The following is a 72089-nucleotide window of genomic DNA, read 5'->3' as shown; positions in this document are numbered from 1 at the left end:
ATAGGCATTGTGGTGAAAAATCTGAATCCCAAAAACTACTGGTCTAATTAAGCTGAAATTTGTGGGGATGTTCATTAGTGGGTGATTATCGATAAGAAAGTCATCGATAAAATGGTGTTTTCTAGAAGGATCATTACCCTGATGGCAATTTGTAAAGTATGAAATTCCTAGCTGTTCTAGTATGGCAAAAGCACATCTTGATGAGGGTGTTCTAATAATATGGATTGGACATATATCATGTAAAGTTGAAAAGTCCTCAACAAAGTGTTGTTTTGAGTGTGTGAGGAAGTCCTCGATAAATGGTGTTTTTGACAATTTGTAAAGCTTGAAATTCCTGCATCTGTGCTAAAATGGCAACAGCACATTGATAAGGGTTTCCTATATATGTATTGGACATATATCATGTAAAGTTGAAAAATCCTCAACAAACTGTTGTTTTGAGTGTGAGGAAGTCCTCGATAAATGGTGTTTTTTTATAAGGAATTACCCTGATGACAATTTGTAAAGTATGAAATTCCTGCATCTGTGCTAGAATGGCAACAGCACATTGATAAGGGTGTTCTAATATGTATTGGACATATATCATGTAAAGTTGAAAAATCCTCAACAAACTGTTGTTTTGAGTATGTGAGGAAGTCCTAAATAAATGGTGTTTTTGACAATTTGTAAAGTATGAAATTCCTGCATCTGATCTAGCATAGCAACAGCACATTGATATGGGTGTTCTAATATGTATTGGACATATATCATGTAAAGTTGAAAAATCCTCAACAAAATGTTGTTTTGAGTGTGTGAGGAAGTCCTCGATAAATGGTGTTTTGTATAAGGAATTACCGTGATGACAATTTGTAAAGCTTGAAATTCCTGCATCTGTGCTAGAATGGCAACAGCACATTGATAAGGGTGTTCTAATATGTATTGGACATATATCATGTAAAGTTGGAAAATCCTCAACAAACTGTTGTTTTGAGTGTGTGAGGAAGTCCTCGATAAATGATGTTTTCTATAAGGATCGTTACCCTGATGACAATTTGTAAAGTATGAAATTCCTAGCTGTGCTAGTATGGCAAAAGCACATTTTGATGAGGGTGTTCTAATAATATGTATTGGACATATATCATGTAAAGTTGAAAAATCCTCAACAAACTGTTGTTTTGACTGTGTGAGGAAATCCTCGATAAATGGTGTTTTTTCTATAAGGATCATTACCCTGATGGCAATTTGTAAAGTATGAAATTCCTGCATCTGTGCTAGAATGGCAAAAACACATTTTGATGAGGGTGTTCTAATATGTATTGGATATGTGTCATGTAAAGTTGAAAAATCCTCAACAAACTGTTGTTTTGAGTGTGTGGGGAAGTCCTAAATAAATGGTGTTTTTGACAATTTGTAAAGTATGGAATTCCTAGATGTGCTAGAATGGCAAAACCACATTTTAATGAGGGTGTTAGACATATATCATGTAAAGTTGAAAAATCCTCAACAAACTGTTGCTTTGAGTGTGTGAGGAAGTCCTAAATAAATGCTATTTTTGACAATTTGTAAAATATGAAATTCCTCCATCTGTGCTAGAATAGCAACAACACATTGATAAGGGTGTTCTAATATGTATTGGACATATATCATGTAAAGTTGAAAAATCCTCAAGAAAGTGTTGTTTTGAGTGTGTGAGGAAGTCCTTGATAAATGGTGTTTTTCTATAAGGTTTGTTACCCTGATGACAATTTGTACAGTATGAAATTCCTGCATCTGTGCTAGAATGGTAACAGCACATTAATAAGGGTGTTCTAATATGTATTGGACATATATCATGTAAAGTTGGAAAATCCTCAACAAACTGTTGTTTTGAGTGTGTGAGGAAGTCCTCGATAAATGATGTTTTCTATAAGGATCGTTACCCTGATGACAATTTGTAAAGTATGAAATTCCTAGCTTTGCTAGTATGGCAAAAGCACATTGTGATGAGGGTGTTCTAATAATATGTATTGGACATATATGATGTAAAGTTGAAAAATCCTCAACAAACTGTTGTTTTGAGTGTGTGAGGAAGTCGTAAATAAATGGTGTTTTTGACAATTTGTAAAGTATGGAATTCCTAGCTCTGTTAGAATGGCAAAAGCACATTTTAATGAGGGTGTTCTAAATTGTATTGGACATATATCATGTAAAGTTGAAAAATCCTAAATAAATAGTGTTTTTGACAATTTGTAAAGTATGAAATTCCTGCATCTGTTCTAGCATAGCAACAGCACATTGATATGGGTGTTCTAATATGTATTGGACATATATCATGTAAAGTTGAAAAATCCTCAACAAACTGTTGTTTTGAGTGTGTGAGGAAGTCCTCGATAAATAATTTGGAAATTTCAGAGTATCAGTCCAACTATAATATTGAGCGGGTCCCAGGTGTTATATTCGGAAACAGTTCTTGAAGATGCTTGATGATTTAGGAATAAAACCAAGAGACCAGTTTCCAAAGTTAAAATTCTTTATTTATCCGACGTTTCGGACTTTCACAGAAGACCTTCCTCAGGGTACTAAAAGTGAATAGAGACAGTGAAAAGGACCGGTAAAAAAACTGGATATTGGGCAGTGATACAATAAAATATAAAAGGATACTTGGTAAAATGATACAGGTGAATAAAAAAGTTCGAAAAATGGAAGTGTTGAACAAAATAAAAGACTTACAAAGTGGTTCAAACGGCACACAGGTAAACTACGTGTCAATCGGGCCGATCATGGATGTTACTGACAAGTGATTGAGAAAGGCCCACCTAGCTGAGTGTAGATTTAAAAAGGAAATGAATGCTAGGGGTTATATAGAACAAACGGGGTCAAATGGGTTACCAGTCTTTTTTGTTCAAGCCGTTTGGTGAAAGTGTATCTAACTCATGGATTATTTTAAGTTCAAGCTGTTTTCTGATCTTATCTGTTTTGGAAAATACTTTACAGAGTCCTGAGAATTGGAAATCATTCATGCTGTGACATTGACTGTTAAAATGAGCGGCTACTGGGGTGTCCTTGTGTGTTTTGATACTGTATATGTGTTCCTTGATACGTACACGAAGTTCCCGTTTTGTTTCTCCTATGTATAACATGTTACATTTTGAACAGTTGATGACGTATATTAAGTTCCTTGTGCTGCATGTTAGTTGTCCAATGATCGGGTATGATTTCTTTGTCATGGGGTTCGTGATTCTGTCATTGTTGTGTATGATCATTGAAGGGCACACTTTACATTTGTTGCATGGCTTGCAGTTCCCCGGGTCTTTACTTTTTGTTGTTTCTTTGATGTTGGCTCTTACCAGGATCTTTTTGAGATTGGGCGGTTGTTTATAGGAGACAATAGGTGGTGTATGAAAGGTATCTTTGGTTTGTTGATCAGAGTTGAGTATGGACCAGTGTTTACGAATTATGGTGGATATGCTTGGTAGTGATGGATGGTAGGTTAAAACAAATGGTATTCTTCCTTGTGAGTCCTTATTTTTGTCCTTGTATTGAAGCAGGTCATTGCATTGAGTATCTCTGGCTTTCTGGATGGCATTGGAAATTGTAGTCTGTTTATACTTTCTATTAGTTAGTTGGTGTTCTAGTTTTTTTGTTTCAGCGGTGTATAGCGTGTTATCCGAGCATATACGTCTGTATCATAGAGCTTGACTATAGGGGATGGATTTGAAGACATGGCGTGGATGACAGGACGATGGCAGAAGATATGAATGTTTATCAGTGGGTTTGCTGTATACGGTTGTATGGAGTTCGTTGTTCTTTATGAACATCTTTGTGTCAAGGAATGCAATTTCTGAAGTGCTGTGTTCCATGGTGAATTGGAGTGTAGGATGGATCGAATTGCAGTGAGTATGGAAGTCAGAGAGTTGTTGATCACCGTGTAACCAGATGAATCTGACGTCATCGATGAATCTGTTCCATTTTTCTGGTTTGAGTGGAGAGCTAGATATGATTTCCTTTTCCAATTTTCCCATTGCTATGTTGGCATATGATGGGGCCATTTTACTGCCCATTGCTGTTCCTTGTATTTGTAGATAAAATGTGTCGTTAAATTTGAAGTAGTTTTTGCTCAGAATGAATTCGATCATTTCGGTGACTAGTTGTGGATGTGGAGTTGTGGTATTGTTCTCTTCCAATGCTTCTTGTACAGCCTTTATTCCATATTCATGGGGAATATTTGTATACAGAGATATGACATCCATTGTGACTAGAGTGGCAGTGTCAGGCATTGTGATATTCTTGATATCTTGTAAGTGATGAGTGGTGTCTTTAATATATGATGGTAGGTCATGTACGATAGGTTGCAGAATAAAGTCAACATATTGTGCCAGCGGGGTTGTAAGAGATTGGCATTGTGGGATAATTGGCCGTAGTGGTGTGTTCTCCTTGTGGATTTTTGGTAGTCCGTAGAAATGTCCTGGCTTCGGTTCTTTAGGTATCAGCTTGTTAGAGAGATCACGTGATATCCATTTTTTCTGTTCCCATCTTTTAATTTTTCTTTCAAGTTGTTTTAAGTAGAGATCCGTTGGGTCTTCATCAAGTTGTTTGTAGAAGTTTGTATTATCCAGGTGTTTCATGCATTGGTCTATGTACCATGGTGTATCCATGACTACGATACCACCACCCTTGTCTGCTGCTTTGATGGTTATATCATCTCGATGTGAAATTTCCTTGATTGCTGTCCTCTCTCCTTCGCTTATATTGTTGTATGTTTTTTTTCCAATTTTCTCGTTCTAAGATGTCTTGTTCTACTGCATTCAGGAAAGCTTCAAGGGTTATGTTTTGGTTTGGAGGGGGGTTGTAGTGGGATTTTTCGCGTTTGAATGGACCGGCTTCATTCACTTGTGGATTACTTTGATTCTCTCTATCTCTATAGAGGTATTTAAGTCTGCATTTTCGTTTAAATTCACTAATATCTGATTGTAGTTCATTCAAGTTGATATGATTGGGTGTGGGGCAAAACATAAGACCTTTCGAGAGAACACTAGCTTGAGCCTCGGTTAGTTGGCTTGATGACAGATTAGTGACAATTGACGTATCTGGTGGGGGTGGAGTTGTTTGCTTTTTTCTGTTTGAGTGTCTGTTGTTTCTTTGCTTCTTGTTGAAACGTCGATTCGGTTTACTGTGTTTTCCCGGATGTATGCGATCGGGTTGGTCTTCGACAAGACGTTGCAGTTTCGATCTTTGTTTGTTTATTCTAAGTTGTCTTAATTTAGTTGTCATCGATGATAGTTTTTCATGAACGTGAGTTAAGTCAATGGGGTGGAATTTATCTTCCATCTCTTCTTTTGTCTTCTTGATGTCACTTTGAACAGATGATAACACTTTCTTGTTTTCTTTGATAAATGGTGTTTTTTCTATAACGATCATTACCCTGATAGCAATTTGTAAAGTATGAAATTCCTGCATCTGTGCTAGAATGGCAAAAACACATTTTGATGAGGGTGTTCTAATATGTATTGGACATTATCATGTAAAGTTGAAAAATCCTCAACAAACTGTTGTTTTGAGTGTTTGAGGAAGTCCTAAATAAATGGTGTTTTTGACAATTTGTAAAGTATGGAATTCCTAGCTGTGCTAGAATGGCAAAAACACATTTTGATGAGGGTGTTCTAATATGTATTGGACATTATCATGTAAAGTTGAAAAATCCTCAACAAACTGTTGTTTTGAGTGTGTGAGGAAGTCCTAAATAAATGGTGTTTTTGACAATTTGTAAAGTATGAAATTCCTGCATCTGTGCTAGAATGGCAACAGGACATTTTGAAAAGGGTGTTCTAATAGCTATTGGACATATATCGTCATGTAAAGTTGAAAAATCCTCAACAAAGTGTTGTTTTGAGTGTGTGAGGGAGTCCTCGATAAATGGTGTTTTTTATAAGGAATTACCCTGATGACAATTTGTAAAGTATGAAATTCCTGCATCTGTGCTAGAATGGCAACAGCACATTTTAATGAGGGTGTTCTAATAATATGTATTGGACATATATCATGTAAAGTTGAAAAATCCTCAACAAAATGTTGTTTTGAGTGTGTGAGATAGTCCTCGATAAATAGTGTTTTTTTCTATAAGGATCGTTACCCTGATGACAATTGATATGATATTCCTGCATCTGTGCTAGAATGGCAACAGCACATTTTGATAAGGGTGTTCTAATATGTATTGGACACATATCATGTAAAGTTAAAAAATCCTCAACAAACTTGTTTTGAGTGTGTGAGGAAGTCCTAAATAAATGGTGTTTTCTATAAGGTTTGTTACCCTGATGACAATTTGTACAGTATGAAATTCCTGCATCTGTGCTAGAATGGTAACAGCACATTAATAAGGGTGTTCTAATATGTATTGGACATATATCATGTAAAGTTGGAAAGTCCTCAACAAACTGTTGTTTTGAGTGTGCGAGGAAGTCCTAAATAAATGGCATTTTCTATAAGAACCATTACCCTGATGACAATTTGTAAAGCATGAAATTCCTTCATCTGTGCTAGCATGGCAATTTTGATGAGGGTGTTCTAATATGTATTGGACATATATCATGTAAAGTTGAAAAATCCTCAACAAAATGTTGTTTTGAGTGTGTGAGGAAGTCCTAAATAAATGCTGTTTTTGACAATTTGTAAAGTATGAAATTCCTGCATCTGTGCTAGAATGGTAACAGCACATTAATAAGGGTGTTCTAATATGTATTGGACATATATCATGTAAAGTTGGAAAATCCTCAACAAACTGTTGTTTTGAGTGTGTGAGGAAGTCCTCGATAAATGATGTTTTCTATAAGGATCGTTACCCTGATGACAATTTGTAAAGTATGAAATTCCTAGCTTTGCTAGTATGGCAAAAGCGCATTGTGATGAGGGTGTTCTAGTAATATGTATTGGACATATATCATGTAATGTTGAAAAATCCTCAACAAACTGTTGTTTTGAGTGTGTGAGGAAGTCCTAAATAAAAGTTGTTTTTGACAATTTGTAAAGTATGAAATTCCTGCATCTGTGCTAGAATGGCAAAAACACATTTTGATGAGGGTGTTCTAATATGTATTGGACATTATCATGTAAAGTTGAAAAATCCTCAACAAACTGTTGTTTTGAGTGTTTGAGGAAGTCCTAAATAAATGGTGTTTTTGACAATTTGTAAAGTATGGAATTCCTAGCTGTGCTAGAATGGCAAAAACACATTTTGATGAGGGTGTTCTAATATGTATTGGACATTATCATGTAAAGTTGAAAAATCCTCAACAAACTGTTGTTTTGAGTGTGTGAGGAAGTCCTAAATAAATGGTGTTTTTGACAATTTGTAAAGTATGAAATTCCTGCATCTGTGCTAGAATGGCAACAGGACATTTTGAAAAGGGTGTTCTAATAGCTATTGGACATATATCGTCATGTAAAGTTGAAAAATCCTCAACAAAGTGTTGTTTTGAGTGTGTGAGGGAGTCCTCGATAAATGGTGTTTTTTATAAGGAATTACCCTGATGACAATTTGTAAAGTATGAAATTCCTGCATCTGTGCTAGAATGGCAACAGCACATTTTAATGAGGGTGTTCTAATAATATGTATTGGACATATATCATGTAAAGTTGAAAAATCCTCAACAAAATGTTGTTTTGAGTGTGTGAGATAGTCCTCGATAAATAGTGTTTTTTTCTATAAGGATCGTTACCCTGATGACAATTGATATGATATTCCTGCATCTGTGCTAGAATGGCAACAGCACATTTTGATAAGGGTGTTCTAATATGTATTGGACACATATCATGTAAAGTTAAAAAATCCTCAACAAACTTGTTTTGAGTGTGTGAGGAAGTCCTAAATAAATGGTGTTTTCTATAAGGTTTGTTACCCTGATGACAATTTGTACAGTATGAAATTCCTGCATCTGTGCTAGAATGGTAACAGCACATTAATAAGGGTGTTCTAATATGTATTGGACATATATCATGTAAAGTTGGAAAGTCCTCAACAAACTGTTGTTTTGAGTGTGCGAGGAAGTCCTAAATAAATGGCATTTTCTATAAGAACCATTACCCTGATGACAATTTGTAAAGCATGAAATTCCTTCATCTGTGCTAGCATGGCAATTTTGATGAGGGTGTTCTAATATGTATTGGACATATATCATGTAAAGTTGAAAAATCCTCAACAAAATGTTGTTTTGAGTGTGTGAGGAAGTCCTAAATAAATGCTGTTTTTGACAATTTGTAAAGTATGAAATTCCTGCATCTGTGCTAGAATGGTAACAGCACATTAATAAGGGTGTTCTAATATGTATTGGACATATATCATGTAAAGTTGGAAAATCCTCAACAAACTGTTGTTTTGAGTGTGTGAGGAAGTCCTCGATAAATGATGTTTTCTATAAGGATCGTTACCCTGATGACAATTTGTAAAGTATGAAATTCCTAGCTTTGCTAGTATGGCAAAAGCGCATTGTGATGAGGGTGTTCTAGTAATATGTATTGGACATATATCATGTAATGTTGAAAAATCCTCAACAAACTGTTGTTTTGAGTGTGTGAGGAAGTCCTAAATAAAAGTTGTTTTTGACAATTTGTAAAGTATGAAATTCCTGCATCTACGCTAGAATAGCAACAGCACATTGATAAGGGTGTTCTAATATGTATGGGACATATATCATGTAAAGTTGAAAAATCCTCAACAAACTTGTTTTGAGTGTGCGAGGAAGTCCTAAATAAATGGCATTTTCGATAAGGATCATTACCCTGATAACAATTTGTAAAGTATGAATTTCCTGCATCTGTGCTAGAATGGCAACAGCACATTTTGATGAGGGTGTTCTAATATGTATTGGACATATATCATGTAAAGTTGAAAAATCCTCAACAAACTTTTGTTTTGAGTGTGTGAGGAAGTCCTAAATAAATGTTGTTTTTGACAATTTGTAAAGTATGGAATTCCTAGCTCTGCTAGAATGGCAAAAGCACATTTTAATGTGGGTGTTCTAAATTGTATTGGACATATATCATGTAAAGTTCAAAAACCCTCAATAAACTATTGTTTTGAGTGTGTGAGGAAGTCCTAAATAAATGGTGTTTTTGACAATTTGTAAAGTATGAAATTCCTGCATCTGTGCTAGAATGGCAACAGGACATTTTGAAAAGGGTGTTCTAATAATATGTATTGGACATATATCATGTAAAGTTGAAAAATCCTCAACAAACTGTTGCTTTGAGTGTGTGAGGAAGTCCTCGATAAATGATGTTTTCTGATGACAATTTGTAAAATATGAAATTCTTACATCTGTGCTAGAATGGCAACAGCACATTGATAACGGTGTTCTAATATGTATTGGACATATATCATGTAAAGTTGAAATATCCTCAACAAAGTGTTGTTTTGAGTGTGTGAGGAAGTCCTCGATAAATGGTGTTTTTTCTATAAGGATCGTTACCCTGATGACAATTTGTAAAGTATGAAATTCCTGCATCTGTGCTAGAATGGCAACAGAACATTTTGATAAGGGTGTTCTAATATGTATTGGACATGTATCATTAGGTCAACAATTTTGAAAATTAAGAAATTAGGTCAGGCTGAAAATTATGAAGATTTCAAAGCATGTGTAAATAAAGAATACAATCAAGATGTTGGTATTTACGTCATCAAAAGTACGAGGGAAGTTTACAGCTTCATAAAATCTTTGTCGTGCTTCCTTCCTGTATTTGAAGGGAAGATATAATTTTTTCTAGCACAGATGCAGGAATTTCATACTTTACAAATTGTCAAAAACACCATTTATTTAGGACTTCCTCACACAAGCTGCTGTTGTATAATTACCAAGGTTAAAACAGATATAAAATGGTCACAATTACAAACTCTGGCACTACTGAAATTCGGTAGAGAGAATTCCAAATTTTGATGAAACCACAGCGTCATTAAAATTTAATTACCTCATCACTTGACAGATATACAGATATACAAATATACAGATATACAGATATACAAATGAGCAATGGTACTGGTCTACAAGTAGTCTAATTTGGTACACATGAAGAAAAATCACACTGCCATGACAAGAGTCAATTCTCTATCTCAATCAATCTTCAATGGCCAAATATTTGACTTTATTAGTCAAATAAGTCTTAAATTCTTAATTTCTTAAATTCCAGTCTAACAATCAATTTGACATATGCCCAAATCTTACATAAAAACAAGCAACGAATATCAATTTCAACATGATCCTGGGATCCAACTTCCCTCACAAGATCATTATACAGTCATCACTCTGATACATTGTCGTGAATAGCACATCATTTGACGTGTTTGAACTAGACTGTATGCAAATGAGGTCAAATGTCCAGCATGTATCATGTGTACATGTATAGGATTAAATTTGCCATGGATCTGAATATGAAATCAAAAACATATTCAGGTTTTACCTGACCTGCATTTGAAAGGGGAGTGCAAATTAGCCATGGATTCAAACATGAATGTGAATCCAAAATATTTGGTATTTACATGGCCTGTGTTTGAAAGAGAAGGTAAAATTTGGCATGGATCCGGGTGTTAATATGTATACAAAAATATTTGGTCATTAGCTAATCTCGATTATCCAGCCTCTCATCACTTGGACTGCTACTACGAGACTTCCCCAAATGAAAGTCTGGAGATACTACATTTAAACTTTCTCACAAAGGAAGTACCTGCTGGAGCAGTGCATCATGGGTACACTTCACATCCAACATTGCAGGCTGAATGATTTAGATACTTTCCATACAGATCATCACTTCTCAAGCAACTGTTATATAATAATTACTATAATCAAGTATGGCTAGCAGATTTTTTAGGCTTCCAAGATATGTACTATGTGCCGTCTGGCGTGAAAAAATTTGACTGTGGTTTCTCCAGACTGACATATGGGTGGTCTCATAGGCAGTGCCGCAAACAACGAGAATCTGGATAATCTAGACTAGTCTTTAACTTGCCTGTGCATTTGATAGGGCAGTGGAAATTTGCAATGGATCCAAATGTTAATGTGAATCCAAACAAATATTGTCTTTATGTGTCCTGTATTTGAAAGGGAAGATATAATTTGGCTTTGATCTGGATGTGAATATGAATATGAATCCCCCAAAAATATTCGGTCTTTGGGGAAGATGAAATTTTTGATGGATCCGAATGTGAATGGGAATCCAAAAAAATCCGTTTTGACCTGGCCTGGCCTTGCCTGACCTGACCTGGCCTTGTCTGACCTGAAAACCTTGAAAACCCTTTTGTTCAAAGTATCAGATGTAACCTTTTTGCAGATTTTAATAGAAACAGGTATATCAATAAGTTTACTATTGAATATGTATAAGCTCAATAACAACTTTAATAAACAAGTTGCTGACAGTTGAAACAAGACCTGGGGATATACTTGTAGGTATTTTTAGTGAAAATATTACTACTAATATACCTTCTGGTAGTTTCACAAGACTGCTGCTTTCAAGGCTTAAATAGTTTCCACCGAGAAGTTAAGGCAAGCTAGAGGATTTGTTAGCCTGGATAATAACTGAGATATTCTATTCTTCAGGGTTATCCATAAAAAATGATGGGTGTAAAACAGGATAGAGTACTTTGACAATGCTTGCTATCACTAGTGCATATAAGTACTTACTTTTCCTTGAATGTTTGATCAGTTCTGCTGTCTTTAACAGTGAGCAGAGCTGTAGGGTTAGGTTGATATCTGACCTATGTCCATCTGTCTGTTGTCTATCAACTTTTTAGATTTCAATCTTCTCCAAAATTACTCAATATCTAATTTAGCTAACATTTGGTGTCCTCTGGGGAGTGGATGTAAGTTTGTTGTTACAATTAAGCATGTGCAAATTACGTTTAAAAGTGGGTTTGTATACAAAAAATTGTGTTCTATCGTACAACAGCCCTATGATATTTTCCCAACTCCTTGAAGAGCATACAATCTGTTGTAGTTGAATATAGTTGAATATAGTATTTTATTTGCCACAAACTCAAAATCATATCAACATAACAAGAGAGAAAGTAAAAAAGACAGTGGAATAAATATTACACATAAACTGATGGATGAATACAGAGTTTATGGCTGGACCACAAAAATAGTTTGAAACAAACTAGTCAAATTTGTGGCCCATACTACAATTGATTAAACAAAATAATCAAAGCAAAAACAAAAACAAATTTGAAATTAAAACAAAAACAAACAAAAAACAAACAAAATAAAACGCGTTCTCATAAAAAAAAAATATAACAACTGGCATTAAATGCAATGTAAGGTAGAAAAAGCTGAATTAATTTTGTAACAAATACTGTTTTAACTGAGATTTAAAAGTAGTCCTGGATTGTATTTTTTTCAATTCTTCAGGTAAGGAGTTCCAATGTTTTGCAGCTGCATACTGAAAATTGTGTTGCGTCAAAGTAAGATTTACTTTTGGAATGTAAAAGTTATCTCTCGTTGCATTCCGAGTGTGATACGTATTTGGTGGTGTGTTGAAATAGTCGTTAACTGTTTGCGGGAAGTGACCAGCCCTCAAATTGTCATAGTCATATTGTAACCACTTTCCTACAGCAGGGTTAACTGAGGCATGGCTGTGGTTCTCATTTTGCCTGAGAACATTAGTTATTCAGCAGTGGTGGCAGCAAGGCTTGTCCATACAACTGCTAGATTCCAAACTTGCCACCCAGACTAATAATCTGCCTATCATGACTCCAACTGATCAAGTGTAGGTATAGATGGGTTGACATTTTCTGCTAGTCTTAAATGTCCATAATTGAAAGATCTAGTACCACCCCCACCCCCACTCCTCATTCTTTTAACCATAAATTTGCTAACACCTAATTACTAATTAAATCATAACATTGACAAGAAATATTTGGGGATAAAATACACAATTGAAATTGAGAACTTTCATGACTTTAAATATATTGCATTTTATTTGTATTATTTGCAGGCTCCCATAGAAAGAAATGGCGTGCTGAAGAGCATGAAGTGGTTCTGCAACATTTCGAGAGAGAAAGACATAAGACTTCTAAGAGTGCCTGGAAAGCGGGATTGTGAATCATGTAAAAAAGAAAATCCTGTGTTGCAAAACAGGACATGGTCAGACATTAAATTTCATGTCTACAACAGAGTACAAATTCTTAGAAAAAAAACAACCCATTTTTAGCTCCAATGTCATAGTCATCTAAGCTGTATACTAGGGGCACCACAGCTGAAATTTTGGAAAAAAATTGCCCGGCTTGAAGTACAAACTTTGGCAGTATATTTAGTTAGAGTAATATCTGGGCCTTCAGAAAACTGATGTTGCCCCTCTGGATTCTCTTGCACAAACTCACAGGAGACGGTTTCCATAGTAACGTTGACACTATTTTGAAGGATGCTGAAACATTGAAAATGTCATATCTTGTGCCCCAGAAATACTACAACCATAATTAAAAGTAAGTGTGTATATGTTCGAAGGGACAGACAATTGAATGAACACAAAACCTGTTTGATTCAATGCCAAGGTCATAGTCAAAATTCAAGGTCATCTTCACTTTTTGGATTTTTATAGAAACATGCACTGAATATTTTATGTATACTCCAATCAAGTATGACGTGTAAAGTTGAAAATGGGTCAGAACATAGCCATGTATACAATCTTTCAGAAAAAAGATGAAAGAGCAGATATGAATTTGCTTTGTAGCAAAAATCAGTTGCTAAGACAACTGATGTCAAGATCCACAATTATATCGAAATGTTGATACACTGAATATTTCAGCATCAGAAAGTGCTATTCACACGATGTAAGTGTCTATATATGCGTTTTTTAGGTCAAACTATTCACTGATGACATGATATTTTTGATCCAAGGTCAAGGTCATTGTCAAAATTCAAGGTCATCTTATTTTTTTTGTAATTATTAAAACTCTATCGGAATCTTGTCTATTAGTCAGGTGGCTTAGCTACATTTTTGTTACATGCCGGATAAAAGCACCAAATTTGGCATGAATGATCCTTAGGATCTACTGATTGATTTTAGTGTGGGAGCCCTCGTGAATATTTGCATACATTGCATACATCAAGACAATTCAAAATGGCCACCATCACTCATGAAAAGGCCCACTTTGCAGAACTGTTTGATGAAATAAAAACACCGAATTGGGCATGAGTGGTCTCAAGGACCTACTTATTGAAATGGAACTTTTGTGAATATTTACATAAATTTGTTTATTTTTTTTAATGGCCACCATTACTCACAATAAATCCAAATTTTCTAAGATATATCATATTTTGCTGAACTGTGTGTTGAAATAAAACCCACAAATTGGGCATGTGTGATCCTGAGGACCTACTAATGGCATTTAGAATGGTAAGTCTCGTTTCTGGTTTTTGTAGTATATTACACTATCTGTAATTGTGATTATCGTAATGTTTCGGTGATTTGTTGATAAAAACTGAAAAAGTAAGATAACCTTGAATTCTGACAGTGACCTTGACCTTGGATCAACAAATTGAGTTGTCCGTCTCCCCCCCCCCCCCAAACATATATACACACACTTTGATTATGATTGTAACACTTCTGAAGCCTGAGATGTGATGTTTTTTAATGTTTAGCATCTTTCAAAATAGTATCACCATTACCATGGAAACTGCCTCCTGTGAGTTTGCGCAAGAGACATCAGTTTTCTGATGGCCCAGATATTACTGTGACCGAATATGATGTCAAATTTTGTACTTCAAACCATGTGAGGTAACGCTACTTTTTGGACTTTGTGCCATGACTAATAGGGAAATTATAGTATATGGTAGAGTGGTCTGAAAAATGGTGGGAACATTTTCTCAGAGGTGTATGTGGGTTAAAGTCAAAAACTCTTATCTCAAAAAGTACTTTAAATAATTGAGTGTGAAATTTGATGAGATGTTTCTGAAAGTGTTATTCTGCAGATTTTCTCCAAAAACATTGACAAAATTGCCCCTAGCAACCATGACCACGCCCTTAGCAACAACCAAATGGCAGAGTATTTTGGTCAAATAACAACATCATCTGGCGAGCAATTGAATAAACATTCAAAAAATATATGCTAATACCCTAGCAACCATGGCCACGTCCATAGCAACACCATCTTTTGGGCAATTGAGTAAACATTCAAAAAATATATGCAAATACCCTAGCAACCATGACTAAACCCATAACAACAGCCAATGGTGCTGTATTTCACAAGTATATATGTAACAATGGATATTCTTAGGCAAGTGAGCACTCATTCAAAAACTGCATGCAAATATGCCTTGCAACCATGACCACGCCCATAGCAACAGCCAAATGGGAGTACATTTTGGGGAAAAAATACTATCATCTTGTAGGCAATTTAGTAAACAGAAATGTATGCAAGTATCCCTATGAACCACAGCTGATGCTAACATATTTCATAAAGGTAACATTGCAAAGTACAGTTGTGCTACAACGCCATTGGCGCTATTTTTTCTTTTTACTTTCATTGTGTAAGCTCATCAATGCAAGCATGATTTACCCAATAGAATTTGATGTACAACACTTGCCTGCTTAATATTTGAACTTTTTTTCTAGTGGTCCCTTAGGGCTGCTGTAGTTAGGCACCTTAACGCATTTATCATCACCTTAAAGTTTAAGGATGGCAGTGTAACGAAAAAGCCATCACAGCATATACTTTACTGATCATAGTGTTATGTATAAACAGATTATTACATCTGGCAGAAAATGATATCTCTGCTATACAAGTATACACATGTAGGAATACATTCAAATAGTCTACTGCCTTGTTTGTATCATGATTTTGGATTCATTGTGGATCGTATCATACTCTGCTGCTTCACCCTCTTTAAAACATTATTGAATGACATATTTACAACCATTTCTGAAATAGATATTGTTCAGGTGAAACTAATGAAATATGGTTCCTATGAAAGGTAGCTATGTTAATTACATCAACATACTGTTATTTACAGAGTAAGAGGTTCTTTCAGATGAACGTGTTATTCTTGGCAGATACAATTTGAAACTGTATATTTCAAGAAAACCAGGTATTAGACAAGATTTAGCTAAAGATCGACTAGCACATTACATTAACCATAATCACAGTATGGCATCATTTCAAAGTAACATCCTTTGGTAATGTAGCAGCGGTAGAATGTGAATGATATTTCCACTGATAAAAGTAATTTAAGGAAATTTACACTTCATAAAAATAAACAACACTTCATAAAGATAAACAAATCGATCAAAGAAAAAAAAAACCTAGTTTTGCTTTTCTTCACTCACTATGTTGTTGAAAGTGCAATGCTATTGCTTTGTCATCATACAAATTTAAATCTAGCCATTTTGTAGCAATTATGCTTTAGCTGAAAGAAGTAATGTAAAGGATAAGTAGACAAACATTATTGTTCATTCTGATGCTGAAAAGTTTATGCACAACATACATTAAATACCTTGCATTGTTTTGAATTAGAGTCAACGTATTTGTTACTACATAAATAGATAGCAACTATTTGTTATTTATTTGTTAAAATGGAGCAGAGTAGTGGTAGATGTTATTGTAGAAAATCAGAAAAAGTGCATCTACAATTTGTTTCGAGGAAGTGTATAACTTCAAATGCCTGCTATGGTCATTGAATTCGTCCTTAACAGTGTTAAAAAGAGCATGTGGCAATCATTTAATGATAAAGTCCTAGTATGTGGTCAGTCCAATAATGTAATCAATCTGTAATAAATGTACATATAGTGGTTGCTAGATATTAAACAAACTACTACAGTCACTGTGATCAAAGTTTCAAATTGTAAACAAAAGTATACATGTAGGCCTTAAAATTGCAAAGTCACTGTTAAAGATCACATTAGACTGACCACATACTAGGTTTATCATTGAACTACATGTACTTTATTTTATCTGGCATCGTTTACAGATTGATTACATTATTAGACTCTCCATATACTAGAAGTTTATCATGAATTGATAGCTTATAATGTCCTCTTTTCACACTGATAAGGGTGAATTTAATGACTAAAGCAAGTGAACTTCAACACTGATGGTATATTTCATACAATCTTATACATGTACATCACACTAACATCACTGGTGGCAATTCTCAGAAAACATCCATTGTGGGGGGGGGGGGGGGGGGCTGTCATCTTCGATGGACCTATTTGAAATAAAGTTATATTTTGCATATTTCAACCAATTTCATGTAGTAGTATCTGACTGTAGTGGAGCAGTTTTACCAAACAATTACCTTGGTTCAGTGATACTGTTTGAGCTAGAGTGCTAGTCCCCTTAAATTTTAAGTGACTACTTATAACAAGTAGCACAACTGAGAAGGAGGATGCTGGTCTATCACTTAAATTTCAAGTGACCAGACAGAGATCTTGCAGCTACCACTGAGTTTGAGAGTGCTAGTCCTTCCTTATTTTATAAGTGGCCAGTCAGAGATCTTGTAGCCACCCCTGAGTTTGAGAGTGCTAGTCCTTCCTTATTTTATAAGTGACCAGTCAGAGATCTTGCAGCCACCATTGAGTCTTAGAGTGCTAGTCCCTTCCTTAAATGTTTAGTGACCAGCCACCAGAGTGTGAGAGTACTAGATACTCCCCTTGATTTCAAGTGACCAGTTTGGAAGTAATAGTCCCTCCCTTACATTTTAAGTGGCTAGTCAGAGATCTTGCAGCCATCATTGAGCTTGAGAATGCTAGTCCATCCTTAAATTGTAAGTGACCAGTCAGACATCTTGCAGCTACCACTGAATTTGAGAGTGCAAGTCCCTCCTTTAAATTTCAAATGACCAATCAGGGATCTTGCAGCTACCACTGAATTTGAGAGTGCTAGTCCCTCCTTTAAATTTCAAGTGACCAATCAGAGATTTTACAGCCACCCCTGAGTTTGAGAGTGCAAGTCCCTCCTTTAAATTTCAAATGACCAATCAGGGATCTTGCAGCTACCACTGAATTTGAGAGTGCTAGTCCCTCCTTTAATTTTCAAGTGACCAGCCAGAGATCTTGCAGCTACCACTGAGTTTGAGAGTGCTAGTCACTCCTTTAAATTTAAAGTGACCAATCAGAGATTTTACAGCCTCCCCTGAGTTTGAGAGTGCAAGTCCCTCCTTTAAATTTCAAATGACCAATCAGGGATCTTGCAGCTACCACTGAGTTTTAGAGTGCTAGTCCCTCCCTCAAATTTCAAGTGACCAGCCAGAGATCTTGCAGCCACCATTGAGTTTTAGAGTGCCAGTCCCTTCCTTAAATGTTTAGTGACCATCCACCAGAGTGTGAGAGTACTAGATACTCCCCTTAATTTCAAGTGACCAGTTTGAGAGTAATAGTCCCTCCTTTACATTTTAAGTGGCCATTCAGAGATCTTGCAGCCACCACTGAGCTTGAGAATGCTAGTCCATCCTTAAATTGTAAGTGACCAGCCCAGACATCCTGCAGCTACCACTGAGTTTGAGAGTGCAAGTCCCTCCTTTAAATTTCAAATGACCAATCAGGGATCTTGCAGCTACCACTGAGTTTGAGAGTGCTAGTCCCTCCTTTAAATTTAAAGTGACCAATCAGAGATTTTGCAGCTACCACTCAGTTTTAGAGTGCTAGTCCCTCCCTCAAATTTCAAGTGACCAAAATCTTTGGATACAGTGCTTATCACATGACAACCCCTGTCTGATAGCATATTCTGTGGATGTAAATATATAGACTCACAGGAACTCTGTTCTTGTACTGTTAAACTTCAGAGTGTATTCATATTTATGTGATAAATGTTTAAACCAAATATACCACCACAGAGTCCCCCAACCAATATTAAAACATGACAATTTTTTCAGGTCCTCTGTTTGTTCATAATATGGTCCTCGAGCTGAAGCCCTCTATGTAATAGTCCAGATTCACATCTTTAAATATCAAGAATTCCCAAAATCTCTATAGCCTATAGTAGTCTAGGTATGCCCAGTAATAACATATTAACTGTTCATGACTATACCCCTAAGGGAAATGATGGTCCTCTAATTACCAAGTATTGAGATGAGTCCTCAAGATGGGGGTAATGCCAGTATGTGTGTGTGTGTGTGTGTGTGTGTGTAAACAACTTATAGTCAAAAACCACTCAATCGATTGCCATGATATTTGTTGGGTGTATTACTGTCAGTGTCTGATTGGGAAATTGTTCAAATCAAAATGATCTTGCCACTGGTGTGTGATTTGGGGCAAAAAATGTGATTTTGATAATAAAAAAAAACGTGGTCTCCAAAACTTCTGGGAAGATTGTTCTGAAATTTGATGGAACATTCTTAGAGATGTTTAGATTAAGAATTGTTCATAAAACATGATGAACCTATCAGCGATATGCAAATTAGGTCTCAAAATCTCAATTTTGGTCAAAAACTTATCTTGAAACTGCATGGTGAATGGGGTTGAAATTTAGTGAGGATGCCAATCAATGTTCAATTCATGTATATCTTTATGCTGACTTTGTGGAATAATCTGTTTAAGTGTATGCCATAGCTTGTATAGTATTCATATTTCACCCTGAGCAGTACCGATTTTTCTCTACCTACCTTTTTGAGGAAGTAGTCGCGCTGATAAATCAATATTCTGATTTCATCATATCAGTAACCCAAAGCATAGCATTACCACTGACTCTTCTAGTTATTTTGGGGGCATGCTTATCAAAAATACTTCTTATTATGTTCTGAAAACATTCCCAGGAGTCATCTATGTGGTCAAAAACTTCTAATACACACCATGGAAAGTATCTGAGTACTTGTTTAAAAGCAGCCAAGGACCGTTACTAAGCCTGACCAAATTGCCTGGGGTGGGGTGGGGTGTGTGTGTGTGTTGGGGGGGGGGGGGTACTTTGTCTTGGTACAATCATGCATTTAAAATTTGGAAAGGTGGCTACTTTATATAAATTTGTATGCAATATTTATTATATTTATTTTAGCGTATGCAATTACATATTATATGTAATGTCGTATCTTTTGACATTAGTTGTTGGAAAGATGTCACATTCAAAGTAAAGACAAGTGATGACTCTGTTGATGATTCAGAGTGATATAATTGTGATCACTCACAAACCACCCTTCAAGTTTTCAGGGCCACCAAATATTCCAAAAAATGATCTGATGTTTTATCAGTGAATGTTTTAGTATAAGGCCAGAAAAATATAAAAAGCTGTTTAACGGGCAACCTATTCCATCACATTGGGTAGGTAATAGGTCAATTTTTTTTATAATGCTTTGCAAGGATGTAAAAACAAACCGTATATTATGAAAGCAGTTTATATAGATCTTTCAGCCAAATCTGTTCAGTAGTTTTGGAGTTAAAGATTTTTGACCAAGAAGACACATTTCTCGCCCTAATTTGCATATTACTACTGATTGAATTATTATGTCATGAACAATTCTTAATCTAAACATCCCTAAGAATGTTCCCACCAAATTTCAGACCGATCTGCACAGTAGTTTTTGAGTTTAATTTTTTTTTACCAAAAATCACATTTTTTAACACAAATCACACACCTGTGATGCCATTATTTTACTTTGAATAATTTCCCAACTAGATACCAAAAGTAATGTCCCAGGAAATTGGTCTAGTGGTTTTTGAGTTTTAAGTCATCCACACACACACACACACACACACACACACACACACACACACACACACACACACAGATTGACAGACACTGCACTATGCCTATAACCAGTTGTGCTAAAAACATAATTATACTACCAGAAACCACCAACCATATCTCACATTACATTTTTATTGACTTATCAACATCTCAGTAGTAAATACAGAAGTTGTTGTCATCAAAGGTGTGAAAGTTTTCCAAATTTGGTTAGGAGTGTGAAAATCACACTGATGTCAGACCCAATGAATACAGTTTACTTATTGAGCTTGTGTAATATTGTGTGATTGTTCCTAAATAAAGTAATATTGTCAGAGAATACTATGTTTGCAAAACCATCCCCTCAGATATCAATAAAAGTATTTGAACATTTTCCATCTACACACCAAAACTAATGTCCCCGCCGAATACCAAGTCAATCGGTCTGGTGGTTTTTAACTTTAAGTCATTTGCACATAGACAGACACAGACACAGACAGAGCCACAGACACAGACACACACATTTCACCATGCTTATAGCATTACTGAACCTCAACTCGGTTCAGTTGTACTAAAAAACATTAAATTTCAAGTTTTATAGAAATAATATTGACACATCTCCATTCACTCCCATTTCATCTAAATCTCCCACCATGAAGGCAAATCTGGAAAGTTCTTTGAATTATAAGTATTTCTGGTTTATTTTAAGACAATTGTGAATTTAGTTAATGTGAGTAGTGTGTAGTGTTCCAATACTTGAATGACAAGAATACTGGCCTAGAGGTCAAACCTTATCTTACACCTAATATTTATCCTTGGCAAGATGTTTCAAAGAACATTGCAGACTGATACACAAATTGTTATTTTGGCAATGCAGTATTGTATATAAATTAACACCAATGGCATTGTAGCACAACTGTATTTGGCTGTTGCAATGGTTGTGGTCTTGTTACTAGGTGCATTTGCTTACATTTTGGAATGTTTATTTGTTTGCCTATTAATCCCTATTGTATGACATAAACCATCTTTTGGCTGTTGCTATGGGTGTGGTCTTGTTGCTAGGCATATTTACATACATTTATTGAATCTTTAGTCACTTGGCTACCCTTCGTAGTTTACATCTTTGCAATGTGGTTGCTAGGGCCAGTTGTGTCAAATGTTTTAAACAATAACTGCAGAATAACACCTCCAGAAACATCCCCACTAAGTTTCAGCCCCATTCACTGTGTAGTTTTCAAGATAAATTTTTGACCAAAACTGAGACCTAATTTGCATATCAACGATGGTATCATCATGTTGTGAATTTAACTTCACGTACATATCTCAATAATTATCCCCATTAAATTTCAGCCCAATGTGCTCAGTAGTTTTAGAATTAAGGATTTTTGACCAAAAAGACACATTTTTGACCTAATTTATAAATAGCTAATGGGATCATCATGTCATGAGCAACTCTTAAACTAACACCCCTAAAAATTTTCCTACCAAATTCCAGCCAAATTTGCTCAGTAGTTTTGAAATGATACACTTTTGACCAAAAAGACACATTTTTAACCCCAATTTGCATATCACTGATGGGATCATCATGTCAAGAATATTTCATCATCTAACATCCCTAACACCAAATCTCAACCCCCATCTGCTTAGTAATTTTGGAATTACAGACTTTTGACCAAAAAGTCACATTTTTAGACCTAATTTGCATATTACTGATGGAATCACAATGTCATGAACAATTCTTAATCTACATGCACACATCCCTAAAAACGTTCCCACCAAATTTCAGGCTAATCTGCCCCACAATTTTGGACATTAAGTTTTTAACCAAAGGTCACATTTTTTAACCCAAATCACACCCCTGTAATTCAATCACTTTCCCAACTAGACACCCAAGGCAATATACACACCACATGTCATGGCAATCAGTCCAGCGACTTTTGACTTTAAGTTGTTTACACACACACATCCACATACAGACAGACAGACAGGCAGACAGACAGACAGACACCTTTCCATGCCTATGGCACCACTGAACCAGTTCAGTTGTCCTAAAAGACTAAATTTACAGTTTTATCATAGTCAACAAGTGAACAAGACTGACTGCAGTCAATAGCTCTCAGCTTATCAACAGCGCCCTCTATCATGGAGTGAACAAGACTGATAGTTTGCAGTTATATATTGGTTATAAAGAAATGTAAGTTTATCACAAAGTTGAGAAATTTGCTAAAAAATACATTATAATATAAACTCTGTAAAATGTACTGTAAATAGAAAGATGAACAAATTTGTTATAACACTGTCGTTACAAAATAGACACTTAACTGGCAAATGTTTCAAACATAATGTACAAATACAACAATTTTAGTTTTTGCTTAAACCCTATAGTTGTCTTCTTTATCATGGAAAACAGAGATGGATCAAACAATACAACAAGCAAACAAACAGCTCATAATCTATCAACTGTAAACACTTGCTTTTAACACTGCAATTGTTTAAATTTGAGTGTACACACATCTTAGAGTTCAGACTTTAAAAAGTTGCAAAAAATATACCCCAAATAAAACAGACGATGCTTTCCCAAGTGTATTGTGTCATATATATGCAAAGCACTCTATAATGTACTCTAAAACAGAGAAAATAAATAACCCTGAAATCAACTAAAAACTATCTAACTTTAGAAATAGCAATAATAATAATCAAGTTAGTTTTCATATATAAAATGTAGCACTTTCCCTCAGTGCTCAAAGTGCTTGAACAAACCTATAACAGCCTGTTATACTTCCTACAAAACTCTCAAGGTAGCAATCAATCCATTGCAGTCCCTATTTAACACATATGATTTGAACATTCACATTACAGCCTCTATCCTATCAGGTTCAAAATTATATAGCTGGGTTGATTGGGGCACAATCATGGTTCAAATCTTGCCCAGTGATGCTTGACTTAAAAACCTAAAGATTATTGCAAGCAGGTCACATTAGCTATTTAGTATTATAAATGTGGGATGGAATTGTTTAATATTTGTTTACCCTGTAGTATTAATTTGGGGTGGGGTTTTACAAAATATAAAAACTCTGTTTGTTGCATTCCATTCATAAATTCATGCTTCCACACAAAAGAAAGTTGCAGAGAGTTATAAACTAAGCTGTAAATAAGTTACAGTAATCTAAACAATATATGTCAGTAATAATAATAGTAATATTTTGGACGGAGAAAATTACCTAGATTATCTTGTTTACAGTACAAATGTATTATGTTACAACAGACCCAGTCAGACTTTGAATGATCAACTTCATGTGAATATTGTGCATCATGGAACTCAGCTATGCACTTCTTTGTAAAACTTGAAATGTTGATAAGAAATGTTCATATATTGATACAACTGTTGCTGAGAAGTTACCAACGTCATCAATATGTGAACAATGTAAACAAATTATTCTCAAAGTGATGCCAACATAAATTTGAATACACATTACTTGATTATATTTGTGCAGTAACATGGAAAATTGTTGTCCACAATGATAAAACCTGGATTTCCAACATAATTTTCAGCTTGAAAATATATCTTGGATCACCATTTACAAGGAGTTTCTTAGTATGTCCTTGGAGTATCAACAATAAATGGGGTTAACATTATAAGTATACCGGTATATTCCATACATCAACAATCCATTCAACAATATATTTCTTATCAAGAATACATTCTACATTTCTTCTCAACATATGTAGTTGTACATATGAGTGCACTGATGACTTCCTTGACATCCTTGTGCAATATTTACATGAAGTTAATCATTCAAAGTTTGACCACTTTAAGTGTAATATTCTATGTTTGAATATATATATATATATATATATACTTCATCTGAGACTAAATGCAGTTTGAAATAACTAAGCCAAGTTTAAAAAGTTTGACATGTACTTTAACTTCATCTGTGACTGAATTCTGAATGTAGTATGGAATATATACATACAATCTGCTTCAAACCTATTCACATTTACTTCATTCATATGCTATGATAACTTATTCACATTTACTTCATTCATAGGCTATGATAACTTATTCACATTTACTTCATCCATAGGCTATGATAACTTATTCACAGTTACTTCATTCATAGGCTATGATAATTTATTCACATTTACTTCATTCATAGGCTATGATAACTTCTCCAATGCCGTTCTAAATTTAATGATATCCACTAGTCTTTTAAATCCAAGCTCAGACTTAAGTGAGGAATAAAAGAAATCTGGAGACTCTGATGCCACAAGTCTTAGACCAAGAATCATTTCTCCATTGTATTCAGTAAACTTATTCTTGATATGGCCGAGTCCAATGGTTGATAGCCAGTTGGCAACGTCATTGTTTGTCCATGTAGCTAGCCCTGTTACAGTAATTCCTTCTGTGGTAGGTCCTTTACCAACAATTGGACTTTTTAATGCCCCTGTAGATAAGTGATGAATAATTCAAAGGTTACATGATGTAAACAGTGTGTCCTTTATCAGCCAATTTGACACACTATATTCACATTGATAGAATTAAGTATACTGAAGGCAGAAATAAGTCTGAATATTTTCTATAATTGAAGTCACCACAAAGTATTACCCACAACTTAGTTGAATTCACTATGACAAGACTTAACAAAGACCTATTCCACATAATTGACAATATTTCTATATATTTTACTTACCATCAACTTCCTGACCAGCTTGAATGGTTGATGTAAGGCCTCTCTTTCCAAGTTCCCTTGTTAACTTGGATACTTCTTGTTGTAATTTATTGGAAACACTAAAGTCAAAATAGAGCTTTGTTCCTATTAGGATACCAAGCCAACCATCAGGCTGGTATGCTGCCTGTACTTTCAATGGTATGAAGGCCTTTTGTAGTCTGTATGTATATTCAGCCTCTGAAATACATGAAAATAACATAATTACTAAATGTGATGAATGGTAATTTGTGTTAACTTTGTACTATACTAGTGACTTACCAAGGTAAAGTACTTGTTGAAATAAATATATCCTTACCTGTACGACAACTTGGACTGTCTTTGTACTTTTGTGAAAAGCATATAAGTACCACGGATGCATTTTCAACGGCACTTGCCATGGCTTCCAGAGTTGAACCCTCTGTAAAAGATAACAGAAAATGTAATTTTATTCATTTATTTAAAATGTGACAACAAATAATGATGGCAAGACACAAGTGTTGATGGAACAATGCGGGCAGATGACAGGAGACTACATTGTAGATGGACATTGTATGACAACAGGACACACGACTGACATATACTGGGGTGCCAAACATCAAAGATGGGTGTTAGCCATCGATACCAGGACACCATAACCCTGTTAAAACCCCTGTTGGTGAACACCGGTAAGATAGTGTGCCCTTCTAAAACCCCTGGTGATGAACACTGGTAAGATAGTGTGCCATACTAAAACCCCTGGTGGTAAACACTGGTAAGATAGTGTGTCCTACTAAAACCCCTGGTGGTGAACACTGGTAAGATAGTGTGCCATACTAAAACCCCTGGTGGTGAACACTGGTAAGATAGTGTGCCATACTAAAACCCCTGGTGGTGAACACCGGTAAGATAGTGTGCCCTTCTAAAACCCCTGGTGATGAACACTGGTAAGATAGTGTGCCATACTGAAACCCCTGGTGGTAAACACTGGTAAGATAGTGTGTCCTACTAAAACCCCTGGTGGTGAACACTGGTAAGATAGTGTGCCATACTAAAACCCCTGGTGATGAACACTGGTAAGATAGTGTGTCATACTAAAACCCCTGGTGGTAAACACTGGTAAGATAGTGTGTCCTACTAAAACCCCTGGTGATGAACACTGGTAAGATAGTGTGCCCTACTAAAACCCCTGGTGGTGAACACTGGTAAGATAGTGTGCCCTACTAAAACCCCTGGTGATGAACACTGGTAAGATAGTGTGCCCTACTAAAACCCCTGGTGGTGAACACTGGTAAGATAGTGTGCCATACTAAAACCCCTGGTGATGAACACTGGTAAGATAGTGTGCCATACTAAAACCCCTGGTGGTGAACACTGGTAAGATAGTGTGCCATACTAAAACCCCTGGTGATGAACACTGGTAAGATAGTGTGCCCTACTAAAACCCCTGGTGATGAACACTGGTAAGATAGTGTGCCATACTAAAACCCCTGGTGATGAACACTGGTAAGATAGTGTGCCCTACTAAAACCCCTGGTGATGAACACTGGTAAGATAGTGTGCCATACTAAAACCCCTGGTGGTAAACACTGGTAAGATAGTGTGCCATACTAAAACCCCTGGTGGTAAACACTGGTAAGATAGTGTGTCCTACTAAAACCCCTGGTGGTAAACACTGATAAGATAGTGTGTCCTACTAAAACCCCTGGTGGTGAACACTGGTAAGATAGTGTGCCATACTAGAACCCCTGGTGATGAACACTGGTAAGATAGTATGCCATACTAAAACCCCTGGTGGTAAACACTGATAAGATAGTGTGCCCTACTAAAACCCATGGTGATGAACACTGGTAAGATAGTGTGCCATACTAAAACCCCTGGTGGTAAACACTGGTAAGATAGTGTGCCATACTAAAACCCCTGGTGGTGAACACTGGTAAGATAGTGTGCCATACTAAAACCCCTGGTGGTGAACACTGGTAAGATAGTGTGCCATACTAAAACCCCTGGTGATGAACACTGGTAAGATAGTGTGCCCTACTAAAACCCCTGGTGGTGAACACTGGTAAGATAGTGTGCCCTACTAAAACCCCTGGTGATGAACACTGGTAAGATAGTGTGCCATACTAAAACCCCTGGTGGTAAACACTGGTACGATAGTGTGCCATACTAAAACCCCTGGTGATGAACACTGGTAAGATAGTGTGCCCTACTAAAACCCCTGGTGATGAACACTGGTAAGATAGTGTGCCCTACTAAAACCCCTGGTGGTGAACACTGGTAAGATAGTGTGCCCTACTAAAACCCCTGGTGGTGAACACTGGTAAGATAGTGTGCCATACTAAAACCCCTGGTGATGAACACTGGTAAGATAGTGTGCCATACTAAAACCCCTGGTGGTGAACACTGGTAAGATAGTGTGCCATACTAAAACCCCTGGTGGTGAACACTGGTAAGATAGTGTGCCATACTAAAACTCCTGGTGATGAACACTGGTAAGATAGTGTGTCCTACTAAAACCCCTGGTGGTAAACACTGGTAAGATAGTGTGCCCTACTAAAACCCCTGGTGGTGAACACTGGTAAGATAGTGTGCCCTACTAAAACCCCTGGTGGTGAACACTGGTAAGATAGTGTGCCCTACTAAAACCCCTGGTGGTGAACACTGGTAAGATAGTGTGCCATACTTGAACCCCTGGTGGTGAACACTGGTACGATAGTGTGCCATACTAAAACCCCTGGTGATGAACACTGGTAAGATAGTGTGCCCTACTAAAACCCCTGGTGGTGAACACTGGTAAGATAGTGTGCCATACTAAAACCCCTGGTGATGAACACTGGTAAGATAGTGTGCCATACTTGAACCCCTGTTGGTGAACACTGGTACGATAGTGTGCCATACTAAAACCCCTGGTGATGAACACTGGTAAGATAGTGTGCCCTACTAAAACCCCTGGTGATGAACACTGGTACGATAGTGTGCCATACTAAAACCCCTGGTGGTGATCACTGGTAAGATAGTGTGCCATACTAAAACCCCTGGTGATGAACACTGGTAAGATAGTGTGCCCTACTAAAACCCCTGGTGGTAAACACTGGTAAGATAGTGTGCCCTACTAAAACCCCTGGTGATGAACACTGGTAAGATAGTGTGCCATACTAAAACCCCTGGTGATGAACACTGGTAAGATAGTGTGCCCTACTAAAACCCCTGGTGGTGAACACTGGTAAGATAGTGTGCCCTTCTAAAACCCCTGGTGATGAACACTGATAAGATAGTGTGCCATACTAAAACCCCTGGTGGTGAACACTGGTAAGATAGTGTGCCCTACTAAAACCCCTGGTGGTGAACACTGGTAAGATAGTGTGCCATACTAAAACCCCTGGTGGTGAACACTGGTAAGATAGTGTGCCCTACTAAAACCCCTGGTGGTGAACACTGGTAAGATAGTGTGCCATACTAAAACCCCTGGTGGTAAACACTGGTAAGATAGTGTGCCCTACTAAAACCCCTGGTGGTGAACACTGGTAAGATAGTGTGCCATACTAAAACCCCTGGTGGTGAACACTGGTAAGATAGTGTGCCCTACTAAAACCCCTGGTGGTGAACACTGGTAAGATAGTGTGCCATACTAAAACCCCTGGTGGTGAACACTGGTAAGATAGTGTGCCATACTAAAACCCCTGGTGGTGAACACTGGTAAGATAGTGTGCCATACTAAAACCCCTGGTGGTGAACACTGGTAAGATAGTGTGCCATACTAAAACCCCTGGTGGCGAACACTGGTAAGATAGTGTGCCCTACTAAAACCCCTGGTGGTGAACACTGGTAAGATAGTGTGCCATACTAAAACCCCTGGTGGTGAACACTGGTAAGATAGTGTGCCATACTAAAACCCCTGGTGATGAACACTGGTAAGATAGTGTGCCATACTAAAACCCCTGGTGGTGAACACTGGTAAGATAGTGTGCCATACTAAAACCCCTGGTGGTGAACACTGGTAAGATAGTGTGCCCTACTAAAACCCCTGGTGGTGAACACTGGTAAGATAGTGTGCCATACTAAAACCCCTGGTGATGAACACTGGTAAGATAGTGTGCCATACTAAAACCCCTGGTGGTGAACACTGGTAAGATAGTTTGCCATACTAAAACCCCTGGTGGTGAACACTGGTAAGATAGTGTGCCGTACTAAAACCCCTGGTGGTGAACACTGGTAAGATAGTGTGCCATACTAAAACCCCTGGTGATGAACACTGGTAAGATAGTGTGCCATACTTGAACCCCTGGTGGTGAACACTGGTACGATAGTGTGCCATACTAAAACCCCTGGTGATGAACACTGGTAAGATAGTGTGCCCTACTAAAACCCCTGGTGATGAACACTGGTACGATAGTGTGCCATACTAAAACCCCTGGTGGTGAACACTGGTAAGATAGTGTGCCATACTAAAACCCCTGGTGATGAACACTGGTAAGATAGTGTGCCCTACTAAAACCCCTGGTGGTAAACACTGGTAAGATAGTGTGCCCTACTAAAACCCCTGGTGATGAACACTGGTAAGATAGTGTGCCATACTAAAACCCCTGGTGATGAACACTGGTAAGATAGTGTGCCCTACTAAAACCCCTGGTGGTGAACACTGGTAAGATAGTGTGCCCTTCTAAAACCCCTGGTGATGAACACTGATAAGATAGTGTGCCATACTAAAACCCCTGGTGGTGAACACTGGTAAGATAGTGTGCCCTACTAAAACCCCTGGTGGTGAACACTGGTAAGATAGTGTGCCCTACTAAAACCCCTGGTGGTGAACACTGGTAAGATAGTGTGCCCTACTAAAACCCCTGGTGGTGAACACTGGTAAGATAGTGTGCCATACTAAAACCCCTGGTGGTAAACACTGGTAAGATAGTGTGCCCTACTAAAACCCCTGGTGGTGAACACTGGTAAGATAGTGTGCCATACTAAAACCCCTGGTGGTGAACACTGGTAAGATAGTGTGCCCTACTAAAACCCCTGGTGGTGAACACTGGTAAGATAGTGTGCCATACTAAAACCCCTGGTGATGAACACTGGTAAGATAGTGTGCCCTACTAAAACCCCTGGTGGTGAACACTGGTAAGATAGTGTGCCCTACTAAAACCCCTGGTGATGAACACTGGTAAGATAGTGTGCCATACTAAAACCCCTGGTGGTGAACACTGATAAGATAGTGTGCCATACTAAAACCCCTGGTGGTGAACACTGGTAAGATAGTATGCCATACTAAAACCCCTGGTGATGAACACTGGTAAGATAGTGTGCCATACTTGAACCCCTGGTGGTGAACACTGGTACGATAGTGTGCCATACTAAAACCCCTGGTGATGAACACTGGTAAGATAGTGTGCCCTACTAAAACCCCTGGTGGTGAACACTGGTAAGATAGTGTGCCATACTAAAACCCCTGGTGATGAACACTGGTAAGATAGTGTGCCATACTTGAACCCCTGGTGGTGAACACTGGTACGATAGTGTGCCATACTAAAACCCCTGGTGATGAACACTGGTAAGATAGTGTGCCCTACTAAAACCCCTGGTGATGAACACTGGTACGATAGTGTGCCATACTAAAACCCCTGGTGGTGAACACTGGTAAGATAGTGTGCCATACTAAAACCCCTGGTGATGAACACTGGTAAGATAGTGTGCCCTACTAAAACCCCTGGTGGTAAACACTGGTAAGATAGTGTGCCCTACTAAAACCCCTGGTGGTGAACACTGGTAAGATAGTGTGCCCTTCTAAAACCCCTGGTGATGAACACTGATAAGATAGTGTGCCATACTAAAACCCCTGGTGGTGAACACTGGTAAGATAGTGTGCCCTACTAAAACCCCTGGTGGTGAACACTGGTAAGATAGTGTGCCATACTAAAACCCCTGGTGGTGAACACTGGTAAGATAGTGTGCCCTACTAAAACCCCTGGTGGTGAACACTGGTAAGATAGTGTGCCATACTAAAACCCCTGGTGGTAAACACTGGTAAGATAGTGTGCCCTACTAAAACCCCTGGTGGTGAACACTGGTAAGATAGTGTGCCATACTAAAACCCCTGGTGGTGAACACTGGTAAGATAGTGTGCCCTACTAAAACCCCTGGTGGTGAACACTGGTAAGATAGTGTGCCATACTAAAACCCCTGGTGATGAACACTGGTAAGATAGTGTGCCATACTAAAACCCCTGGTGGTGAACACTGGTAAGATAGTGTGCCATACTAAAACCCCTGGTGGTGAACACTGGTAAGATAGTGTGCCATACTAAAACCCCTGGTGGTGAACACTGGTAAGATAGTGTGCCCTACTAAAACCCCTGGTGGTGAACACTGGTAAGATAGTGTGCCATACTAAAACCCCTGGTGGTGAACACTGGTAAGATAGTGTGCCATACTAAAACCCCTGGTGATGAACACTGGTAAGATAGTGTGCCATACTAAAACCCCTGGTGGTGAACACTGGTAAGATAGTGTGCCATACTAAAACCCCTGGTGGTGAACACTGGTAAGATAGTGTGCCCTACTAAAACCCCTGGTGGTGAACACTGGTAAGATAGTGTGCCATACTAAAACCCCTGGTGATGAAAACTGGTAAGATAGTGTGCCATACTAAAACCCCTGGTGGTGAACACTGGTAAGATAGTGTGCCATACTAAAACCCCTGGTGGTGAACACTGGTAAGATAGTGTGCCCTACTAAAACCCCTGGTGGTGAACACTGGTAAGATAGTGTGCCATACTAAAACCCCTGGTGATGAACACTGGTAAGATAGTGTGCCATACTAAAACCCCTGGTGGTGAACACTGGTAAGATAGTGTGCCCTACTAAAACCCCTGGTGATGAACACTGGTAAGATAGTGTGCCATACTAAAACCCCTGGTGATGAACACTGGTACGAATAGTGTGCCCTACTAAAACCCCTGGTGATGAACACTGGTAAGATAGTGTGCCATACTAAAACCCCTGGTGATGAACACTGGTAAGATAGTGTGCCATACTAAAACCCCTGGTGATGAACACTGGTAAGATAGTGTGCCATACTAAAACCCCTGGTGATGAACACTGGTAAGATAGTGTGCCATACTAAAACCCCTGGTGATGAACACTGGTAAGATAGTGTGCCATACTAAAACCCCTGGTGATGAACACTGGTAAGATAGTGTGCCATACTAAAACCCCTGGTGATGAACACTGGTAAGATAGTGTGCCCTACTAAAACCCCTGGTGATGAACACTGGTAAGATAGTGTGCCATACTAAAACCCCTGGTGATGAACACTGGTAAGATAGTGTGCCATACTAAAACCCCTGGTGGTGAACACTGGTAAGATAGTGTGCCATACTAAAACCCCTGGTGATGAACACTGGTAAGATAGTGTGCCATACTAAAACCCCTGGTGGTGAACACTGGTAAGATAGTGTGCCATACTAAAACCCTTCGTGGTGAACACTGGTAAGATAGTGTGCCATACTAAAACCCCTGGTGGTGAACACTGGTAAGATAGTGTGCCATACTAAAACCCCTGGTGGTAAACACTGGTAAGATAGTGTGCCATACTAAAACCCCTGGTGGTGAACACTGGTAAGATAGTGTGCCATACTAAAACCCCTGGTGGTGAACACTGGTAAGATAGTGTGCCCTACTAAAACCCCTGGTGGTGAACACTGGTACGATAGTGTGCCATACTAAAACCCCTGGTGGTGAACACTGGTAAGATAGTGTGCCATACTAAAACCCCTGGTGGTGAACACTGGTAAGATAGTGTGCCATACTAAAACCCCTGGTGGTAAACACTGGTAAGATAGTGTGCCCTACTAAAACCCCTGGTGGTGAACACTGGTAAGATAGTGTGCCATACTAAAACCCCTGGTGGTAAACACTGGTAAGATAGTGTGCCATACTAAAACCCCTGGTGGTGAACACTGGTAAGATAGTGTGCCATACTAAAACCCCTGGTGGTGAACACTGGTAAGATAGTGTGCCATACTAAAACCCCTGGTGATGAACACTGGTAAGATAGCGTGCCATACTAAAACCCCTGGTGATGAACACTGGTACGATAGTGTGCCATACTAAAACCCCTGGTGGTGAACACTGGTAAGATAGTGTGTCCTACTAAAACCCCTGGTGATGAACACTGGTAAGATAGTGTGCCATACTAAAACCCCTGGTGGTGAACACTGGTAAGATAGTGTGCCATACTAGAACCCCTGGTGATGAACACTGGTAAGATAGTGTGCCCTACTAAAACCCTTCGTGGTGAACACTGGTAAGATAGTGTGCCATACTAAAACCCCTGGTGGTGAACACTGGTAAGATAGTGTGCCATACTAAAACCCCTGGTGGTGAACACTGATAAGATAGTGTGTCCTACTAAAACCCCTGGTGATGAACACTGGTAAGATAGTGTGCCATACTAAAACCCCTGGTGGTGAACACTGGTAAGATAGTGTGCCATACTAAAACCCCTGGTGGTAAACACTGGTAAGATAGTGTGCCCTACTAAAACCCCTGGTGGTGAACACTGGTAAGATAGTGTGCCATACTAGAACCCCTGGTGGTGAACACTGGTAAGATAGTGTGCCCTACTAAAACCCCTGGTGGTGAACACTGGTAAGATAGTGTGCCATACTAAAACCCCTGGTGGTGAACACTGGTAAGATAGTGTGCCCTACTAAAACCCCTGGTGGTGAACACTGGTAAGATAGTGTGCCCTACTAAAACTCCTGGTGATGAACACTGGTAAGATAGTGTGCCATACTAAAACCCCTGGTGGTGAACACTGGTAAGATAGTGTGCCATACTAGAACCCCTGGTGATGAACACTGGTAAGATAGTGTGCCATACTAAAACCCCTGGTGGTGAACACTGGTAAGATAGTGTGCCATACTAGAACCCCTGGTGATGAACACTGGTAAGATAGTGTGCCATACTAAAACCCCTGGTGGTGAACACTGGTAAGATAGTGTGCCATACTAAAACCCCTGGTGATGAACACTGGTAAGATAGTGTGCCATACTAAAACCCCTGGTGGTGAACACTGGTAAGATAGTGTGCCATACTAAAACCCCTGGTGGTGAACACTGGTAAGATAGTGTGCCATACTAAAACCCCTGGTGATGAACACTGGTAAGATAGTGTGCCCTACTAAAACCCCTGGTGGTAAACACTGGTAAGATAGTGTGCCATACTAAAACCCCTGGTGGTGAACACTGGTAAGATAGTGTGCCATACTAAAACCCCTGGTGATGAACACTGGTAAGATAGTGTGCCATACTAAAACCCCTGGTGGTAAACACTGGTAAGATAGTGTGCCCTACTAAAACCCCTGGTGATGAACACTGGTAAGATAGTGTGCCATACTAAAACCCCTGGTGGTAAACACTGGTAAGATAGTGTGCCATACTAAAACCCCTGGTGGTGAACACTGGTAAGATAGTGTGCCATACTAAAACCCCTGGTGATGAACACTGGTAAGATAGTGTGTCATACTAAAACCCCTGGTGGTGAACACTGGTAAGATAGTGTGCCATACTAAAACCCCTGGTGGTGAACACTGGTAAGATAGTGTGCCATACTAAAACCCCTGGTGGTGAACACTGGTAAGATAGTGTGCCCTACTAAAACCCCTGGTGGTGAACACTGGTAAGATAGTGTGCCATACTAAAACCCCTGGTGGTGAACACTGGTAAGATAGTTTGCCATACTAAAACCCCTGGTGGTGAACACTGGTAAGATAGTGTGCCATACTAAAACCCCTGGTGGTGAACACTGGTAAGATAGTGTGCCATACTAGAACCCCTGGTGGTGAACACTGGTAAGATAGTGTGCCATACTAAAACCCCTGGTGGTGAACACTGGTAAGATAGTGTGCCCTACTAAAACCCCTGGTGGTGAACACTGGTAAGATAGTGTGCCATACTAAAACCCCTGGTGGTGAACACTGGTAAGATAGTTTGCCATACTAAAACCCCTGGTGGTGAACACTGGTAAGATAGTGTGCCATACTAAAACCCCTGGTGGTGAACACTGGTAAGATAGTGTGCCATACTAGAACCCCTGGTGGTGAACACTGGTAAGATAGTGTGCCATACTAAAACCCCTGGTGATGAACACTGGTAAGATAGTGTGCCCTACTAGAACCCCTGGTGATGAACACTGGTAAGATAGTGTGCCATACTAAAACCATAATTTGTATGGTTTTTTTTTGCAACCTGGGTTTGTAAACTGCAGACTGAGGAAATTGAATACAACTGTCAGTTCAGATAAGGAGTAAAGTTAGAAGTAAAAACAGTTGTCTGGCATAGCTATAGACAAAGTTGACCCAGAACAAAAGAATAATACTATGTAACACTATTGCTCCACTAACAAGACAACACTGATGTGAGAATCTGGAGCTGAAACCTTTGCCTGCATAGATTTCCTTATCTTGTACCATAATTTTGGTGAGGAACTTCAATAGAACACCTGGGAACTCAGACATACTTTACATACTTATTGCCCTTAAAACACTGACTTACCCATATTTTCTATATCCATCCATACTTTGTAACCTGCAGCTTTTAACCTATCTTTGATTTTTATGACTAAATTCTGAGCATCCCATTGGTAGCTGATCATCACATGACCCACAGATTTCTGCTTTGATTGGTCCACATGTCCATTCCCTGATTGTTCAGAATCTTCCAATTCTTTGACAAGATCTTCTTCTCCTAAGATCCACAATGCACCTCTTGCTGCCTTGTGTGCACTGTCAGCATTATCTTTGTCATGGCAATGCATATGTCTTTTCAACTCTGAAAAAACAATAGGTAGACTTTGATATCAAAATTATAAAAAACAAACAGACAAATGTCTATGTTTGAACCAGAGACAAATAGACAAATGTCTATCTTTGGACCATAGATAAATAGACAAATGTCTATCTTTGGACCATAGATAAATAGACAAATGTCTATGTTTGGACCAGAGACAAATAGTTAAATAGACAAATGTCTATGTTTGGACCATAGATAAATAGACAAATGTCTATGTTTGAACCATAGATAAATAGACAAATGTCTATGTTTGAACCATAGATAAATAGTTAAATAGACAAATGTCTATGTTTGAACCAGAGACAAATAGATAAATAGACAAATGTCTATGTTTGGACCATAGATAAATAGACAAATGTCTATGTTTGAACCAGAGACAAATAGTTAAATAGACAAATGTCTATGTTTGGACCATAGATAAATAGACAAATGTCTATGTTTGAACCAGAGATAAATAGACAAATGTCTATGTTTGGATCACAGAGAAATAGACAGATACAGTAGGCAAATGTCTACGTTTAAATTTCATATTGTGAAATTTAACAACAAATATTGGCTGCTATTTATTTCATTCAGTGACGAGCATATGTCTCACATAGCATGATACCTTTGTGCAAGGTTTGGTTGAAATCAGTTGATGCATGCCAGATCTAGAGATATGAGGGAAAACATATAAACAACAAATATGACTGCTACTTGGCCACATTTGATTCAAGTGACGTGCATAATGTCTATAATAACATGTAACCCTTGTAACTGGTTTGGTTGAAATCGGTTCTTGCATGCCAGAGGTACGAGGGCAATTGAACGCAGACAAACGGACTGATGTACACAAACGGAACCCAATGTAATAGCCCCCTACATTGGTGCCATTTTTTTATATAGTACTGCAGTGTAGGTATGGAGTCAAAGTGTAATACTAACAGTATAGGTATGGAGTCAAAGTGTAATACTAACAGTATAGGTATGGAGTCAAAGTGTAATACTAACAGTGTAGGTATGGAGTCAAAGTGTAATACTAACAGTATAGGTATGGAGTCAAAGTGTAATACTAACAGTATAGGTATGGAGTCAAAGTGTAATACTAACAGTATAGGTATGGAGTCAAAGTGTAATACTAACAGTATAGGTATGGAGTCAAAGTGTAATACTAACAGTATAGGTATGGAGTCAAAGTGTAATACTAACAGTATAGGTATGGAGTCAAAGTGTAATACTAACAGTGTAGGTATGGAGTCAAAGTGTAATACTAACAGTGTAGGTATGGAGTCAAAGTGTAATACTAACAGTATAGGTATGGAGTCAAAGTGTAATACTAACAGTGTAGGTATGGAGTCAAAGTGTAATACTAACAGTATAGGTATGGAGTCAAAGTGTAATACTAACAGTATAGGTATGGAGTCAAAGTGTAATACTAACAGTATAGGTATGGAGTCAAAGTGTAATACTAACAGTATAGGTATGGAGTCAAAGTGTAATACTAACAGTATAGGTATGGAGTCAAAGTGTAATACTAACAGTATAGGTATGGAGTCAAAGTGTAATACTAACAGTATAGGTATGGAGTCAAAGTGTAATACTAACAGTGTAGGTATGGAGTCAAAGTGTAATACTAACAGTGTAGGTATGGAGTCAAAGTGTAATACTAACAGTATAGGTATGGAGTCAAAGTGTAATACTAACAGTATAGGTATGGAGTCAAAGTGTAATACTAACAGTATAGGTATGGAGTCAAAGTGTAATACTAACAGTATAGGTATGGAGTCAAAGTGTAATACTAACAGTATAGGTATGGAGTCAAAATGTAATACTAACAGTATAGGTATGGAGTCAAAGTGTAATACTAACAGTATAGGTATGGAGTCAAAGTGTAATACTAACAGTGTAGGTATGGAGTCAAAGTGTAATACTAACAGTGTAGGTATGGAGTCAAAGTGTAATACTAACAGTGTAGGTATGGAGTCAAAGTGTAATACTAACAGTATAGGTATGGAGTCAAAGTGTAATACTAACAGTATAGGTATGGAGTCAAAGTGTAATACTAACAGTATAGGTATGGAGTCAAAGTGTAATACTAACAGTATAGGTATGGAGTCAAAGTGTAATACTAACAGTGTAGGTATGGAGTCAAAGTGTAATACTAACAGTGTAGGTATGGAGTCAAAGTGTAATACTAACAGTATAGGTATGGAGTCAAAGTGTAATACTAACAGTGTAGGTATGGAGTCAAAGTGTAATACTAACAGTATAGGTATGGAGTCAAAGTGTAATACTAACAGTATAGGTATGGAGTCAAAGTGTAATACTAACAGTATAGGTATGGAGTCAAAGTGTAATACTAACAGTATAGGTATGGAGTCAAAGTGTAATACTAACAGTATAGGTATGGAGTCAAAGTGTAATACTAACAGTGTAGGTATGGAGTCAAAGTGTAATACTAACAGTGTAGGTATGGAGTCAAAGTGTAATACTAACAGTGTAGGTATGGAGTCAAAGTGTAATACTAACAGTGTAGGTATGGAGTCAAAGTGTAACAGTATAGGTATGGAGTCAAAGTGTAATACTAACAGTATAGGTATGGAGTCAAAGTGTAATACTAACAGTATAGGTATGGAGTCAAAGTGTAATACTAACAGTGTAGGTATGGAGTCAAAGTGTAATACTAACAGTGTAGGTATGGAGTCAAAGTGTAATACTAACAGTATAGGTATGGAGTCAAAGTGTAATACTAACAGTGTAGGTATGGAGTCAAAGTGTAATACTAACAGTATAGGTATGGAGTCAAAGTGTAATACTAACAGTATAGGTATGGAGTCAAAGTGTAATACTAACAGTATAGGTATGGAGTCAAAGTGTAATACTAACAGTGTCATACTAACAGTATAGTATGGAGTCAAAGTGTAATACTAACAGTATAGGTTAGGGAGTCAAAGTGTATACTAACAGTACTGAGCGAGTATGTGTAATACTAACATATAGTGTAATACTAACAGTATAGGTATGGAGTCAAAGTGTAATACTAACAGTATAGGTATGGAGTCAAAGTGTAATACTAACAGTATAGGTATGGAGTCAAAGTGTAATACTAACAGTATAGGTATGGAGTCAAAGTGTAATACTAACAGTGTAGGTATGGAGTCAAAGTGTAATACTAACAGTGTAGGTATGGAGTCAAAGTGTAATACTAACAGTATAGGTATGGAGTCAAAGTGTAATACTAACAGTATAGGTATGGAGTCAAAGTGTAATACTAACAGTATAGGTATGGAGTCAAAGTGTAATACTAACAGTATAGGTATGGAGTCAAAGTGTAATACTAACAGTATAGGTATGGAGTCAAAGTGTAATACTAACAGTGTAGGTATGGAGTCAAAGTGTAATACTAACAGTATAGGTATGGAGTCAAAGTGTAATACTAACAGTATAGGTATGGAGTCAAAGTGTAATACTAACAGTATAGGTATGGAGTCAAAGTGTAATACTAACAGTATAGGTATGGAGTCAAAGTGTAATACTAACAGTATAGGTATGGAGTCAAAGTGTAATACTAACAGTGTAGGTATGGAGTCAAAGTGTAATACTAACAGTGTAGGTATGGAGTCAAAGTGTAATACTAACAGTGTAGGTATGGAGTCAAAGTGTAATACTAACAGTATAGGTATGGAGTCAAAGTGTAATACTAACAGTATAGGTATGGAGTCAAAGTGTAATACTAACAGTATAGGTATGGAGTCAAAGTGTAATACTAACAGTATAGGTATGGAGTCAAAGTGTAATACTAACAGTGTAGGTATGGAGTCAAAGTGTAATACTAACAGTATAGGTATGGAGTCAAAGTGTAATACTAACAGTATAGGTATGGAGTCAAAGTGTAATACTAACAGTATAGGTATGGAGTCAAAGTGTAATACTAACAGTATAGGTATGGAGTCAAAGTGTAATACTAACAGTATAGGTATGGAGTCAAAGTGTAATACTAACAGTATAGGTATGGAGTCAAAGTGTAATACTAACAGTATAGGTATGGAGTCAAAGTGTAATACTAACAGTGTAGGTATGGAGTCAAAGTGTAATACTAACAGTGTAGGTATGGAGTCAAAGTGTAATACTAACAGTGTAGGTATGGAGTCAAAGTGTAATACTAACAGTATAGGTATGGAGTCAAAGTGTAATACTAACAGTATAGGTATGGAGTCAAAGTGTAATACTAACAGTGTAGGTATGGAGTCAAAGTGTAATACTAACAGTGTAGGTATGGAGTCAAAGTGTAATACTAACAGTATAGGTATGGAGTCAAAGTGTAATACTAACAGTGTAGGTATGGAGTCAAAGTGTAATACTAACAGTGTAGGTATGGAGTCAAAGTGTAATACTAACAGTATAGGTATGGAGTCAAAGTGTAATACTAACAGTATAGGTATGGAGTCAAAGTGTAATACTAACAGTATAGGTATGGAGTCAAAGTGTAATACTAACAGTATAGGTATGGAGTCAAAGTGTAATACTAACAGTGTAGGTATGGAGTCAAAGTGTAATACTAACAGTATAGGTATGGAGTCAAAGTGTAATACTAACAGTATAGGTATGGAGTCAAAGTGTAATACTAACAGTATAGGCATGGAGTCAAAGTGTAATACTAACAGTATAGGTATGGAGTCAAAGTGTAATACTAACAGTATAGGTATGGAGTCAAAGTGTAATACTAACAGTGTAGGTATGGAGTCAAAGTGTAATACTAACAGTATAGGTATGGAGTCAAAGTGTAATACTAACAGTATAGGTATGGAGTCAAAGTGTAATACTAACAGTATAGGTATGGAGTCAAAGTGTAATACTAACAGCTGAATCATGTTCATTAAGCTGGAATGTGAAAATATAATACATAAAGTGGATTTCACTTGAACTTTACACTTTCATTGTCATTTATTGAATAAAAAAATCTAACCTTTCATTAATTCTGGATGTTCTCTGATCCTGGATTTATTTTTATCATGGAATGCAAGTGTCCATATACAACGTGCAGCTTGCATAACTTCTTCCACTGATAAGGCTTTCTTCATCATTTCAACAAGCAGCGGCAAAACATCACACTCCACTAAAGTTACCTGAAAAATACAAATTGCATGTCAATAAGAATTAAGTATTTTTCAAGTGATAAGTAGTTTTTTTATCCAAAATATATATATGACTACAAAACCTTGGTAACTAATAAAAAGAAGAAAAGAGAGAAGGGTAAATGGGGAGTCAAGAAATAGCTTACAGGTAGCCTAGCCTGACCCTCGACATTGTACATTGCGAATGATAACAATAAGAGGGTTCATCAGCCATCAAGGGGACTGAAATACATAACTGGGGGAAACATGTACATATAAAAGCCTATTTTTACTACATGAAAAGTCTGTACCTCTCTAACTTGACATTTTAATCACTTGTACTACTCTTATCTACTAAATATAAGTTCAGTTGTGCTAAAAAAATCTAAACTTACCTTATTTTGATCATTCTGCGCCAATTTATTTATGCCATCAACCAATTCTTCTGCATCAAAATAGTACGTCTTTGACATATGGTCTTCAGAAGACACTGCTGATTCCAACATTTTGACAATAAATGAAATATTAGTTCCACCAGTTGTGATTTTATCATTTTCATCTTCATCCACAATGTATGCAAGATTTAGTAAAGCTTTAGCTCTGACAATAAGATACGTGCATTTGAGGTATTCCATCAGTAAAGGAACTGCATTAGCTGTGCGGAATATTGGACGGTTATCTGCACACATACGGATAGCATTATGGAGAATCCCCAGAGTACTTTTGATACATCTTCTTCTTGTGGCACTTCCTTCCTCTTGATCAATTTTCTTATAGTTTAGTTCTGGAAGAGTCAGTTCACTTAGAAGGAGTCCGACAGCTCCAGATTTGCCCATTTCCTCACACAGTTGGTATGATACATCAGAGAAATTGTGAACAGTTCCTTTTAACTTGAAGTATACATTCACTGCATATTTGTTGGCAGCTGCATCAAAAATGTTCACTTTCATAAGATCTTTCCACATCTTGGTAAAAAGACTTGCAAACCCTATATCAGCCAAATGGTCTCCTAGTGGTCTACGTCCTTTGTCATCATTAGCAGTCTTGTATAAAGCATTGATGCCCTCAATAACAGTATAAGCTTCCATATTACCATAGCTATCCAAACTTTCTAAAAGTTTCACCTGTTCAGTCAGACGTTTCTTCCTTTCAGCAGTCTCAGGACTATCAGTAACCACTATTTTAGGGATAGATAATTTGATGTTCTCATCTGGTTCCTGGTATTTGACAGGACTATCAGCTATGTGCTTACTTGCTCCAGTTCCCATTTTGAATAAAATAACAACATGTATTTTTTAACTCGAACAACAAACCATGGCTAGAACAGAAAACAAAAATGGTTGTGATATGTTAATTCTCTCCCTGTTTTCCCTTGTCTATCCCACATATTTGTCAGTTTTCCCTTGTCTATCCCACATATTTGTCAGTTTTCCCTTGTCTATCCCATTTGTCAGTTTTCCCTTGTCTATCCCACATATTTGTCAGTTTTCCCTTGTCTATCCCATTTGTCAGTTTTCCCTTGTCTATCCCACATATTTGTCAGTTTTCCCTTGTCTATCCCACATATTTGTCAGTTTTCCCTTGTCTATCACAAACTTATCCCTACCATTTCCCTTGTCAAGCCCAGATTTGTCCCTATTTTCCTTGTCACACACAGCAATAGAGAATTGTGGTAAGTGTAGCCAACTAATTAGCTATAAGATGCAATAGACAATCATACATTGTAGCAGTAGTATAGCAAACAAACAAACCCCACATTTTAATGATGACTACATGGTTATTTGAAAGAGTGCTGAATTTAGTGATGACAAACATAATTGACAGTGGAGAAGTTCCATTGTCTGTGGACAAAATAAGTCGCAAGTTAAAACATATACATACACAGTACACAGTATACAGTACAGTACAGGTTGACTTGCTTACTGTTTTGCTCACTGTTGAACTATGGTACTTGAAAAGTTGACAAAATATTGATTTTTTTTGAGTTAGTGAAGGACATTTACTTTAAAAACAAAGTAGTAAACATAACAGTTAAATAAGTTTATCCATGTTTGTACCTTGAAGACAGGGTTATTTTTACAAATACGATAGTTTTATAATACTTATAATGATTTCAATGCTGTGAGAGACAAGAATGTGAGTTAAGTTGTCAGTTGTACTCACTACCATGACTTGAACTTTTAAATTGTCAATAAACACATGATAAAAGATCCAAACACAGTGATTGATGAGATAAATATTATTGATTTTTCACTATATTCAGGTTTACCTTCTAAATTATTACACGTCAAAATGACCATAATGGCCATGAACAAATCAGATGAAATCAACTTATAACTTTATACTTTTATAGTAAAGAAACATATATATGGAATACACACTTACATTAATGGGAGGTAAAATCATAGACCCTACACAAAAACTTCTTGTCTAGGTTGTGTTGGGTCTATGGTTAAATTGAGGTCACAGATTGTACTATAGTCCTGGTTGCAAACGGTGCATGTGTTTCACAACAAGAAGGAAGGGACAACTTATTCCGCATGCAAGCAGAACTAACTAATTACTAATAAATACTATACCATGGATATATTGGCACTTGAAAATGTTGATATTATACCATGGCCGAAAATGACAAAAATCACTCTTGTGGTTTTTTTATCGCTCTACTGATTTAAGAATCACTCTTGTGGTTTTTTTATCGCTCTACTGATTTAAGAATCACTCTTCTGCACGCAAGCTAAGATTCTTCCAGGAACAATAAAAATAAGGGGAAGATGATTTGCTGTCTTGGCATGCAAACCAAAATATAATTTAGCATGCAAACTGTGAACCAAACTCTTAGTGCACTAATTGAGATACTACCTTCAGTAAGACAAGCGACCTATCGGTCAGAATAGCTCCGCTGTTTTTTTTTTTAATTTAATTTTTTATTTTGGTGACATGTAGAAGTGGTTCAGGTCTTCAGCTCTTCACTATGCAGTTTTGTTTTAGCGATGCAATAAAGTGGTTAGTGGTTTCATATGATGTCTCACTATAAAACACATTTTACACAGAAGTTGGTAATGTATTGTACTTTTATACCATAGTCACCATTTTATGACAAAAATCTACTGTTATGAAAAATTGCACAAAATCTCAGAAAAAATGACTGGGAAATGCACACAAGAAAAAGAAAAAAAGAGGATTTTGAGGTTGGCTATAAATAATTCCAGTGTCTTACAGCTGTAACCCTGGAAAATTTTAATGATGAATGAAATAAACTAGGGATCTAAAATAATTTTGAGGCAATTTGAATTTCAATTTTCTAACAAATTTACAAAGTCAACAACATTCAACTTGTACTAGTTGTGGTAGATATATATAGGGAAGAAATGTATTAATCGCCATCTTAGTTTCCGTACGGCGACAATCTCAAGTACCCGGAAGAGAGTCATTCTCAGCCATACGTTACAGTGGTAACACTCGTTCATGTTCGGTTACCTTTCACAAAGAAAACACAACGAAATGGTTGAAATGATCTTTTTTTTTATTTCTTTTCATCACAACAACAAAATCTGCGTGATCAAAAGTGTTGTAAACTAAACCAGAAAGAATTATCGGACTGGCTAAACTTCCCGATGAACTGGAGTAAGGTCCTACTACTTCCAAGTAAGCCTCGATAGTACTATAGTACGTGAGAAAATCGTCTCAAACTAGCGATACAACTTTCAAAATATAACTTGACATGTCTTCATTTGTTAGAGTTATACAATTCAAGACGGGTTTTCACTCGAAAACAACAATTCTGTGAATAATGACACTCTGAACGCAGCGATTTCTCGGACGATGTTACCACTGTAACGTATGGCTGACAACGACTTGCTTCCGGGTTAGTCCCTCGTGCATACGGGTGGATTGTCGGCGATTAATACATACATCGTCTGATATTTTAATTCACAGTGTTTCTTGTGACCGGCGCCTGTCAGTAGACTCTGCCATTTTTTTCATCATTCCATTGTATTTAAACCTTGTACTTGACATTTCGCAATATTTATAATTCTCAACAAAATACCTCAACATGCCTCACTTCGCTCGTACTCAAAGCAGCCCCGCGCGGTATGATCACTGACACTGATGACATGATGAGAGAGAACCTTTTCGGATTTACATGTAAAACGGGGAAAGATACGCAAAACATAATGCAAAGTCTGAAGCCAAATTAAAGTTGTAATTATTTTAATTATTTTTACTTGCCAAATATTTGCATTTTGGAAAGGCAAGACACGTTCATGTCGTTTAACTTTACATGTGAACTGTCGGCCATAACTTCAACCGCATGCCTGGCATGCCCTTCCTTACGCAAGTTGTCTGAATTCTGGTTCACTGTCATTCCAAATTGCACGACAATATAGAATTAACCACAAGTTACATGTTATCTGAAAACATCACACTTTTATAGTGGGTCTGAAGTGTGATTTTAGTGAGTACCAAGAACGTCCTGTGTTGATACTCAAGATACTTGCTGTGGAAAATCGCTCGGTCAAATGAGGTCACCTACAGCTTCTGGTCGAATCAGGATAGAGTATGCAAATGAGGATGTTGCGGACTGGCTGATTATGTAGAAGGCAGGGTAGAAGGGTGCAGAATTGGATTTGAAGTTTACAACCCTGTTTCGAACAAACGCTTGTCATTTGGGCACCCAATGCGTAGAATTATGACTATAGCACATATTACATTGCTTGTTTGACGTCAATAGTGTCTTTTGAAAAGTGGCAGTTTACTTAAAGTCTCGTCGACTGATTTCCAATATGGCGTCGGTCATTATGCTCATTAACATATTCATTTTTTTTTCAAATTACAAAAAAAAAATCATAAAAAATAAAAATGAGGATGTGCTGACTTGAAATTAACAAATCTGAGTAAGCTACCCCCTGCGCATCAACACGCCAGATATCAAAGCAATCTAATAAGAGGTTTTCAAGGAGTTGATGAAAATGACATTTTATGAAAAAAAATCATAAAAAATTGAAAATGGCACAGATCAACTTGGCATGAACAAATCTGAATAGCCTCCCCCCAGGGAACATGCACACCAAATATCGAAGAATTCCGACTGTCACTTCCGGAGTAGATAGTAAAAATATAAAAGTTTGACGGACACCTATGATTCACTCTACTCTCTATACCTCAATACCCACCTATACCTAAAGCTACGCTTTCAGCTTTCGCTGACAGCGGAGCTAAAAAGGGTACAGAAGAGCAATTTTTAAATCAGTAGAGTGATTTTGAAACAGATGAGCCATTTTTAAATCAGTGTTACATTCTGGGATGCTTAATGTTATGTTTCAGTGTCTAAGTAGTGTACCCATAGGTAGTTCAGCGGAACGTAAACGATTCTCCACTCTATCTTTCTTGGGTACCAGGATCATACAAGCTTGTCTAAGTTAGGAATTAGCTACAAAGGTATCGTCACTCACATGTATGCTCTTACACTCAGGCAGAAAGAGACACCGCACACCAACATTGCATTGCACATCAAAATCTACGAGTAAACTTATTTCTCCATGTCCCTAACACATAAGTTCTAGTTGTCATCTTGAAATTAGGACAAATAAAAAGTTTGGTTACCTGACCCCACCAAGTTTTTCACACTGACCCTAAACTTTTTTTTCCTTTTCGAGAAAAAAAAAGTAAATCGCGAAAATTGTGAAGTCTCACAAGAAATAGTGGATGCGGAAACTGACATCAACTGAAAAAGACAATATAAAATGTTCTTCCAATCTGTAATGGCTGTACATCTGATGAGAAGAAACCAATAAGAGAGAGACCATATGGAAAACCTCAGAAAAACATAACTACCTGAAGTAGAGACTCACAAATGAAAAAAAAATTGAAACAATACAATAAAAAATCTACCTACCCCAGCTATTCTAAAACTGAATGTAATCGGAACCACACAATTCTTTTTATGCCTTATAGTGATGTCATTATTCCAAATATAATTTGCAATAATTAATGATCTCCCGATCATCTAGATTCATTGTTCTAGAAGACAGTGAACTTTCCACTAGAATATTTACGATTGAGATTTAAGATCATGCCATACATGTATGTAAATTTTCACTTGTAAGACAAGTGTTGATCACGCCATTGAAAATTTAAGTATTACACATAATCTGAATTCGATAATCAACAAGTTATCTTGTTTACAAGTACTAATCTACGTCGATCTTTAATCAAAACACTTGACATTTGGTAGCTTAGAGATAAATGCATTATAATACAGGACTAGTAGTAGATAAATCAACATTAGTAGACCACAGCTGTTGTTGGCTCCTGTTCGTAAGTAGTACAAAGGTGAAGTTTACATTAATTTTGGTAAAATATGCCAAAATTCCTAACAAACACGACATTTCTGGATCGTACGTAACTAACATCATGCATCAGTAGACGGATATAATACAAACAGAAGAGCGATTTGTTTGTCGTTTTCGGCCACGGTAATATTATAGTATCTTGGTGGTAGTCTGTATGGCCAGACTGTAAACCACAACACAGCTGTGAGTGAAGGTATAAATCGTAACGATACTTTATAGGAACCAGAGTACAGTTAGTGACACCTCTATAGCGATCTACAAACAACAAACATATTACATAATACAGGTACAGCTCTGAACAGGTGATGACATACGTACATACCTCTCTGTACCACTGCACTAGCAGGCGGAAGGTACGTGCTTCGATCACAACATGGAGGTAGGAGGAAAGACACAACGTCTTCGACGCAATGGTAACACTGTACTATTAAGTATTATATACTAGTATTACATCGTACCCCATGGTCACAACCGTCGCGTCATGCGTGATTTATCCACTATTTGATTGTGTACGTACGTACACACAGTGCAGTATTCATTGCTTAGTGACAGAAAACGCAATTGTATGGAACGATCCATTCTGTAAATAGGGGGATTGTATTATGCGTATTATGCACTATGCACTCCAAATGTTTATTTTATCGTGTATACATGTAATCAAATAGAAACAACCATAAGCTACCAAATATAGCATTTACGTTTAGACAGAGTAAAGCATACATAAACCAGTATTGTTTTTAACCCCTATGTTAGAGAGGACGTCCCCTATGTTAGAGAGGACGAGTCTGGGTACGGGTACGGATTTAAATTTTGGAAAATACGATGTTATGATTTTTCAAATCTTTTCCTACACAGTTGTTGAAGATGAATATCATTTTCTTATTAATTGCTCACAATGTTAATTAAACATATACCTTAGGATATAGTAAAGAATTGTTTTGTATATCGATAGGGAGCCTGCAGTAAGTACATGTATAATTGGGAGGGCCTGGGAAATTATTTATTTGTTTATTTATTTATTTATTTATTCATTTATTTTGTTTGTTTGCTTGCTTGCTTGTTTGATTGATTGATTGATTGATTGATTGTTTGTTTGTTTGTTTGTTTGTTTGTTTGTTTGTTTGTGTTTTTTTTGTCTGCTTGTTTTTGTTTGTTTGTTTGCCTGCCTGCCTGCCTGCCTGTCTGTCTGTCTGTATGTCTGTCTGTCTGTCTGTCTGTCTGTCTGTCTGTCTGTCTGTCTGTCTGTCTGTCTGTCTGTCTATCGACATCTGAGGGCCAACGGTGTTTTTGGTGTGTGTGGTCATTTAAAGAGCTATGGCCAGTACTTTACTATTTTACATTTAATACATTTTTATATACTAAGGCTGCACGAAATACATTTAATACATTTAATACACGGGAGATGGTTGAGGTACATTTAATGCATTTAATACATTCTAGAGTTGCACGAAATACATTCTATTTCTCGGCGATGGTCCGGTAGCTTGCATTTAATACAGTTAATACATTCTAGAGTTGCACGAAATATATTCTCGTATCGGGAGACGGTACGGGACCTTGTATTTAATACATTTAATACATTCTAGAGGTGCACGAAATACATTCTATTTCTCGGCGATGGTCCGGGTGTAGCTTGCATTTAATACATTTAATACATTTAATACATGTATTCTAGAGTTGCACGAAATACATTCTATTTCTCGGCGATGGTCCGGGTAGCTTGCATTTAATACATTTAATACATTTAATGCATTTAATACATTTAATACATTCTAGAGTTGCACGAAATACATTCTATTTCTCGGCGATGGTCCGGGTAGCTTGCATTTAATACATTTTATGCATTTAATGCATTCTAGAGTTGCACGAAATACATTCTATATTCGTGCAACTCTAGAATGTATTAAATGTATTAAATGCAAGGTCCCGTACCGCCTCCTGATACTAGAATGTATTAAATGTATTAAATGCAAGGTCCCGTACCGTCTCCCGATACTAGAATGTATTTCGTGCAACTCTAGAATGTATTAAATGTATTAAATGTATTAAATGTAAGGTCCCGTACCGTCTCCCAATAGTAGAATGTATTTCGTGCAACTCTAGAATGTATTAAATGTATTAAATGCAAGGTCTCGTACCGTCTCCCGATACTAATGTATTTCGTGCACATTTAATACATTCTAGAGTTGCACGAAATACATTCTATTTCTCGGCGATGGTCCGGGTAGCTTGCATTTATTACATTTAATGCATTTAATACATTCTAGAGGTGCACGAATTACATTCTTTTTCTCGGCGATGGTCCGGGTAGCTTTCTAACTTCTCTTTAAAAAATGTAAAAAGTGCATGAGTTAAACGTAAAAAATGTATTTCGTGCAAAATACCTGACTTCTGGCCATGGATGAACACGACGACTTCAACATTCTCAACTCCCCAATTAGTTTTATATTTCTATGGTTGCTTATCTCTTTGACAGAGTGTGAAGAAGAATTTCACAATGTTCGCGATTTAAACTTTGAAATGACAGACAGAGACAGTGACACACACAAACACATTCTCCTGCCTCATTATTAAATATATGCTTAAGAACTACTTGCGGCGAAGGAATATGTTTAATTTCGCTTCTCGATGTAAGAAGTGTAATTGTTTTATTCTTCTATGACAATGGCTAAGAGAAATACATGTACAAAATTTAATTTAAAATACACATGAAAAATACAGACCAGAGATCACTTTAGGAATGGAAATGAAAATAAGTATTGGGTGTTGGGCAATGCCGTTGAAAATTATTATATTTCGTTTCAACTAAGAATGACGAGCTCGAGTGTGTGAATCTTTAGTCTACTTCTCTTTGTCGTCAATAACTAGCTAGGGTGTTTTTAATGGTATTACTAATCACCTGCAGCTGTATCAAAAAGAATGAATGGTAAAAACAACGCACCTGAACTTTGGAGAATAATATGAATGAATTCAGTCTTGAAAAAGATATAGATTTGGATATCTTATTTGACAAGAAAATACTTTCTATCTTACTCACATGTTGTTAATATGGACAAAGAAGCTCGTCTGGAGAAAATCATTTTCAATGTAATATAAGGGGAGGTGTTTACCTAATATGTCTGAAGCTTGCAGATACCTTGATAAAGAATTTTTATTCGAAACGTCGGATTTTACATCTACATTATTCGGACTGACTTACAAGTTCCATATGCATTTCTTTATATGCCACATACGTTTGCTATCACTGTACTGCAAAAACAGTCCAACATTTCCACGTTCTATTTACATTGACAACTTTCGTTGTGCATAGTAACTATGTTCAACTTCTGAAAGTCTTGAAGAATATCGCCAGTTCACGTGAGTTTCTATTCGAACACATCTCCGCGACGTTATCGCAGCACGGGTTTTGCCTCTCCAGAGGGTATCCGATAGATATACTACGCGAGTTGCCGAGTCTAGTCATGAGAGTTGCCGGCAATATGGGCTAGTAGTACATCTTGGGGCAGTATGCTCATGATGCTGGCTCGATGAGCGCCCTCTGTAAAAAGAAAAAGTCAAAGGTCAATAGCCAATGATCATCGATCCCCCCGATCAGCTGTTGTAAACTTGTTTGTTTTGTATGCACAGCTTGACTATGGCTAACCAAAAAGGTAAGCGGGCCTTCGTGGTCAAATTATGTTCTAACCATGGAAATTTAACTATTAATCATTTTGTCCAGGAAAGTATTTTCGTAAGTAGACGTGTGTATGTCACTTATCGACCGAATGAGAACAGCGGGGATGAGTTTTTATGCCATAGCAATACGGTACAAGCCGCACAGTTGTACATGTAGTATGATGTACAAATCACCGATCGTAATACATCGTACTTTGGCGGCACCCGTTACAGTGCATTGTACATTGGACTATGTATATACTTGATACGAGTGAACGTGTCATCTGCCACGTCGTATATATTTCATCGATAGTACGTTTGCTACTGTGGGTATAATGCCCTCGTTTTAGTTTAGCCTTCATTCCAAAATCGGTCCATGTCCGTCAGGGACTGTAACAGCTAAATCGTTTGATTGGCGTTGGGTGGGGTGGGGTAGGGTGGGAGTGGGGGGGGGGGGCTTGAAGATTTGGACCCAATAACATTATTTTCAGCCTCCCATGGCAGCAACTTTTTCTCAGAGGAAGTATATTCCTTTGCCCGCAGTAATTTTTTTCAAAATGTAAATCTATCCATCCAAGCATGTATACATGTATCTACGTAGAAACTACTGTAAGTTGTACTTAAAGGGCCACTGCAATTCTATTTCTTTCTTTACACTAATATGTTCATACTGCCCCCTAATGAAAGGAATGTATGATTAAATGTTGATTTACTGCATTGCATCATATAGAAATGGGAGGGGGAAAATCTGTACCTCCCAGCCTGCTTCCTTCGACTTTTTTCGTGTTTCCGGAATATGCCGAGCACTCATGTGTTAGCAAAGCCAAAGGTGTTGTTTACACTTGAGGCCAACCTGGTCTTGGTGTTGTTAGCCTAGCGGTTCACTATGGCAGTACCGTTAGTCGACAATGGTTTGACGTTATGTTTTTGGAGGCTGCAGTAACACAAAGAGTGATTCGATCACCTTACATTTGGCACACATAATGGATATAAACTGAAATTTTAGTCTTCAAAATTTTGTGTTGTTTCAAGCGTTATGAACCTATTTTGTCAGCCACGGTAAATTCAACACAGACGTACGTATGTACCCACAATCACTAACCTGAGAACTTGCAAGGTTAGATTGAAATCTGTACGAAATGTAGACCACATAAGGTAAAGGCACCAAATTTGGCACAGATAATGAATATAAACTAAAATTTTAGTCCTGAAAATCTTGTGTTGTTTCAAACATCGCAACGCACCTTGTATGTACCAAATTATATTGAATTTGAAGCATGCATATAGATATTATAGCCAAATTACTGAAAATCATTAATTACATTACAGTAACTGCAATGAACAGTAGATCGAGTAACATTTGTTGAGAATGTAATAAAAAACAAAACAAAACAAAAAACGAATCGTCGCACCATTTTAGACAACATTTTCTGACCAGAAACAATTTTTTTCTTCTTAGTGGCCTAATGAAAATATGCCAGTAACTTAAAAGCAAATGCTACATCATCAATAATATTTTCAGGAAAGTTGTGCTTTGGTATCGCAAATGTATGTATCACATATTGAATTGAAGCGTCCATTCTTGTGATATAGCCTAATTTACCGAAAACCATTAATTTCGTAAATTACTCATTAATATTCATGTGATGTTTACCAAAACCTAATCAGTTCTTGCCACTACCCTACGGAACACGTGCCAAATTTTGTTTGAATTGAGCCAGTCGTTTTTTAGAAAATGGTGATACAGACACACACAGACACACAGACTTTTCATCCCTAATACATAACCTTCCTTACGGAAGGTAAAAACTAGCTCTAGGGGTATGGGACATGAATGAAATCTAAGTTAGAATATAATATTAGATTTTCGACTCAAACTTAGATTTTATCCAATATTATTATCCGATAAAAATTACCTCTGGGGGCCCTGACCATGAGCAATGTCTAATGTTAGATTTTAGATTCTAACTTAGATTTTATCTGATATTATCCATTAAAAGCTAATTCTGGAGTGTGTGCAACATGCGATGTCTAATATTAGGGGTGGACCATTTGATATCCTGGGGAGGGCTTGGAGGATTGGTGGAGAGTCATTTTTTTCCCACCTGCTTGTCTTATTTTTTTTTCTCCTTCGCCTATGCTGGAACTTTTCGTTTTCTTTCCTTCTTTGAGATATGTGGATTATTTTTACACCTATGTTGAACACCTACTTTTGTTGCCACAATTTTCTGTTTGGTTTTCGCACAGGGTGATACAGAGAGTAATAAGATGCTGTTCTATCACACACAGATTACATTTAGGAAACTAAATAAAGACTATTTCAATGCATGTTTGATTTTGAAATTGACAATTTTATGCCATGGTATAATGACACACTGAAATGCAAATCGTAGAAAGAGGGGGGAGGGGACTCCGTAGAAAAAGGGGGAAGGGGACTCCAAACACCATCAATGTTAAATACGTGTATGACATTGCTTTTACCATGTAACCAACTATGGGTTGTTAGCTCAAGTTTGTTAATAAGTGGAAATATTTTTCCAAGCTGGTTCAGACTTGATGATTTTTTTTTGGTATTAATAAATTGATTTAAAGGTCAGTTAGTTATGTGACCGTTTTGTCAAGGTTATTGACCCTAGTATTAGGGGTGAATTAGCAGGGAAGACATTGGTGATACGTCCTCGGGCCGATAATTAGTTGACCCTTCTTTTAAAACATTTTGGACCGGCTGTTGGGGTCCTTCATCAGTCGCTGTTCTGTCTAATGAGACAGTGTTCCCGCTTTTGTTCATCAAGCAGTGATGTGAGTATTTTGAGTAAATTATGATCAGCCTGGTTTTTTTCAGCCTGGCTTTTAGAGGCAGAGGACTTCAGTTTAGTTGTGACAAGTATGTCTTTAAATTTTTGTTTCTTTTCTGTGCTATGATTGGCGTGGTTGGGTAGAGTGTGTTCAAGGTTACATTATTTTCTACCAGTTCCCAATGTTTTGTCAATGCGTCTTTTAGTTTAGACGTTTTGATGTTGGGACTATATGTTGTCTTGAAGACTAGAGGAACCTCTTGAGTTGGTGTCCGATTTTGGAGACAAGTCTCCCTATTATCATAGTAGAAAGAGGGGGAAGGGGACTCCGTAGAAAGAAGGGGTAAGGGGACTCCAAACACCATCAATGTTAGATACGTGTATGACATTGTATTTATCATGCAGATGATGTACATGATTTTGGTATTGAACTTTACCTCTCAAACTAATGATGATGAAATTTGGTTATGATTCTGAAAGTATTACTGTTAGTGTACAAATTGTGAATGTGTCATACTTATGTAATTGGCCCTAGCAACCATGACCACGCCCTCAGTAACAGTCAAATGATAGGTGTTTTTTATAATTATTACAACAGCGATGGGTAGGCAATTGAATAAACATTTTAAAGTATGTAAATGCCCAAAGTAACAAAACCACATCCATAGTAACAGGTAAACAATGGCATATAATGCCAAAATAACACCGGTGACATGAAGACAATGTGAGTGTACATACATTCTTAGTTATTGTTCCTTTAACTTGAAACTGTGTTGGGTTGTATATCATACTAAAGCTATTGCTAGAATATTTTTGGATGTTCTACATCATATCCCTGCCAGAATTTTTTTTCCTAGCAGCAATGGCTCGTCTTTTTTTTCCATCACCCACTTATATCTGGATTATTTTTTAAGCAAATCCATTTGATGTCTTTTTTTTCTGCGAATCTTATAAGCCCCCCCCCCCGATATCAAATGGTCCACACCTTAGAGTCTAATATTAGATTTTAGAGTTTAACTTAGATGCGAAATCTAATATTAGACATTAAATGATATTATCAGATTATACATATATGAATTCAAAATCATTGTATGTACTGGTATCACTAGTCAGATAGGAGGGGGGGGGGGGAGGAGGGAGGCATGTAGCTCCACACATCAAATTCTTATATAAGTTATATTGTATCATATACTTTGTTGAAGTAAAAGTATTTTTTTCATGGGTATAAATCAATAATATAATTCCTTTGTGTGAAATTTCAGTGTTTCCTCTACGATGTGCTGTACAGCAGTATCAATGGGGTAGGATTGGTATGGAGAGTGAAGTTGCAAACCTTAGCAGTGGCAATGATAACTCATTTCAACTGCAACATGACAAACCCTATGCTGAATTATGGATGGGCACACACCCAAGTGGACCTTCTGAAATTCTTTGCAAAAATATTGAAGAAAAGACATTACAAGAATGGATTTGCAGACATCCAGATTGTTTAGGGGCCAAAGTGGAGGAGCGTTTTAGAGGTCAACTTCCTTATTTGTTTAAAGTGTTGTCAGTGAACAAGGCTTTGTCAATACAAGCACATCCTAATAAGGCAAGTACTTTTAGGTACAGCTGCACTAACTGTAACTGGAATGGTTTTATTTATTAGCACAACCACAGATAAGTAACACATGTGTCACTTATCTGTGGCATTACTGAACTTATAAGGTTCAGTAGAGCTACATATATAGGTATGGCAAAGTATCTGTCGTCTATCTGTCTGTAATAATGTTGGTTTTTAGTTCAACTTAACTGAAGTTCAGTGTGCTATAGGCATGGTGAAACAGTGTGTGTGCTACATGTATAAACATATGGTGCACTTGCTCACCATGTGACTTACATCAGAAGTAAGAAGTTAATGTGTTAAGCAGAGGAAAACTGGTGTTGAACATTGATTGTATATTAATGAGTAAACATTTAAACAGAATAATTAATTACAATTACATTGTAAAAAGTTAGAAAGCTTTTATGAACACTGTGCATCTTGATATCCTTCTTGTACTTAAGCCAAATAAAAAAATAGTGTGTTTCGGATAACCCGACCAACCCTACTTTTAACCCCCGACCCTAAACAATTTTTACATTCAATTAAGTATAAAAATGGTAATAGTTTACTTCTATTTCCATGTATACTTTCACACTTTTGCCACATCTGTCGTCACTTTTTAAAAAATTGTATTCCAGAGAGAGACCGGGTCTTTTTAGACTAAAACAGTACAAAAAATGTACAGTCTGCATAACATGTTTTAACTATAATAGTCACGTATAGATTTGTGACCGACAAGTATCATATATTTGTATCTTTGGGTTGAAGTATTTAGAAACAATTTAAAAAGTAAAATAGAATAAATTCCTCCTACCTACCCTGTTTTCTAAAGACATGTTATCGGAACCAAACATTTTTTTATTTTTGCCATATCAACAGTTGGTGACAAACGAAAAGGGGTGCAGGTCACGAGAACATACACTCACATATGACTTTATATTACAATGGGGTACATGAAGTAGACTTTTGTTTTTTCAGCTAAGTGATGAGTTGCAGGTTTAAGCCAGGCGCAATTTCATCATGCCGTTTCCTCTCGTTTACAGGCAAATTTTCATGAGATTTGGGTCATTCGTGGCCGTGAGCCAAATATCTAGTGTTTTTGATTATTTTGGCCACAAGCAAATTTTTCCTCGTGTGTGCGCTGAACATGAGTGAAATGCTCACAACTTTCTCTTAAGAGGGCATGCATGGTGATAAATGTTACTACAAAATGTTTACCCCAGTCTAAAATTCAGGTGTGTAAACTTCTACATCAATATCTGTGGTATTTTCACGACTTTAGAAGACAAACGTGTCAATTTTTGGCCAAAATACCTGTAGCCATTGCTTTTCTGAGTGGGAATAGTCATGAAACTTTACCAAACGAGATAAATATCTCATGCTATGACACAATAGCCAGCATCTTGTTGACTATTCCCTCTAAGGGTAAGCCGGGGGGGGGGAGGGGGGGGGGAATTTGTAGGGGGTCATGCTGTTTTGAAAATTGTGGATGGGGGGGGGGGGTCATAGTGTTTTGGACTGTGATGGAAGCAAAAAATCCTTTTCTAAAATGGCATATAGCCTTGTCTGAAATGTGGTACATGTAAATATTTGTTCTTGTCCCTGTTTCTTACATGAAATAGTTCATATTACTTATTAGTTCAAACATAACTATACACATACATATAAATGTATTACCTAGCTACCACACTAGTTACAGAACATGTCGTGTAAATGCTTGGCCGTTTCACAATCAATGCTTCACTTATATTGCACTTTGGGGCAAAACTGAACTTGAAGGTTTCGTAATGGTAATCTTCATAGATAGTTTATAAAAGAAGTTAATCTAAATTGTTCTACTCATCAGTATGAACTTGTCAGAAGGGATTAATACACTTTCTATTTTGGACACTACATGTTATTGACACTACAAATCACCACATCTCATCAGATTCCAGTTTCTATTATACACTAGGTATGACCACCTAAAGTTCTCTAACATACCAGTGACTCTACTATACATGCAATTTTAATGCCCCTATACCAATGGCCCATTTTTTATGTGACATGGGAAACTCATTTAAAACTTACATTTACATTAGCTTTTCGAAGCTTGGAAATATTACCTCAAAGGCTATGAATAACCCAAACATTGCCCCAACAATCAGATCTACCAAAAACCTTTTTACTATCATAAAGGTATTAAACTTTTCTTAAATATTTTCACCCTATTCTAATTTGAGTTGATATTGTCTTTTAAAGATGTGAAATGTTTGCCAAGGTAGTCTAAAATATTTCAACCCAACACATGTATGTAGGTACATTTTACATATTAGTGCTGTCTTGTAAAGCTTGGAAATTATTTTCTGAAAACACCCCATAAGAGATGTACATATTCCCGTCACAAATTTTTCCCCAATCTTATACTGTCAAGCAGTTCCTCACCTGTATTTTATACTGGGCACAAAAATGTTACACTTATGTCATAGCTGCGCATGCTCTCATGAGAGAAAGTCATGAGCATTCTGCTCACGTTCAGCGCAGGAAAAATTCAAAAATTCAAAATTATCAAACATGCTAGATATTTGGCTCACATGTCCACAAATGACCAAAATCTCATGAAAATTTGCCCACACATGAGAGGATTCGGTGTGCGGAAATTGCCACGAGTGAAATTTTGTTCAGCTCATTGCTCTAGTGTGTGCCTGGCTTTACTGTTAATAATCAAGTCAGTAATGTAACCAGGAATAGTGTTACTGAGTGCCTTGTAGGTGATCAGTAGTAATTTGTATTGAATCCTGTACTGGACAGGTATAGTGTAGCTAGAGAAGAGTAGAAAAGAAACATTGTAACACCATGATTTGTTACTTGTACTTGTATATTGTTTACATTTTACCTCACTGATTTAGATTTGTATAAAACTGAAGGAATTCAATTCAATTTCACTTGCTTACAAAATGTGTACTTCTTTCAATAAAACTCCTACATGTACAGTTGCTATATTATTGGATAATTCATTGTAGGAACATGCAGAGAGATTACATACAGAAAGAGGTGATATCTACAAAGACCCCAATCATAAACCTGAGATGGCAATTGCTCTGACACCTTTTGAAGGAATGTGTGGTTTTAGACCAATTGAGCAGATCATTAATTTCCTACAAGGTAATGTACATGTATTGAATTGTTTGGTGTACAATCTTAGTACAGTTACTACTGGTGTACAATCTTAGTACAGTTACTACTGATGAACAATCTTAGTACAGTTACTACTGGTGTACAATCTTAGTACAGTTACTGCTGGTGTACAATCTCAGTACAGTTACTGCTGGTGTACAATCTTAGTACAGTTACTACTGGTGTACAATCTTAGTACAGTTACTACTGGTGTACAATCTCAGTACAGTTACTACTGGTGTACAATCTTAGTACAGTTACTACTGGTGTACAATCTTAGTACAGTTACTACTGGTGTACAATCTTAGTACAGTTACTGCTGGTGTACAATCTCAGTACAGTTACTGCTGGTGTACAATCTCAGTATAGTCACTACTGGTGTACAATCTTAGTACAGTTACTACTGGTGTACAATCTCAGTACAGTTACTGCTGGTGTACAATCTCAGTACAGTTACTGCTGGTGTACAATCTCAGTATAGTCACTACTGGTGTACAATCTTAGTACAGTTACTACTGGTGTACAATCTTAGTACAGTTACTACTGGTGTACAATCTTAGTACAGTTACTGCTGGTGTACAATCTCAGTATAGTCACTACTGGTGTACAATCTTAGTACAGTTACTGCTGGTGTACAATCTCAGTATAGTCACTACTGGTGTACAATCTTAGTACAGTTACTACTGGTGTACAATCTCAGTACAGTTACTGCTGGTGTACAATCTTAGTACAGTTACTACTGGTGTACAATCTCAGTACAGTTACTACTGGTGTACAATCTCAGTACAGTTACTGCTGGTGTACAATCTCACTACAGTTACTACTGGTGTACAATCTCAGTACAGTTACTGCTGGTGTACAATCTCAGTACAGTTACTGCTGGTGTATAATCTCAGTACAGTTACTGCTGGTGTACAATCTTAGTACAGTTACTGCTGGTGTACAATCTCAGTACAGTTACTGCTGGTGTACAATCTTAGTACAGTTACTACTGGTGTATAATCTTAGTACAGTTACTACTGGTGTACAATCTTAGTACAGTTACTACTGGTGTACAATCTCAGTACAGTTACTACTGGTGTACAATCTTAGTACAGTTACTGCTGGTGTACAATCTCAGTACAGTTACTGCTGGTGTACAATCTCAGTACAGTTACTGCTGGTGTATAATCTCAGTACAGTTACTGCTGGTGTACAATCTCAGTACAGTTACTGCTGGTGTACAATCTTAGTACAGTTACTACTGGTGTATAATCTTAGTACAGTTACTACTGGTGTACAATCTTAGTACAGTTACTACTGGTGTACAATCTCAGTACAGTTACTACTGGTGTACAATCTCAGTACAGTTACTGCTGGTGTACAATCTTAGTACAGTTACTACTGGTGTACAATCTCAGTACAGTTACTGCTGGTGTACAATCTTAGTACAGTTACTGCTGGTGTATAATCTCAGTACAGTTACTGCTGGTGTACAATCTTAGTACAGTTACTACTGGTGTACAATCTCAGTACAGTTACTGCTGGTGTACAATCTTAGTACAGTTACTACTGGTGTACAATCTCAGTACAGTTACTGCTGGTGTACAATCTTAGTACAGTTACTGCTGGTGTACAATCTCAGTACAGTTACTACTGGTGTACAATCTCAGTACAGTTACTACTGGTGTACAATCTTAGTACAGTTACTGCTGGTGTACAATCTCAGTACAGTTACTACTGGTGTACAATCTCAGTACAGTTACTGCTGGTGTACAATCTTAGTACAGTTACTACTGGTGTATAATCTTAGTACAGTTACTACTGGTGTATAATCTCAGTACAGTTACTACTGGTGTATAATCTTAGTACAGTTACTACTGGTGTACAATCTCAGTACAGTTACTGCTGGTGTACAATCTTAGTACAGTTACTGCTGGTGTACAATCTTAGTACAGTTACTGCTGGTGTACAATCTCAGTACAGTTACTGCTGGTGTACAATCTCAGTACAGTTACTGCTGGTGTACAATCTCAGTACAGTTACTGCTGGTGTACAATCTTAGTACAGTTACTACTGGTGTACAATCTTAGTACAGTTACTGCTGGTGTACAATCTTAGTACAGTTACTGCTGGTGTACAATCTTAGTACAGTTACTACTGGTGTACAATCTCAGTACAGTTACTACTGGTGTACAATCTCAGTACAGTTACTACTGGTGTACAATCTCAGTACAGTTACTGCTGGTGTACAATCTCAGTACAGTTACTGCTGGTGTACAATCTCAGTACAGTTACTACTGGTGTACAATCTCAGTACAGTTACTACTGGTGTACAATCTCAGTACAGTTACTACTGGTGTACAATCTCAGTACAGTTACTACTGGTGTGCAATCTCAGTACAGTTACTACTGGTGTACAATCTCAGTACAGTTACTGCTGGTGTATAATCTTAGTACAGTTACTACTGGTGTACAATCTCAGTACAGTTACTGCTGGTGTACAATCTTAGTACAGTTACTACTGGTGTACAATCTTAGTACAGTTACTACTGGTGTACAATCTTAGTACAGTTACTACTGGTGTACAATCTCAGTACAGTTACTGCTGGTGTACAATCTCAGTACAGTTACTACTGGTGTACAATCTTAGTACAGTTACTACTGGTGTACAATCTCAGTACAGTTACTGCTGGTGTACAATCTTAGTACAGTTACTACTTGTGTACAATCTCAGTACAGTTACTGCTGGTGTACAATCTTAGTACAGTTACTACTGGTGTACAATCTCAGTACAGTTACTACTGGTGTACAATCTCAGTACAGTTACTGCTGGTGTACAATCTTAGTACAGTTACTACTGGTGTACAGTCGTAGTACAGATACTACTGGTGTACAATCTCAGTACAGTTACTGCTGGTGTACAATCTTAGTACAGTTACTACTGGTGTACAATCTCAGTACAGTTACTACTGGTGTACAATCTCAGTACAGTTACTACTGGTGTACAATCGTAGTACAGATACTACTGGTGTACAATCTTAGTACAGTTACTGCTGGTGTACAATCTTGGTACAGTTACTACTGGTGTACAATCTCAGTACAGTTACTACTGGTGTACAATCTCAGTACAGTTACTGCCTGTTAAATTGGTTGAACCTCTGACATTGTAAGAACAAGGATTTTCTTTTTGTCAGTGTTTGTACTACCGATCACCAGATGGTTATTTGGCGAATTGATTTATTGACTAGCAACTTGGACTGGCATTACTTTAGCCAAACTAGCAACTCCAAATTTTGCACAGTGTTCGATGTCCACATTTCTACCTCTTTTTTCGGTTTGAAATCAGTACAAATAAATTGAAATTGCATTGAAAATATTATGTATTTAACAAGAATGTCGGCCCATTGAGCAACTCTGTACTTTGAAAACTACTTCTGTGCTGGTCATTATATATTCACTTCACTAGTGCTTTAGGTCACACTAACTAAGTAATTGTCCTATGGAGAATGGTAAGATATATGCATCATGTCCTATGATTGGCTATTCCTCCAAGCCACACTCTGTCAGTGTGTGTGATTTGTCGGCAGCTTTAATGATATTCAGTCGAAGGGTCACGCATGTATGATGTAGAGAGCGTAATTCTGGTCAACTGCAGTTGTATATATCGAAGGGAAAGCAAGGAACTATTCTTTTATTTTAAAATGATTTATGAGGTTCAAGAAGGAAAATAAGACAGAAAGAAGGATAGTTTTTACTGGATTTCAAAGTTTATGTCTGTTTTATTTTGACATTGTATCAAGTGGAACACGGAATACACAGGGATGGATAAACTTTATACTGTAACATAATGTACATTATATGTGTGATACTCTGGTTGATTAATCTTGATTACATTGGTAATAGTTTGAGAATGAAGCTACAGTTTATTTTATGAGATGAATAGCTATTAATACATGATTTTGGAGAATAATTAAAATACATATTTCTTTTGTTTTCTTAGATATACCAGAATTTAAAACTGTTGTTGGTTTAGAAGCAGCAGAAGAGCTCATATCAATGTTTAATACAACTGATTCAAAGACTGGTGAAACTTGTAAAACAGCTCTGAAAAAGTGTTTCACTGGAATGATGATGTGTACAGATGAAACAGTTGCTAAGCAACTGTCATCACTAGTAGAAAGAGTGTCTGAAGACCGTAAGCATTCAAGTTTTTTTTTATGTGTTTAAGAGATTTTTTATTGCAGTCCAAAAAAGGACATCACTGAAAACCTTGGGCTGGAAAGTGGTACATTTTATAACATTTAATTCCTTTATGGTGAAATGTGTGTGTGTGTGTGTGTGTGTGTGTGTGTGTGTGTGTGTGTGTGTGTGTGTGTGTGTGCATGCATGCATGCGTGCATGTGAACGACTTGAAAAGTGATAGCTTTGGTATTTGGTGGGGAGTGAAGATGGAAAATTGTTCAAATTGAAATGATCGCCCCAGATATGTACGCTTTGGGTAAAAAAAACCTGATTCTTAGTGTGAAAAAATGCTTTGACTCAGCCTAGAAATGAAAGGTTATTGTTTGTCCCCGCCGGACGAAGTCCGGGATGGGGACTTATGGATTGCGTTCCGTCTGTCCGTGCGTCCGTCCGTCCGCAGCCGTTTCTTGGAGATGCCTGGACCGATTTTTTTCAAACTTGGTACTGGGGCAACATACAATAGCATACATATGCATGTCAATTTGTTTCATGATACGATCCAATATGGCCGCCTGGCAGCCATTTTGTTTGCAAATTTTCCCTGTCTAAAGCCATAACTCATACATGCTTGAACAGATCTCATTCAAAGTTGGTATTAGGACAGTGTTCTATGACATACATGTGCACACACATTGTTGTCATGATACGATCCAATATGGCCGCCTAGCAGCCATTTTGTTTGCGAATTTTCCATGTCCAAAGCCATAACTCGGACATGCTTGAACAGATCTCATTCAAAGTTGGTATTAGGACAGTGTTCTATGACATACATGTGCATATTCATTGTTGTCATGATACGATCCAATGGTTTCTTAACATGTCGGTATTTCTAGTATTTTTCATGCAACTACCCAAACGAAAAACTGAAAAATTTGTTAATAGTTATGCTTCCGAACTTTGTAAAAAAAAATAGGACATTTAATTGAAGAAAAATGACAAAAACTTAACACATATTTACAGTTATGTGTAGACAGCCTTTTTGATGTAGCATCACCTGATAACGCCCACCTGGGTTTCTTTGAATCATGTGACTATGATACTAAACCTATAGAACACACATAAATACATACGTGACATCTAAACCTCTCTACTAAGTACAGCAGGTGTTACAGACCCACCGAGCCCTCGTGTAGAAACAGGTTAGGGAGAACATTGTCTGTATGTCTGTCTGTCTGTCTACTTCTGTTTGTCTGTCCATCTACGTCTGTCTATCTGTCTATCACAAGTACTAATATACTTGTACATGTACCTAAAACACAGCATATCTGTTTACCCTTTTCAGTCGAAGTAAAGAAGGATGTGTCCCAGTGCAATGGTGAATTATTAATAAAACTACATGGTCAATTCCCTGGAGATGTTGGTTGTTTTTCAATCTATTTCTTAAATCACTTAGTTCTACAGCCAGGAGAGGCAATGTTTCTAGGACCAAATGAACCTCATGCATACATATCAGGCAGTAAGTACCATTTCTTGTTAACTACTACTTTGATTCTTATAGTCTTGACAAGTTACAAGTGCTTGAGATGAATATCACTGTGAAATGTTATCTGCCTAAAATGGGAGGCTATTTTCCAGTTATAAACCATTTCAGATGGTATACTAGAGAACAGCAACATGTGCTGTCAGGAAAGACTCAGATCAACACGACTTCTATGCAGCCAAATGAAAAAGTGTTGTCCCTAATTTCTGAGTGAACTATCATGCTTGATGGCTTTAACATTTAAATTTGGAGCAATGACAATTAATGACAAGTAAAATCACATAGTTTTGATTAGTATGACACAAAGTTTAATAGTAGTGTTGTGTACACATAAAACTGGAAGTGCATCAATAATGTTGACACTTACATTGTTTACAAATACGGACAAAAGTTTAATGTCTTTTTAGAGAATAAATACTCCCTTTTGGTTCCACACTTCACTATCAGGTATTGTTCATTAAGGTTTCCTTTGTGGATTTATCGAGTTATGCAATACTTTGATAAACTTCACAAAGGAAAGAGCCACATCCAGCCCTCTAGCTTATAGGACACAAAGAATATCAAATAAAATATATAAATAAATATCACATACATCTTAGTTGTAAATAAAGTATTTCCTACGGTTAAAGGCCTCATGTAAAAAGTCTGCAGTATCAATGGGAAATGTTATCAATAGATGTTGTAGTTTATCTTGTTGGTTCATATGACTGACACGTTATTTTATCTAGTAATGCTTTCCTGACATCCATGATGTATATAGATTCTCTTACCAAACAAGTAGATCTATTCTTCATCTACAATAGATGTGTTTTCATCTACTGCACACAAGAGACCTTCAGCTACAGTTGATCTACTTTTGTGCATATATAATGAGCTCTTGTGGATAAAATGTAGATGAGTGTAGATGAAATGTAGATGAGTGTAGATGAAATGTAGATGAGTGTAGATGATATGTAGATGAGTGTAGATGATATGTAGATGAAATGTAGATGAGTGTAGATGAAATATAGATGAGTGTAGATGAAATGTAGATGAGAGTAGATGAAATGTAGATGAGTGTAGATGAAATGTAGATGAGTGTAGATGAAATGTAGATGAGTGTAGATGAAATGTAGATGAGTGTAGATGATATGTAGATGAAATATAGATGAGTGTAGATGAAATGTAGATGAGTGTAGATGAAATGTAGATGAGTGTAGATGAAATGAAGACTAGTGTGTGTGTGTTTGTATGTGTACGTGTGTGTGTGTGTGTGTGTGTGTGTGTGTGTGTGTGTGTGTGTGTGTGTGTGTGTGTGTGCATGTGTCTTTGTCATGCCTTACTGATACTTTCATTCTCTTTTTCTAATACATGTAGATTGTACAGAATGTATGGCATGTTCTGATAATGTGGTGAGAGCTGGTCTCACACCCAAATACAAAGATGTAGAAACCTTGTGTGAGATGCTGACATATCGTCCTGGAAGAACTGAAGAGAAACTATTTCCACATGTCAATGATCCCAATGATATGTACCTTACAGTTTATAACCCACCTGTGCCTGATTTTGCCATAGCTAGAATTATGGTAAGTGTTTGTCATAGCTTGAATTATGGTAAGTGTTTGCCATGGCTTGAATTATGGTAAGTGTGTGCCATGGTTAGAATTATGGTAAGTGTTTGCCATAGCTAGAATTATGGTAAGTGTTCACCATTGCTAGAATTATGGTAAGTGTTTGCCATGGCTTGAATTATGGTAAGTGTGTGTCATGGCTAGAATTATGGTAAGTGTTTACCATAGCTAGAAGTATGGTAAATGTTTGCCATAGCTAGAAGTATGGTAAGTGTTTGCCATGGCTTGAATTATGGTAAGTGTGTGTCATGGCTAGAATTATGGTAAGTGTTTGCCATAGCTAGAAGTATGGTAAATGTTTGCCATAGCTAGAAGTATGGTAAGTGTTTGCCATGGCTAGAATTATGGTAAGTGTTTGCCGTAGCTAGAAGTATGGTAAATGTTTGCCATAGCTAGAAGTATGGTAAGTGTTTGCCATAGCTAGAAGTATGGTAAGTGTTTGCCATAGCTAGAAGTATGGTAAGTGTTTGCCATAGCTAGAAGTATGGTAAGTGTTTGCCATAGCTAGAAGTATGGTAAGTGTTTGCCATAGCTAGAAGTATGGTAAGTGTTATAAAAAGCATATCCTATGTCAAATAATGGGACATTAAAAAAGGACCCCTTTTGAGCTGACTGTATCACCAACAAAAGCACTTAAGTATATACCTGTGTGTCCAAAATTACACATTTTTAGACCTAATTTGAATAATAGTAATCATCATGTTGTGAATAATTATTCATGTACACATCAACAGAAGCACCCACTATATTTCAACTCAATATTTCAATGTGGCCATTAGTTTTGACATTAAAGGTTTTGACCAAAAGTAACATTTTTAGACCTAATTTGCATATCACTGAAGTGACCATCAATTTCCAAACCAATCTGCCAAGTACTTTTTAGCACAACTGAACATGTTTAGCATTTTTGAACCATGGTTCAGTTGTGGTAAATTAAACTAAAAACTGGGTACATTGGTCCTTGAAAATTAATGGATTTGTTGCTATGGATGTCTACATGAAGAATTGTTCAAGACAAGATGTAATTGTTAATATTCAGTGAAGTAAAAAAAAACGTCGGAATTTTGGTCAGAAACCTTAATGTCAAATTGATTTGGCAGATTGGATCGATAATTGATTTGGAAAGTTGAAAGGTTTGTCTTCAGAAGAATTGTAATTGTTCATGACATAATGTATAGTAGGTCCTAAAGTTAGCATTGTTATCAGAAGATTACCAGGTGCACTGGTCCTAAAGTTAGCATTGTTATTAGAAGATTACCAGGTGCACTGGTCTAAAATTTAGATTGAGTGTTTCTACAGGTGTCAAAATCAAATAAAAAATAACTCACACCATCAATATAACCAGATTTAAACTGAATGCCTCCCACAAGGGCCAACACACATTGTTGGAATGCATAATTCTAAACTATAGTTATTATACATGATGTACCACTTAATTGGAAAATTAACTATATGAAACTTAATGAAATTTGAAGCTTGCACAGTTAACATATTGTCTAATTATTTAAAAAACTTTGATTATGCAAATAGGCCATATAGATTATCAGTTACAACATCAAGCTTTAAATGATACATGCACATTGTTACCATCGACCATCAAAACATATACAAAAGTTTGCATTCTTAAGAAATAATTAATTACCGAAAATCATTAATCATTCAAATTACTCATAAAAAGTAGAGGCTATGTCAACAAACTTGTGTGCATTGTTGCATATATGTACCAAATTCTATAAAATTTGAAGCTTTCTTAAGTTAAAGCTGAATTACTGAACGTCATTAATTATGCAAATTAGTCGTTAAAACTGTAATCTACATCAACAAACTTTATAGGATATATGCACTTAGTAATGGTTAATGTATGCACTAAATTAAATTGAACTGAAGTATGCATTTCGAAGATATAGTCTAATTACTGATCCATTAATTATGCAAATTATTCATAAGAGCTTTAATCTAAATTAACAACCTTTATAGAACACATGCTCCTTGTTTATAGTTAACATATGCACCAATTGAAATTATATTGAATTTGAAGTCTGCATTCCATAGATATAGCCTAATTACTCAAAACCATTAATTATGCAAATTCCTAATTAATGTTCATTGGATGTTTACCAAAATCTAATAAGTTCTTGCCATTAGCGTATGGTAGATGTGTAGCAAATTTCATTATAATTGAGCCAGCTGTTTTAAAGAAAATGATGACAAAGACAGACACATGCACACACAGACAGACATCACCATTTCAATATCTTCCCTTACGGGAGGTAAAAATGAGATCTCTCACCATTGATATGCAAATGAGGTCTAAAACTCAACTTTCTTTGTCAAAAAGTTCAACATTGAAAATCAGTAGGAAGTCTGTTGGAGTGTTGTATCTAATATTACCTTAGAAATTGACCAATTATAAATCGTCATCTTTTAACTGATTGTGTACACAGGTTCCTGACAAGATTGATACCTATGTTATTGCTAGCTATGACAGTGCCAGCATATTACTGGTTGTAGATGGTGAAGCTGAAGGCAGTAATCAGACTTTGGCTGATGAAGAACAGTTACAACTTAAAAGAGGCACAGTACTTTTTATCTCGGCCAATCAACAAGTAGATTTGAAACTTAAACCAGGTGGTATTTGTCTTTTTAGGGCTTATTGCCCACTTGATTAGTTTGTCAACTTTGAGATTGTGTGTTCGGTTGCAATGTAAAACTATGTGGAGTGTTTGAATAAAGCTAAGTGAAGAAGTATAAATTACAGTTGCTTTCAAAATGAATGTATGTTTATTTTGTACATTTTATCTATAAACAGTACAAAGTATGTATTGTCTATAAACAGTACAAAGTATGTATTGTCTATAAACAGTACAAAGTATGTATTGTCTATAAACAGTACAAAGTATATATTGTCTATAAACAGTACAAAGTATGTATTGTCTATAAACAGTACAAAGTATGTATTGTCTATAAACAGTACAAAGTATGTATTGTCTATAAACAGTACAAAGTATGTATTGTCTATAAACAGTACAAAGTATGTATTGTCTATAAACAGTACAAAGTATGTATTGTCTATAAACAGTACTAAGTATGTATTGTCTATAAACAGTACTAAGTGTGTATTGTCTATAAACAGTACAAAGTATGTATTGTCTATAAACAGTACAAAGTATGTATTGTCTATAAATAGTACAAAGTATGTATTGTCTATAAACAGTACAAAGTATGTATTGTCTATAAACAGTACTAAGTATGTATTGTCTATAAACAGTACAAAGTATGTATTGTCTATAAACAGTACAAAGTATGTATTGTCTATAAACAGCACTAAGTATGTATTGTCAATAAACAGTACTAAGTATGTATTGTCTATAAACAGTACAAAGTATGTATTGTCTATAAACAGTACTAAGTATGTATTGTCTATAAACAGTACAAAGTATGTATTGTCTATAAACAGTACAAAGTATGTATTGTCTATAAACAGTACAAAGTATGTATTGTCTATAAACAGTACAAAGTATGTATTGTCTATAAACAGTACAAAGTATGTATTGTCTATAAACAGTACAAAGTATGTATTGTCTATAAACAGTACAAAGTATGTATTGTCTATAAACAGTACTAAGTGTGTATTGTCTATAAACAGTACAAAGTATGTATTGTCTATAAACAGTACAAAGTGTGTATTGTCTATAAACAGTACAAAGTATGTATTGTCTATAAACAGTACAAAGTGTGTATTGTCTATAAACAGTACAAAGTATGTATTGTCTATAAACAGTACAAAGTATGTATTGTCTATAAACAGTACAAAGTATGTATTGTCTATAAACAGTACAAAGTATGTATTGTCTATAAACAGTACAAAGTATGTATTGTCTATAAACAGTACAAAGTATGTATTGTCTATAAACAGTACAAAGTATGTATTGTCTATAAACAGTACTAAGTATGTATTGTCTATAAACAGTACAAAGTATGTATTGTCTATAAACAGTACAAAGTATGTATTGTCTATAAACAGTACAAAGTATGTATTGTCTATAAACAGTACAAAGTATGTATTGTCTATAAACAGTACAAAGTATGTATTGTCTATAAACAGTACAAAGTATGTATTGTCTATAAACAGTACAAAGTATGTATTGTCTATAAACAGTACAAAGTATGTATTGTCTATAAACAGTACAAAGTATGTATTGTCTATAAACAGTACTAAGTGTGTATTGTCTATAAACAGTACTAAGTGTGTATTGTCTATAAACAGTACAAAGTATGTATTGTCTATAAACAGTACAAAGTATGTATTGTCTATAAACAGTACAAAGTATTATTGTCTATAAACAGTACAAAGTATGTATTGTCTATAAACAGTACAAAGTATGTATTGTCTATAAACAGTACAAAGTATGTATTGTCTATAAACAGTACAAAGTATGTATTGTCTATAAACAGGACAAAGTATGTATTGTCTATAAACAGCACTAAGTATGTATTGTCTATAAACAGTACTAAGTATGTATTGTCTATAAACAGTACAAAGTATGTATTGTCTATAAACAGTACTAAGTATGTATTGTCAATAAACAGTACTAAGTATGTATTGTCTATAAACAGTACAAAGTATGTATTGTCTATAAACAGTACAAAGTATGTATTGTCTATAAACAGTACAAAGTATGTATTGTCTATAAACAGTACAAAGTATGTATTGTCTATAAACAGTACAAAGTATGTATTGTCTATAAACAGTACAAAGTATGTATTGTCTATAAACAGTACAAAGTAGGTATTGTCTATAAACAGTACTAAGTATGTATTGTCTATAAACAGTACAAAGTATGTATTGTCTATAAACAGTACTAAGTATGTATTGTCTATAAACAGTACAAAGTATGTATTGTCTATAAACAGTACTAAGTATGTATTGTCTATAAACAGTACAAAGTATGTATTGTCTATAAACAGCACTAAGTATGTATTGTCTATAAACAGCACTAAGTATGTATTGTCTATAAACAGCACTAAGTATGTATTGTCTATAAACAGTACAAAGTATGTATTGTCTATAAACAGTACTAAGTATGTATTGTCTATAAACAGTACTAAGTGTGTATTGTCTATAAACAGTACAAAGTATGTATTGTCTATAAACAGTACAAAGTATGTATTGTCTATAAATAGTACAAAGTATGTATTGTCTATAAACAGTACAAAGTATGTATTGTCTATAAACAGTACTAAGTATGTATTGTCTATAAACAGTACAAAGTATGTATTGTCTATAAACAGTACTAAGTATGTATTGTCTATAAACAGTACAAAGTATGTATTGTCTATAAACAGCACTAAGTATGTATTGTCTATAAACAGCACTAAGTATGTATTGTCAATAAACAGTACTAAGTATGTATTGTCTATAAACAGTACAAAGTATGTATTGTCTATAAACAGTACTAAGTATGTATTGTCTATAAACAGTACAAAGTATGTATTGTCTATAAACAGTACAAAGTATGTATTGTCTATAAACAGTACAAAGTATGTATTGTCTATAAACAGTACAAAGTATGTATTGTCTATAAACAGTACAAAGTATGTATTGTCTATAAACAGTACAAAGTATGTATTGTCTATAAACAGTACAAAGTATGTATTGTCTATAAACAGTACAAAGTATGTATTGTCTATAAACAGTACTAAGTGTGTATTGTCTATAAACAGTACAAAGTATGTATTGTCTATAAACAGTACAAAGTGTGTATTGTCTATAAACAGTACAAAGTATGTATTGTCTATAAACAGTACAAAGTGTGTATTGTCTATAAACAGTACAAAGTATGTATTGTCTATAAACAGTACAAAGTATGTATTGTCTATAAACAGTACAAAGTATGTATTGTCTATAAACAGTACAAAGTATGTATTGTCTATAAACAGTACAAAGTATGTATTGTCTATAAACAGTACAAAGTATGTATTGTCTATAAACAGTACAAAGTATGTATTGTCTAT

The 72089-nt window shown here is 36.6% G+C and overlaps 2 protein-coding genes across 3 annotated transcripts; one reads left to right on the top strand and one right to left on the bottom strand.

The window, feature by feature from the left end:
• Positions 1 to 3644: 3644 nt before the first annotated feature.
• Positions 3645 to 4613, bottom strand: LOC144442164 (uncharacterized). The gene has a single exon (XM_078131432.1). It carries the CDS (start codon positions 4611 to 4613, stop codon positions 3645 to 3647), a length of 969 nt encoding a protein of 322 aa, XP_077987558.1.
• Positions 4614 to 21842: 17229 nt separating this feature from the next.
• On the top strand, positions 21843 to 68789 carry LOC144442377 (mannose-6-phosphate isomerase-like). 2 transcript variants are annotated; one of them, XM_078131707.1, is made up of 7 exons: positions 21843 to 22781; positions 55282 to 55610; positions 58607 to 58748; positions 62743 to 62937; positions 64267 to 64440; positions 65821 to 66029; positions 68519 to 68789. In XM_078131707.1, the coding sequence occupies exons 2-7, from the start codon at positions 55332 to 55334 to the stop codon at positions 68741 to 68743; spliced, it is 1224 nt and encodes a 407-aa protein (XP_077987833.1). In that variant the 5' UTR covers positions 21843 to 22781; positions 55282 to 55331; the 3' UTR covers positions 68744 to 68789. The 2 variants fall into 2 exon arrangements, with proteins under 2 accessions (XP_077987833.1, XP_077987832.1); XM_078131706.1 differs by lacking the exon at positions 21843 to 22781 and adding an exon at positions 51136 to 51220.
• The last annotated feature ends 3300 nt before the right edge of the window (positions 68790 to 72089 follow it).

Source organism: Glandiceps talaboti, chromosome 11 (genome assembly GCF_964340395.1).
Source record: "Glandiceps talaboti chromosome 11, keGlaTala1.1, whole genome shotgun sequence".
Taxonomy (NCBI): domain Eukaryota; kingdom Metazoa; phylum Hemichordata; class Enteropneusta; family Spengelidae; genus Glandiceps; species Glandiceps talaboti.
Note: the sequence above shows the minus strand (reverse complement) of the source record. Positions and strands in the feature narration are given on the sequence as shown.

Bases quoted from the DNA above. Each gene is read 5' to 3' on its own strand.
- LOC144442164 (XM_078131432.1), bottom strand. From the start codon at position 4,613: ATGGATACACCATGGTACATAGACCAATGCATGAAACACCTGGATAAT.
- LOC144442377 (XM_078131706.1), top strand. From the start codon at position 51,190: ATGCACAGCTTGACTATGGCTAACCAAAAAG. The intron at 62,938-64,266 runs GTAAGCATTCAA...TACCCTTTTCAG, and splicing joins AGAAAGAGTGTCTGAAGACC to TCGAAGTAAAGAAGGATGTG. The intron at 66,030-68,518 runs GTAAGTGTTTGT...TTGTGTACACAG, and splicing joins TTGCCATAGCTAGAATTATG to GTTCCTGACAAGATTGATAC.